The sequence below is a fragment of the Andrographis paniculata genome, unplaced genomic scaffold, assembly GCF_009805555.1.
Source record: "Andrographis paniculata isolate CXL003 unplaced genomic scaffold, ASM980555v1 Contig62END, whole genome shotgun sequence".
NCBI classification, from domain to species: Eukaryota; Viridiplantae; Streptophyta; class Magnoliopsida; order Lamiales; family Acanthaceae; genus Andrographis; species Andrographis paniculata.
Window position 1 is genome coordinate 2,932,939 of NW_026137598.1, and position 72,089 is coordinate 3,005,027.

Below are 72,089 nucleotides of genomic sequence, written 5' to 3' on the forward strand. Positions count from 1 at the left end.
ATTTCTGAAACTATAGTATTATGTTGGTGTACATAAATTGCAGAGTAAAGTTTAAAATTTAGTTAAGTATCAGTTGTCAAAACCTTGTAAATTTATAAATGAACCAGTAGCTTATACTTGGAATAAATATGTTGAGTGGGTTATGTTAAATTATTTACTTTATTATTATTCTTATTATTTTTCATGAGAGAAAAATGGATCCAACTATACCTATGATTTCTTAAAGCAAAATAACCTATCCTTACCAAACCAGATGGTTGAATGCTTCTTGGTATATATTCTCGTCCCAAGTAGATATTTGAACTTATCACTGCACAGCTTTTCTTTCACATATGAGTTGAGAGTTGAAACCCAGTCATGAATTGTTCAACAATTAGGGATGATGTTTTGTGAATGAATAATATACTTTTACAGGGAATCGTGAAAGTAGAATAATAGAAATTAAAAAAAAAAAAAAATCTTCAAATGGACAACCCTTAATTGATGGTTGATCTGATATCTGTTATTTTGATAGAAGGAGAACTATAGCTTGGTTTTACAACTTCCTTAGAGGTCGTGTTGTTTTTCATTTATCAACATCATTATTCTTGATCTCTCCTGGATTATGACTTCATACAACATTCAATGCAGTGCAAAAATGATGAAGAAGTTGTTGCTGTTATTGCACATGAACTGGGTCACTGGAAACTTAATCATACAATGTATTCATTCATTGCAGTTCAGGTACATCAGTTGTTCTGTTAGAAGTTTCTTGATGGTATCATGGATGAGTGTGCATTACTGCATTATGCTGGTGGTGTCCCTAGATAATCATTTAGTTGTTGGTTTATTCGTGGAAAGAAGCTATTGATGTATCTAATTAGTCTAGATGTATTAGGTGATTCTTAGAAAATTTGTATGGAACCTTAATACTTATCTTCAAAATTAAATTAATTTTTACAATATTGGACTCTGGTTGCATGGGGTTGATTTTTTTTTTTTTTTTTTGAACGTTCCTCAAGACGTCTAACCTTGTGTTTTTTTTTTTTATTTATACTTTCTTGTGAGCTTGTGTGTGTGCACACTGTTATTTATTATGGATGAGACCCTTAGAAACTGTGTATGGCAAGCATTTTTTCGTATTTCTATTACTTAAGTAGCAAATTAAGGGTATGATTGTAATTATCATTGAAAAGGTAACCCCTATGCAGTTACCACCAACTCAAACCTCAATTGATATCCTTAGCTTTGGCAGAAAATTGATAACTTATGTTTATTTGTTATATGAAGTGTGGAAATGTGAAACTTCTGCTCCTATTTGTTTGGGAGAAGAAACAGAAGTGTTTCTGCAACCTTTGCATTCTTTATATCCAAAATTTATAGTGTCTGAAAAGGTAAGAAAATAAAATTGTATTTTACATATAGCGTCTGACATATATATATATATTAAGGTTGTATTATATATATATATATATATCTAGATACTATCTGTGGCCCCCTTTATAAGTTTCCCATGTCTCACTTAATGCAAACATCATCTTCTTTATATTTACATTATCTGTACGTAATTTGATTTTCTTGGTTCCTGTGTTTTACGTCACTTTACCAAAATAGTCATTCTCCTTTAATGATTTTAAGAAGGGTGATGATGTCTTTAAGATTGTAAAGTGTTAGATTTGATAGATTCATATCCATATCTATATCTATATCCATTATATCATATCTATGATTTAGTTTGTTCGGATAATTTCTAAATATCTCTCTCTATATATATATGTATTCTTTCCTTCTCCTTTTTGACGGAATAATATAACCTTATTTTCCTTCTATTTCGCTATATGGTATCAGAGCCAATTAAAGTTTAGATAGGCTTCCACATTTTTCAGCCGCCGCGTGTCGCCGCTGCTGCCAATTTCAAATTTTCTACTAAGCTCTCTTATTTCTCTCTTCTTTTAATTTTTTATGGCCGACTCTTTTAAATCAATTGGTACTAGATGTCTACGCTTAAGGTGTACTTATTGCCATAAAAATGGTCATACTAAAGGATGTTGCTATAGCCTTCACGGACGCCCGTCTCGTACGAAAAATGCAGTTGCTAATTTCAGTTTCAGGCATCTAAGTAGTCATCCTTCACTAGTTTCGACTCCTCTTTTACTGCGCAGACCTCATTTGTCGGTATTTCTCAATCGATACTAGGTTCATGGGTACTAGATTCCGGTGCAACCGATCTTATGTCTGGTAATCCTTATTTGTTTTCTACTTTTCATCCGTCAAACTCACTAACACATGTCACTCTGGCTAACGGTGATAAAGCATATCCTCAAGCTATCAGTAGAGTTTGCCTGTCACCTAATTTATCTCTTGAGTCTGTTCTTTATGTACCACAAAGTCCATTTAACCTCATATTTGTTAGTCGACTTACTAAAGATTTAGATTGTACTATTTTTTTGACCGGTAGTTCTTTAATAATTCTGGATCACAGTACGGGACGGACGATTGGTACCGGATGTGAGTCTCATGGGCTATATTCTTGTCAATCTTCTATTCTCGCAACTGTCACTGTTGAGTCTCCTGAATTGTTCCATCAACGATTAGGTCATCCCAATTCATCAAAATTAAAACGTATTTTTCCTAATTTTTCATCACTGTCTTCGTTACCATGCGAGTCATGCGAACTTGGAAAACAGTCTCGTACTACTTTTCCAAAGCGCGTCAATAATAGAGCATTTGAACCTCTTGCATTAGTTCACTCGGATATTTTGGGTCCTTGTCGTTCTAAGTCAAGCCTAGGTTTTCAATATTTTGTACTTTTATTGACGATTTCAGTCGGTGTACTTGGGTTTATCTATTGAAAAATAGATCCGAATTACTTACTATATTCAAAAACTTTTGTGCTGAAATTCGTACACAATACCACACCTCTATTAAGGTCTTAAGAAGTGATAATGGTAGAGAATATTTTTTCCACTCATTTAATGAATTCTTGTCTTCTTAGGTGATTATTCATCAGTCTTATTGCCCTTCCACCCCACAACAAAATGGGGTGGCTGAGCGCAAGAATCGTTATTTAGTAGAAACAACTCGTATCCTTTTGCATTATAATGTCCCGTTTCAGTTTTGGGCTGATGCTATCCTTACAGCATACCTTCTTATTAATCATCTTTCTTCTACTGCACTAGGTCATAAGATTCCTATCACATGTCTTCAGCCTAATGTGTCATTATACCCGTTACCGCTGAGAAAGACACCCGTAGCTTGACGATGGATTTATGCAGTCAAAGTTGGACCTGATAGTCGCATTGATCGACTTAAAGCTCGACTTGTTGCAAAGGGCTTTACTCAAGTGTATGGAGAGGATTATACAGAAACCTTCTCTCCCGTTGCCAAAATGTCTTCTGTTCGTCTTTTTCTTTCGATGGTAGCAATGCGTGGTCGGCTCCTTTATCAACTTGACATTAAAAATGTCTTTTTGCATGGTGAGCTTCAAGAAGAAGTATATATGGAGCAACCTCCTGGTTTTGTTACTCAAGGGGAGTCTGGTCTTGTATGTTGCTTTCGTCGTTCACTCTATGGCTTGAAACAGTCTCCACGGGCGTGGTTTGGACGTTTAAGTCTTGCTATTAAAGAATTTGGTATGACACAATGTTCGTCTGATCATACCGTATTCTTCAAGCATAATTTAGAAGGACGATGTGTTTACTTAATGTCTATGTTGATGATATTGTCATCATTGGAGATGATATTACAAAGTTAAAAGGAGCATTTACACAATCATTTCCAGACCAAAGATTTGGGACCACTACGGTACTTCTTAGGAATTGAGATTGCCCAATCGAAGAATGGTGTTATCCTATCTCAGAGAAAGTATGTTCTTGATATGTTAGGAAGAAACAGGTATGAATGAATGTAAGGTTGTGGATTCCCCTATGGATCCAAATAAAAAATTGCTTCCAGGACAAGGGGACCCATTGATTGATATTGATGCAGGACGATATAAAAGGTTGGTTGGAAAGCTTAATTATCTCACTATCACCCGACCAGATATATCATTTGCAGTAAGTGTAGTGAGCCAATTCATGCAGTCTCCATGTGACTCTCATTGGAAGGCACATGCGTATTTTGCGGTATATTAAAGGTCTCCCGGAAAAGGATTATTTTATACAAATCATGGCCATTCTGAAACTGTTGGATATGCAGATGCTGATTGGGCGGGCTCTCCAATCGATAGGCGTTCTACCTCTGGTTATTGCGTGTTTATTGGAGGCAATTTGATATCTTGGAAAAGTAAGAAACAAGATGTGGTTGCGCGCTCTAATGCTGAGGCTGAATATCGTGCTATGGCTTTAGCTACATGTGAGCTTCTCTGGATTAAACAATTGCTCTGTGAACTTAAGTTCTGTGATGTGACGAAGATGAAGTTATGGTGTGATAACCAGGCAGCACTGCACATTGCATCAAATCCAGTATTTCATGAACGAACAAAGCATATCGAAACAGATTGTCACTTCATTAGGGAGAAAGTGTTATCTGGATCTATAGATATGAATTGTGTCCTCAAATGATCAACTTGCAGACATATTTACAAAAGCTCTTAGAGATCCTAGATCCGAGTCCATCTGCAACAAGCTTGGATCGTTTAATTTATACGCTCCAGCTTGAGGGGGAGTGTTAGATTTGATAGATTCATATCCATATATATTTATTCATATCCATCATATCATATCTATGACTTAGTTTGTTAGGATAATTTCTAAATACCTCTATATATATGTATTCTTCCCTTCTCTTTTTTGACGGAGTAATATAACTTTATAGTCCCTCTATTTCTCTACATAAAGGAAAGTAAATTTTTGGTGCAAACTATTGCCTAACAGAAGTGTTCTCTGATCCAGCTCTGCTTCTCAGTTTATCTGTTTAAAATTTCTTAATTGTATGCTCTGTTGCTATACCAGGCAACGAATGCGAGGCTATTTATATCATAGCTCCTGCTTTGATGCTTTAGTAAATGAATATCATTTGATGATAAACTTGTGGTTTACTCTGCAATTGCAGATCCTAACACTGTTGCAGTTTGGAGGTTTTACCCTTGTTCGGAACTCTAAAGATTTATTTGAGAGTTTTGGGTTTGACACACAGCCAGTCCTCATTGGACTCATAATATTTCAGGTATTTTGTTATACCCTTGCCCCTCGGGAATATGAACTTATTCATCATTATCACTGGCTTCTATTAAATGCATCAATAAATTCTTTTTTGTCATCACAGCACACAGTTATACCTTTCCAGCATCTTGTGAGCTTTTTACTCAATCTGGTTAGTCGAGCTTTCGAGTTTCAGGTAACATTGAATTGAACTCTGAAAATAGGTTTCTCGTTGTGAACTTGTGTTTCATTGATTTATGCTTCACTAATTGTTCGTTCATGAATGAAGGCTGATGCTTTTGCTTGGAAACTTGGCTATGCTGAACCTCTTCGAGCTGGCCTCATCAAGCTGCAGGTAATTTATTTTTCTTTTCTTCATGCTTTCCAAGTTTAAATCTCTTCATCTTATGTGTTGACTATGCCATTGATTTTGTTTGAAAAGAAAAAATTCAATCACAAATTTAGAACAAACATGGGTTTTATCCATTTCCCACCCCTGTGATTGGGGTTGATCCTTATTTTTTGATTCATATACTGAATGAGTTGTCTTGGCTGTCTCTTATCTACTTCAAGCTCGTTAGAACAATACAAGGGAGTTTGAAAAACTAAACAAGCAGAGTTTGAACACAAAATTGGTTCGATAACTTGTCAAATTTTTCTCAAACTTTATTCATAGAAATTCTAAGGCAGTTAATGTTTTTCTCATGGAGTATGATTATCGCTACTCATAATTAGCTCCTTTCATCCTTTCACTTTCTAGCCTTGAAACGATTATCATTTGGGGTGTGCAATTTTGGATTTTCATTTTTATTTTTTAAACTGACTTTGTAGTTAATTAAGAATCTTGAAATTTCAGAACCCAAAAAAGAACTTTGAATTCAAATTAGTCAAAATTGGAAAGCTTTTTTGAAATTTCTAAAATGACCAACCTAAAAGACGAGTAAACTTTAGTTTTTACTACATGCAGGAAGGATTCACTTACACTTTCTTTCTGGAAGGAATCATTTTAATAATAAAAAATGTCTCAAATTGGATGAATATGCTATTTTATTTTATTTTTTTTAACTCCCTTCCAGTTATGAATCTGCCTCAATTCATTAAATATGCTTATTATGTGCATTCCTTCTGGTTATGAATTTTCTTCCTTCTTTCAGAAGTTTTGGTTTTGAAAAAGATATATATGTAGCATAATAATATTATAGCAATGTACTGTAATTTCAATATGAATTCAAGGCCTATATATAAATAAAGATGATCTATATCTTCTCTATATTACAAATCCATGTAAAGAACGCGCGCACACACACATATATATATATGTTGTTTAACTTCAGTGAATTATTTTTCTGATTACTTCAATTGGATTTCAAAATCTGAATCAGTGAAATTTGCATTTGATTAAGTTTATAATGTTTGAAATCCCAATTTCTGAAAAATCTGAAGGGTTATAAATCTCTGTTCTAATTCCGATTCACACCCTTTTCCATCAATGATATATTTGTAGCTCGTTGCAGTCCCCGAACTATTCAAGCAAGAATTGACTAATTAATGATATCTCAGTTCAATTTGACAAGAGCTTCATGTATTGGTTCAACTTACCCTTACAAGCTTAATTTTGTGTTTGACAGGAAGAGAACCTTTCGGCTATGAACACTGATCCTTGGTATTCAGCATATCACTATTCCCACCCTCCACTGGTTGAAAGATTAGCTGCTATCGACAAACTTGAGAAGAAGACAGACTAATCAGACAGATGGTGTGAGGTTCTGGTACACGAGGTAAGTCCATTTCAGGCGTATATGTGTGATTGGTGATTTTAATGTGGTGTTAGAATGCTGTATGCCTGTGGTAGATGATCGATTTGCATGTACCAATAATTTTCTTAACCATGGCAAAAATGAAGTAAATGATATTGGCCACTTTGTTTGTTGAGAAGCTCTTGGCGGGCGGCTTAAGTTTGGAGTTTTGTTTTGTTTCTGCATTTTGAGCTCATAAATGTTCTCGTTAATGGTTTCCCATCTTTGCTTGCAATTTTGCTCTGGTATTTTGGTTGATAAGTAGTCTGGGATTTTTATTTTTATTATTATTATTTTTTTTGTACAATCACAATTTATATATGTTAATATTTTATTATTATATTTTATAATAATAAAATATTATATCAATCGATTGTTTTTATTAAACACATTTATAAAATCAAGTGAACAAAGAAGGTCCCTGTGGTTCACTTATTTTTAATTATAATTATGGGTGTATTAACCTTAACAAAAAAGAATTGATACAATAGTATTATTAAAATATATTTCCACCGTTCGATAAATTACGTTACACTTATGATATATAAACCTACTGTTGTTAAAAGTGAAAGTGGATATTTTTATTAGACTAAAAAAAAAAATGCAAAATATATATTTATGAAATGGACAAAGAAAATATAATATATATTCTATTTATTTAAACTGAAGTAATTTTTATGTTATTTCTGTTTATTTCATTAAAAATATTTATTAGACTTTCCATAGGCAAGTGGTCAATATCTACTCACCTAAACTAAAATTGACGTTTAAATATGTTTCTTTGGATGGCTTTGAAAAAAATTTAATTTGAATTTGATATTAAAATAATGTATGATAACATATTTTATGAGAGAAAAAAATGTATTTTTTTTTTGTGTAATGCAGAGTCCAAAACTTCAAATAGTAAAACCTGGGATTTTGAGCAAAAGAAACATATGCCCAATGGTTAATACACCCATAATAAGTGAACTAGAGGGATCCTTCTTTGTTCACTTGATTTTATAAAGTGTGTTTTAATAAAATAATCGATTAGTTGAAAAATTTTACTAATTAGTCTCTCTGTTATATGTATCCCATTATTAATTTTGCAAAGTCAGCAAATCCATATTTAATTATTACTCTCTATTTAACATTTATTTACAACAAATACAACTAATTTAATTACGGATGGATGGAGTATTTGATTATTATTTACTGTATATGTAATTAAAATAAAAAAAATTATATTATATTTTTAATGTTTAGACAATTAGGAGTTTGTTTGGTTGTGATTTGAAATTGATTTAAAATGAGTGTATTGATTTACATTTTTATTTAGATAATATTTTGATGTGATTTTTCGAGAGAAGATATTGTATTTTTATTGGAAACTGAGTCAAATGAATATAATGATTTTGATTTGAAATGGTAAAAAATAAGCTCTATCTTTAATAAATATATTTAATATAATTTTTTTAATAAGATATAAATAAATATAGTTATTTATAATTGATATAAAATAATTTTATAAAAATACTAATTTTAAATATATATATATATATATGAGCATATTTACTCATTTAAGTCATAAAAATAAAAATAAAAAATTAAATATATTTTACATTTGAAAATATTTTTTAAAAAATCGAAAACGTAATAGGTTCCTTTCGACATGAGTTTTCCAAACTTAGTTGGTGTTTATTTGTGGGATTTTGATTTTGAATTTTGGTTTTGAATGATAAAATTTTGAATTCAAATAGTTAGTTGAGTGATATTTTAAATATAAAAAAATAAATTTTAATGAAATATAATAAATAAAAAATAGGTATTTAATTTAATATTTTATATAAAAAAATTAAATAGTAAAATCATTACAAAAATTCCATAAGTAAAATTAAATGTTTGGAAAATTTGGTGTTTCTATTTTGCAACTAAATTATCAATGATAAAATTATTTTTAAAAAAAAGCTGAACACAACAGTTTTGAACATTCAATTCAATAAGTATTTTTCAATGTATATATATACTTATTTTGTCAATTATAGCATCAAATGCTTATTTAATATATAAATCACACAAACATTTTTAAATAGTATATTGATATAATATTTTATTCAAGAAAATGAAAATAATAGTATATTTTATAAAAACTATTCGTATAATAACGATTTAAAATTAAAATTAAAACTAAAACCAAACACGCACTTGATCACAGTTTCGGTTAGTTTGCTGATTAAGACTAGGGGCGATCATTCGGATTTTCGGTTCGGATTTGACAAAATCCGAACCGATCCGAAAATCCAAAATATTTGAAAAATGTAATCAGAACCGAACCGAATTAACTGAAATCCGAAATCCGAAATAAAAAATTCGAACCAATCCGAAAAATTCGAAAAAAATCTAAATTTCAAAATCCGAACCAAACCGAAAAATTCGAAAAAAAAAAGACTTTTTTTTAAATAATATTTTTTTTAAAAAAAAACAAAATCATAATATATAAAATATGACATAAATAAACCTCGGAATGCAATGAACAAACTACGAGCATTTATCAACAAAGAAACTAAACACAAGTAATTAAATAGATATTTTAATGCAACAAACAAATTAAACGCATATTTCAACAAACAAAGTAAGCATAAATTAGTCTATTAAATATGTTAATGCAACAAAACACCAAGAAAATTCACTCATTCATAGTCACACTTCAGTGGTCATTCACTTCAAAACTAAATTCAAAACGTCATTAACCATTTAATCAATTATTTCCGGATTGAAGAGAAAAAACCTGCAAAATGGACAATAATAATGATGTCAATAAAAATTTTAATAACCTATAATAAGAAGATAGATAGATATAAATTGAATTGAACTTAGAAAAACATGGAAATTATACATATTGTCGTCTTTCATCACAGAAGATAGATAGATATACACCGTTGTTGAAGATAGAAGTAATAAATATTTCATACCTACATAAAAAATATATATTATTTATATACACAACGTAAAATATAAAAAATTTAAATAATGCATAAAACTTAAATATTAAAATACCTTTTTTCCATTTTTCGACATCTTGACGAATTTCTTCAATATTGAAAGGAGCAGATTTACGAAGCAAATCTTGAGCACAAACGAGATACTCCACAACTTTAGGACTTAAATAGTTCCTAAATGGATCAAGTACTCGTCCTCCAGTGCTAAATGCCGACTCCGATGCTACGGTTGAGACGGGCACTGCTATAATATCACGGGCTACTTGGGAAAGTATGGGATATTTATATTCATTATTTTTCCACCAATCTAAAATATCAAATTTTGGTCCTCCATTCTCAATATCTTCTTTAAGAAACTCAAAAGATCATTACCATCATCTTTCTAATGAAAAGTTTCATATATAGATCCCACCTTTCTTAACGCATCTTTTAGTGCATTATCATCATCCATTCAAACATTCGGCAACTCTCTTTCTTCTTGCTCATCATTTTTTTCCATAAAAATTGGTTGCTTGTAATCACCACACATAGCATACAACTCATCTTCAACTTCTTTTGCAATTGAGTTAGCCAACTCAACATCATACATACTTGAAAATGCAAATGTCATCCACTTCAACTTGTATCGAGGATCAACAACAACGGCCATGAATATTATCTTATTCATCTTAGTTGGATCTCCCCAATATTTGTCAAACTTTTCTTTCAAATTTTTGGTCATTTACTTAATTCATCATCTTTGCCTTCTATGAAAGTCTTTAATAAAATTTGAACTTTGTAAATCTCACGAAGAAACAAGTTAGAAGTAACGTATGAAGACCCCGAAATCTTACAAGTCACCTCATAGAAAATCCTCAAAAAATTCATCATCCTTTTTGCTTTCATCCAATCATCCTTACTAGGCACCCCGTCATTAGATTCAAGATCAATTCTATAAATCGGATCTAGCACATCAAACCTAGAAAAAGCTTTCTCAAATGCAATTGCTGTTTCCAGCATCAAGTATGTTGAGTTTCATCGGGTAGGAACATCTAAGCACAATAAACTTTTACTTGATATCTTTTCTAACTCACAACATTCTTTAAATTTGTTCAATCTAGATCCCGAGTACCTAACATATCGAACATCATTTCTAATTTTCTTCACAGAAGACCCAATTTCTTTCAAATCATCTTGCACCACCAAATTGAAGATATGAGCAATACATCTCATGTGCATATGGTTACAATTTCTGATGTTTTCACCCCCATTGATTGATAGTTTCTTTTAAAAAAACTAGGGCAACATCATTCGAGGAAGCATTATCAACAGTAACAGCGAACACCTTATCAATACCCCAATCATGCAAGCATTTCTCAATTTCCCAAGCAATGTCTCTACCTCTATGACTAAAAATTGGACAAAAATTGAGAATTTTTTGACCAATTTCCAGTCATTATCAATATAGTGAGCTGTCAAACACATGTAATTCACTTTTTGAATCGAAGTCCATGTATCAGTAAGACATACTCTTTGATTTGTAGATTTCAACAATGTCATGGACAAATTTTTCTCATCCTCGTACAACTTAAAACAATCACGTGAAATTGTCCATCCAGATGGAATCTTAAACTTAGGACAAGCTTTACACATAAAATATTGAAATCCCTCTCTTTCAACAAACTTAAAAGGTAACTCATCAACAATAATCATATGAGCTAAGTCATTCCTAACTTCTTCTTGATCAAAACTCCAAGCACTAAGACATGAACTTTGTCCGGATGGCAAAATCAATTGTGATTGCTTAAGATCTATGTTTGAGTCTTTTTTGCATTTTTTTCAAATGAGCATTAAGTGTAGTAGTCCAATTATTAGAATCACAACCAAATATTCTCCCACAATGCACACACTTAGCTTTCTCTTTCATATCTTTATCTATAAAATTCTGAAAATGATCCCAAACCTGTGATCTTTTTTGCATAGTTTTCCTCTTTTTACATTGGTATTGAGTAGGTTGAGAACTTCCACCACCTCCATCCCCATCATGCGTAGTACTTTCAACAGATAATCCAGGTCCACGAGTGCTTTCAGATGTATCTTCAAACATTTCAATGTTATTCGACATCTTAAAAAAAAATAATATCAAAAGGATCCGGTGAGTTAATTATTCATTTATTGCAAATAAAATATTTTAATACAAATAAGTAAATAAAAACTTACATTACAACTTCCTGCCGAATAATCTATGGTGTATGACCTGTTTGTGAAAATACTGAAAAGTAGAAAGCGTCTACTTTATGCTAAAAAAATCAACAATAAAAAAATTTATTCAGCATATTAACATCGTATGTCAATATTTTAAGATAAATAATGAGAATCAATATAATTGTTTTTTTAAAAAAAATCTACATAGAAAATCAAACTTACAGATTAAACCATAAATAATATTTCTACAAAAGTATTTAATATTTTAACATACTTATTCAACAAACAACAAATTTCAGTACTAAAAAACTAAAATACAAAATAACTTAAGAATATAAGAGTAATAACAAACAAACAATAAATCAATATAAAAAAATTAAACAAACAATCGAAATAATCATAAAAAAGCAATAATTTAAACTCACCGGAAGTAAAAAAATCCACCGAACGGAAGCAAAAACTGTGACCAACCGAACAATCAGTAGTGAGAATCAATATTTTCGGACAATGGAGAGAAATAGAGGTAGGAACGGCGAATGGACGGTGGAAACGAGCAAAGAGGAGATAGAAATTAGGAACCACAGAAACGATGGCGGCGTTCTCAGGTCGTGGACTTGGGAGAGAAGTAGAGAACGATTCCACTAACCACGAATAGAAACTAGGGTTTTTAGTCTCTAATCTTTACGTACATAAATGAATTGGGTATTTGTCTATTTGGTTTGATACTTTTGTATCATTTATTAATTGGTACTGGGTAGTATTATATAATTATATTTTATATTTTATTTTATTTTAAATTCTTGATTAAAATAATAAATATATAATAAAATAATAAATAATAACGGAAGTATATTATATGTAATTAGTAATTTTATTTTTATATTTATAATAAAATATTATATTTTTATTAAAATATTAAATATATAATATAAAATATTAATCGAATTTCGGATTGGATCGGATTTTTAGTATACCGATCCGATAAATTCGATCCGATCCGATCCGAAAATCCGAAATTTTTAAAATTTGTAATCCGAATCAATTCGAAAATCCGAAAAATCCGAACCAAATTTTAAATTTCGATTTGGTTTGGATCGAATACTTGAATTTCGGATAATTTGCTCACCCCTGATTAAGACTAATCAACACCATGCTGAGTAGCCCTAATTCTTTGATTTAATAATTGATCCAATGGCCGGAATAATTGCTAAAGTTATAACTATAATTTTGTATTTTGTTTCATAATAAGAAAATTCTGCAATATTTTCATATCCTTAACTCTTGAAATTTAATTTATCCGGCAATTCTTAACAATTATCTTCTTCTTTCCTTTACTAAAAGATATTTAGAAGCAATATATTATATTTATGATAGTTATCTTATTTAAGAGATTCATGGAATTCTTATCTTATTTAGACGATTTATATATCACTATAAATATATGCGTATTCTTATGATTGAAATAGAGAATTTCAGTTTCATATTCTAACATAGTATCATAGCCAAATTCTCTCCGGGTACCTCAATGACCCGTTATATCCCGCATATATTTTTATATTTTATTGATGTATTTGCTTCTATCCACGATGTTATTTTTATGTCGTCTCTGTCTCTACTACTTCATTGACAGAGTCTACTTTTGACTCTAACCCCGTTGAGAGTCCTGTTTTCGACTCTAACTCTATTGAGAGCGAGGGAGTCCTATTTCCAATTCTAGCTCTGTTCTGAGTGCGCGAGTCTTGTTTTCGACTCTAGCTATATAGAGTGAGCAAGTCCTATTTTCGACTCTAGTTCTGTTGTAAGCGAGCGAGTCCCGTTTCCAACTCTTACAATGTTGAGAGTTCTGCTTCTGACTCTGATCCAGTGGACGGCTACACCACTTTCAGTCAATCTTGGCAAATTCAAATTCGTACATGGAAGATCTCGGCTATATCATTTTTGATAACTTCTGACAAACTCAAGTTTGTTCCATCATATATTGAGTTTGAGGAGGGATGTTAAAAGATATTTAGAAGCAATATATTATATTTATGGTAGATATCTTATTTAAGAGATTTGTCGGATTCTTGTTTTATTTAGACGATTTATATATCACTATAAATATGTGCGTATTCTTATGATTGAAATAGAAAATTTCAGTTTCATATTTTAACACCCTCCATCTTTTAAAATATGTAGTATTTTTTATTGAATAAATAACAATGTGTTTTGTATTATTTAACTAATAATAATATACTAATTTTGCAATATGCTTATTGTGTGGTAAAAATGTACTCGTTATTGTAACAATTGTTTGCTACTATAATGTAAATATATGCTATTTTAAATCTAATAATATGCTAATTTTACAATGTGCTTATTGTATGATGAAATGTGCTTGTTATAATGTAATTGTTTCCTATTTATAATTGTTTCCTATTTATAAAAATATGTTAATTTACAATGTGCTTGTTGTGTGGTGAAATATATTTATTATAAAGTAATCGTCTATCTATAATATAAATATGTGCTAAATTAATAATGTGTTATTTTAAATGTAATAATATGTTAATTCTGCAATATATTTGTTGTGTGGTGAAATATATTTGCTATAGTGTAATCATTTGTTATCTATAATATAAATATGCATTAAACTAATAATGTGTTATTTTAAATGTAATAATATGCTAATTTTATAATGTATTTATTGCATAGTAAAATGTGTTCTTTATAGCGTAATCATTTGCTATCTATACTATAAATATATATTAAACTAATATTGTGTTATTTTAAATGTAATAATATACTACTTTTAAAATATACTTGGTACACGGTGAAATGTGCTCATTATATGTAAGTGTTTGCTCTATAACATGTAAATATTATCGCAGACATAAGTTCAAATTTTAAAATATCTTTTAAACCACTTATTTTGATTTAACACATTATATTTTTCTATACACCATATTATTACATATAGATAGCAAATATTAATAGCTTTTGCTCTAGGGAATGTAAATATTATCGCTTACATAAGTATAATGTGTATATCTTTTAAGCCACTTGTTTTGATTTAGCACATTATATATTTTTTTTACAACACATTATTACATAAAGCATAGCAAATATGAATAGATAAAAATTATAAACAATGTTCTCTCTATATTCATATAATAGAGTACATTATTTTACATATTCTAGCATAATTTAAATATAAATTATAAAATACAAACTTGATTGATGTTGCATATTCAACTCTTGTTGCAGTTGCTATTGCTATTTTCTTGATCTACCCGATTAGTCAAGGAAGTTTTTTTTGTTAGGTTTTATCAATAAAGTGAAAATTTCAAATCACGGATCAAAATTAGATTTGAACTTCACGTTAATGTCATCTTCTTAAAGCAAATACGGTCTGTCACCAGTTGCTTGCCGTTATAGAACGAATCGAATTCGGATTAATTATCCCACCTCGAACTGAACTAAGAAATACAGTAAATTTTGGAAGTTCTCGCAAAAGAAAAATTTTCAGAGACGTTTTTTTTTTTTGTGTAAGCAAGAAAGATTATAATAATTCTTGAGAAGAAGCAAGTAAGTGATCGCTGAGGTCTTTTTTTTTTTTTTAATTAGAGAAGAGATTTTAATTATACCAATAATTGTCCCACAAAATCTGCAACATAGCCCACTTCGATTTTGTATGTGCAATCTTTGCAACTAATTATTATTATCTTATTATTTGTATTTAATCAGTCAAGCATCCAAAATTAAATTAATATAAATGCAAATTGACTTTATCATTATTGGGCTCAAACGACGTAGCCCACGAGCCTGAACGTCCTATCTTTGCCATTAATATAATCCAAGCCCAAGCTCAAGCAAGCTCAAGCCTTAGCAAGTCAAAACCCAAACAAGCTCTAGCCCAAATCAATTTTGTCATTTATCATCAGTGAGATGAATATTCATATAAAGAGATATGAAACTCTTGACTCTTCACTTTCCTCTTTCACCCTTTTAAATACCCAACAATCTTCCATATTAAAAGAGGAAAGACGATGACTCAATAAAAGAAGAACAATTAATTCTGCATAGGATAAATAGATTTTCTTTGAATTTTTCTTTGAACGGTACATAGCATTTACCAATTGTGCAATAGACACGTTGTCCTTGAACTGTTCAATTTTCTAATAACTGAGTTACATACCGCCGCAGAATCCATGTTCCTTTTTCGGTTCTCATTGTTCGGTCTATTTTGGCCATGGAACCCGTCTTGGTTCTGCAAGAATTTTTAAAGAATAGAACTTGAATAATTCTCTTTTGAAGTGGCCCAACTTCTCTCTCACATAGGTGATCTCTTTGAGTTTCCGAGTGATACAACACTCACTTAGTAATCATTAAAGCAATAATTTGCTATCCTCCTTACTCTATCACCGTATGTTGACAGTAATCGGTTGAGGCTGTCAGCCCCCACAGTGACACACATAAGTCTTATAAGCATATTTTCCTATTGAACCTAGTTTTTTGAATCTCCAATTTTTATAGGTTGAGTTTTCATTTACAAGACTTATATTCCAGAAGACTTAAGCCTCATTCCTCTAGTCAATTTGTAAACTACATTACGATTAAACCTTTGGTTAGTAGATCCGCTAGGTTATCCTTTGATGCAACATGGTCTATCTTAATAACCTTAGTTGTGATAAGTTGTGCTATGGAATTGTGTCGACGGAGAACATGTCGACTCTTTCTATTATATATTTTAGTGCTCTGCCAATAGCAGATTTACTATCGCAGTAGAGGGTTATGATAGAGATAGATTTGTCCCATTTTGGAATGTCCTAAAAAAAGTGACGAATCCATTCTGCCTCTTCGCCAATTTTATCCAAAGCATTGAACTCATATTCCATTGTGAGTTTGGAAATAATTGTTTGTTTTGAGGATTTTCAAGAGATTGTGCATCAGCTAGTTTAAACACATATCCCTTAGTTTATCTCAAATTAAGAGTATTAGATATTCGGTTTGCGTCTGAGTAGCTTTCTACTACAACTTGATGTATGCTATAGTGCAACCTAAGTACGCAAATGATGGTTTTCGAGTGCTCGTGACTTGGATTGCTCATATACGTACTTCAATTATCCTTTTCGCACTTGATCTGAGATACGCTTTCTCCACGGTTCTTGGATAGATGGATATTTGTATCCAGTGGAGTTTTTGCTATTCCTATATAATTTTTGCCAAATTTTTCAAAATTTTTGTCTACATAATGAGGTTGACTCAAAATTACTATTTTCGGTTCTTTTAATATTAATTCCTAAGATCACATCAGTGAGGCCCATTCACTTGGAGCTTGTTTTAGCCCGTACAATGATTTCACAAGTTTGCAGATTTTTTTTCTTCTTTTCTTGGAACTATAAATTCTTCCGGTTGTTCCATGTAAATTTTATCATCAACATCTTCATTTAAGAAGGACGTTTTCACATTTATTTGATGTACCTCAGGATTCCGCAGAGCAGCTATATATATCAAGGTAATATAGGCTTTCTCGTTGCTTGCAACCTTTTATTACAAGTCTGGACTTGTATTTATCTATTGTTCCATCGGGTTTTAATTTTCTCTTAAAGATCCACTCTGATCCGAGAGATTTTCGGTTGGGGGATTCATAAGTTCCTAAGTGTGATTCTGGAGAATAGAATCTATTTCATTTTTTATGGGTTTTTTTTCCAAAGTCGTCGCTTCAAAGGCCCTCATCGCTTCAATACATGTTTGAGGCTTGTTTTCAAAGTGATAAATGAAATAATAATTTTCAAAAGTCTTTTCAAATCGTGCTCGCTCGCTTCTTCTGAGCTCAAGTTCCTGACCTGTTTCAGATTTAGATCATCTATTTTCGCTTGATCTTAATCTACTATTTTGTGTTCTCGGTTTACTGAACTAGACTCAGTAACTACCTTTATAGAAAATACATTTTCAAAGAACGATGCATTCTTTGATTCCATTATCGTATTTATTAGAATATTCGAAAATTTTTAATCGAATACCAAGAATCGATAGACAATAATGTTATATGCATATCCTATGAAAATACAATTTACTTTCTTAGGACTGATTCTCACATATTTGGGAGATGACACCACTACTTTAGCCAAACGCCCCTACACTAGAAGGTGTTTGCAAGATTGTTTTCGATATTTCCAAAGCTCGTAAGGATTTTTGTCAATCATTTTCTAAGGAATTAAATTAAAAAGATAAATACTACTTAAAATAGTCTCCCCCACATATTTTGGGATAGTCCATAACCTAAGCGCATCACATTCATCATTTTTTTTAAATATACAATTCTTACGTTAAGCAACGCCGTTTAACTGAGGTGAGTAAGGTAGAGTTACTTCGTGAATTATTCTATTTTGTGCACAAAATTCTCCAATAAGAGTCTCATATTCTCCACCCTATCACTTCTAATTCTTTTAATTCATTTGTCAAGTTGATTTTTCATTTTATTTTTGTACAAAATGAATTTAGTTAGTGTCTCATCTTTACTTTTAAGTAAATACACATAACAATACTCTGTACAATCTTCAATAAATGTAATAAAATACTTATTATCCCCATGTGTTTGTACAAATTTAAAATTGCATACGTCACTGTGAATTCCTTCGAGTGGTTTAGTTTCACGGTGAATCGTTTGGAAAGACGATTGAGTTTTTTTTGCTTTAACACAAACTTCACATTTATGTTTATTTAATTCAAATTTTTTAATGTAGTTCAAGTTAATTAATCGAAATATTGAATCATAATTAATATGACCCAATTGACTATTCCATAAATTAGAAGATTCAACAATATAAACAACAAACTTATTATTATTATTATTATTATTATTATTATTATTATTATTATTATTATTATTTTCAATAAGTGTCATAATACAACATTTCGATAAGTCATCAGCTACATATCCCTTACCCATATACACACTAATTTACACAAAACAAAATTATCTCAATTTATATTTATGTTAAAACCATGTTTCATCAGGAGTGTCCCCGAGACCAATTTCTTCGTCATCACCGACATGTACAAAATGTTGGTCAGCGTTACAATTCTTCCAAACATCATATTCAGAAGCACCTTTCCTCTTTTTTTAACTTCAGCAGGAACAACATTTCCTATGTACATCGTTTCTTCTTCGACGCGCTCAAACGAGAAGAGCTAATTATTGTCCATTGAAATGCGGCATGTTGCTCCTATGTCGAGCCACCACATTTCTTGTTCGAAAATATTCATCGGAGACAACACATGTCAGGTCGAGTGGCTTGTTCTCTTAAGTGACGATGTGTGTTTGATTCGTCTATTTTTTCTTTTGTCTTTGGCGCTTTGCAGTCTATCAAATGGTGAGCTTTCCACAATTGTAACAATTTCCTCTGAAGGTACTCTTTGCTATCAACGCCGCATATGGCATCAACTTATCTTTGCCATTGTCCGTGGGTTTTTAGTTATTTCCAGGCTTCTCATTGTTCCTTAGAGCAGTCTTGAAATGAGAGCTTTGGCCTTTGTGTTCGATTACATTGGCCATGTTTCCGAGCATCAGATATCTCTTACTTGCCAGGTTCAATATATGTTTCTCTTCAGTTTGAAGACGATTGATCAGTCTTGCCACGTCCATTTCCTTTTGTTTATGTTTCAAGTAAATCTTGAGATTACCCAGCTATGCATTAATTTTTCAATTATGCTCGCCACTTGGAAGGCTTCACTCAACTCTATTCCCTCGGGCTGGATTTCATGCAAAATAAGTTGAAATGCATCAAGCTGCTTTGTAACACTTTTTTCCATCAACGCTCTTAAAATTCAGATATCCTCATACAATAAATTGCTTGGCACCAACATCCTCGATTATGTATTTTTTCCAACATCTCCCGCAATTGCTTAGCCGTTAGGACATGTAGGTAAAAACCGTACAAGGAGTCGATCATACCGTTTAGTACATAATTTTTGCACATATAATATGAGCACTTCCAAGCATTCAGAATTTTTGCTTTCGGTTCTTCCAAGGATCATTTAGGCACAACAAATGCGTCATCCGTTAACCAATCTTCAAGATTCAACGTAAGTAAAAAAAAACATCTTCTGCTGCTATGTTTTAAAGTTCTCCATGTTGATTTGTTCGGATTTTTTCAACCGACGCAACATCAAGTTGCCTGAAAGTTGCAGACGTCACAACAGATTATATCAGATGATCCACAACACCAGCAAATTGTATACCTTCCAGGTTGTCTAGCTGTTGTCTGGTGGACGCAACGAGATCATGCGCAAGTCCTACAACCATAAGCTGCGGATAAGGTAGAACAACAACATACTGTCTCAGAGGGGTAGGATCCCGTTTTTCTCACTCCAGCAATAGGCTAGTTGGAGGTTGTATCAACATGCTGCACCCCCTCCATTGCGGCCTTGAAGTCTTGTTTATATGGTGATTTCTCAGCTTTCTCGACAACAACCCTTTTGGCCGTCTCGCTTCCTGTAGTAACACAATCAATAGCCTCTCCAATTGTGAGGGGTGGCTGAGATTGGGGGATTAAAGATTAAAGAAACCGGAGTGTGTGACTCGCTGGAGTTCACCTCCCCGTTCCCCATTTGCACCAATTTGAACACCATAATTCAGATTTCTATCGCCTATATCGCACATAGCATCGATCATTTATTAATCATCATATACTTTCTGAGCAATCACAATTTGATCACGAATTTGGGGGATTTTGTCAGCCATCTCAGATCTTCACTGCGGGAACAATATTTGCTTCAAGACAATTAGTTTTTATCAATGAAGTGAAAATCGAAATACACAAATTCAAAATCCGAATGAATAACATATTCAAATCACAGATCAAAAATAGATTCGAACTTCGTGTTACACGCGATCTCCTTGAAGCAAATACGACCCATCATCGGTTGCTTCCTAGAATAGAATGAATTCAATTGGGATTAATTTTTCCGCTACGAACCAAACCAAGAAATACATGAGGTTTTGGAAATTCTCACAAAAGGAAAATTTTTAAAAAGGTTTTTTTCTTTTTGTGTGTGTGCAAGGAATATTATAATAATTCTTAAATAGAGGACAAGTGATCTTGATTTTTATTATCTGATTATTTCTATTTAATCAACCAAACCTTCACAATTAAATAACATATAAATACAAAATTAATTATATCATTATTGGGCTCAATTCACATAACCCACAAGCCCTCGTGGCCCCGAGGCCCAAGGTCCAAAATCTGACCATTAATATAGTTCAAGCTCAAGCAAGCTAAAATCCAATAAATTTTAGCCCAAATCAATTTTGCTATTTATCATAAGTGAAATAATATTCATAATAAAGAGATATGAAATCTGACTTTTCGCCTTTTAAATACCCAGCATTTCTGATGGTATGCCTCTAGAGATTTATGGTACTTTCAACTTTATAATTGTATTCCAAACTTAGCACAACATCCATATACACCCATTTCACATGTTAGGCATTGCTGGTGTATTCGGCGGTTTCCTATTCAGTGCAATATATGGTTCATTGATAACTTTAGCTTGACAAGGAAACGACATAAAAATGAATCTGCTAATGAAATTTAGATTCCTCAATTAGTTGGATTAATGAATCACTCGGTTTGAAATGACAACAAAATGCATAAGTTGTTAAAAAAAGTTTCCAGAACTAATTTGGTCAAATAATAACACTACAATCTAGTATAAATATAATCAACAATGCAAACTATATCAGCACCATGCTGAAGCTAAAAGTATCAACCGTCCTTGATCACGTAAGACCATCTACAGGAGATGCGCCACATCACTATTTTTTTTTTTAAATAAAATAAAAATTAAGAGATACGATGTTTGGAACATATGACACTTTTGTATATATATATTATATATTTTGTTTTTGTAATTTATATTGAATTTATTATTATATTTAAATTTTGTAATAATTTTATAATTCATAATATTTTGTATTCTACAAAATGATAGCAATATTGAATATATTTTATCAATTTAAAAATTAAAATATATAAATACAAATATTATATAATTCTATTGAATAAATCAATATTAATAAATTTAATTTAATTTATTAAAAAAACATATAATTATAAATTTTAAAGAAATTAAATAATATAAAATTATATTAAATAATAAATATATTTAGTTTATAATTAATTACACATATATAATGAATAATAAGATATTAATATAAAATAAAAGACAAGATAATTTGAATAACATAGAACAAAATACATATAATATAAACAATATTTAAAACAACTCTTCGAACAATTTAGCCTTAACAAGTAGATCATGTTCCGTCAAATTATCTTTCTCCACTAGTGTTCGATAAAGTTTCACTTGGGCAATACGCTCATTGTTTTTTATTTTTTCTTCCTTCAGTTATGTCATGCGAGCAAATTGTAATGCAACTTTTTTACTTTGAAGAATTGAAAGATTTTTGAGAGTTTTGCTCCATTGTTAAAATTTGAATGTTGAGTAGTGGGAGAAAATATAAAGATCTTTGATGAAAGTTTGTGTATTTTCTTTTGTGAAATGCAAGCATATTTATAGAAAAACTTAGACACTCTATAACTTATATGTAAATTATATATATATCATGTCTTGTTAAATCAAATCAATTTATTTTTGTCTTGTTTAATTTTTTAAAATGCATTATTATATCACATCACAATATTTATTTTTATCATTGTAGTAGTGATCAATCATTTCAAGTTTTGTCTCGTTGAACTTTATTAATTGTATTGTTAGATCACATCATAATTGATTATTGTACTCGATAGGTTTAAATACACTTGGATTGTTACATCACATCATTGTTTATTATTGTACTATTCAGCTTTGAAAATACTTGCATTGTTAGATCACATCATAGTTTATTATTGTACTAGATAGCTTTAAACACACTTACATTGTTATATCACACATTAGTTATTATTCTACTGTTGTTATAGCACATCACTATTATTATGTGTCATCAAATTTATTTTCAATTATTTTATTATTATACTATTTATTTATATATTTTAAATATATTATTATTATTATTATTATTATTATTATTATCATTTCACATCATTATTTGTACTATGTAACTTTAAAAAACAGTATTATTATATCACATCACTATTGTCATATGTCATCAAATTTATTTTGAATTATATTATTATTGTATTATTTATTTACATACTTTTAAATATATTATTACTATTACTATTATTATTATTATTATTATCATTTCACATCATTATTTGTACTATGTAACTTTAAACAGTATTATTATATCACATCACTATTGTCATATGTCATCAAATTTATTTTGAATTATATTATTATTGTATTATTTATTTACATACTTTTAAATATATTATTACTATTACTATTATTATTATTATTAGTATCATTTATTGCATATAATGTAAACTATAAATACCATATGTTGGCAAAAACTCTACACTACAATAAAAATACAGATTTGATATTAAAATTAAATTTTCAAAATAAATAAAACTAAATTTAATGAAATAACAAATAGGGTAAACTGTTTTTTTAGTCCCGTAACTGGATCCTTTTATCATTTTAGTCCTGTAAGTGGAGCCAGTTGCAAACTAGTCCCATAAGTGAAAAATTTTCGCTATTTTAGTCCTCCGGCGCCGGAGACGCCCGCATGGCTCGCCGGAGGTGACGTGTCCGCCAGGTGTCCCGCCAGGTCAGCGACACCTGGCGGACACGTGGATATATTTTTTTTTTTCATTTTTTTAAATTTTTTAATTTTTTTTAATTGGACCAAATAAAAAAAGTACAAATAAAATTTAAAATAAATTAAAAATAGGTTTTAAAAATAAAATAAAAAATAAAAAAGCCACGTGTCCGCCAGGTCAGCGACACCTGGCGGACACGTCACCTCCGGCGAGTCACGCGGGCATCTCCGGCGCCGGAGGACTAAAACAGCAAAAATTTTTCACTTATGAGATTAGTTTGCGACATGCTCCACTTACGGGACTAGAAAAACAGTTTACCCTAATAAATAATATAACTTTTTTTCCATAATTTTTTAATAAATCAAAATATTGATAAATAATAATATAATATAATATAATAATTAAATAAATAATTAATACTTAAAATTATAATTATAATTAAAAAAATAATATATATACATAATATGAAAATAAAAATTTATTAAAAAATTAGGATGAATATCTTTGTTGCCAATATAAAATAGAAGAGAGTACCTCCGCCACTGATATGACAGAGAGAGAAAATGACGTGGATAATAAAAAATAATAGAGATACCCAGATATCTCAATTGCGGATGTTCTAATAGTTTAACTCTTTTAGGAAGCCTTCCTATTGCGAGAAAAACCAAAATATTAAATAAATGTATTTCTAATTTAAAGTTTTATTATACTCCCTCCGTCCACAAAAAAAGTATACAATTACTTTTAGCGCGGTGTTTAAGAAATAATAATATTTTAATTATAGTGAGTAGTTAAAAGTAGTGTAACGACATTTTTTCCCTTGTTTTTTTGTGTAAAAGTAATGATGTGATGTAAAGTAGGGGTATTTGTGAAAAAAAGTAAGATATTTAATAAAATGTTTACTTTGTAATTGGACGTCCCAAAATAGAAACATGTATACTTTCTAGCTGAACGGAGAAAATATTTTTTAAGTCAAATACAAATTTAGAGTGTGTTGTTTGGGGGTTTGGATTTTGAGTTGAAATTTAAATAGTAAAAAATTTTAATTGAAATAATAGTATTATCTCGATATTTTGAATGTAAAATTAATTTTTAATATAATATATATATATAAAAAATAAATATTTTAATTTGATATTTTTTGAAAACAAAAAATATTTAAATGCTGTAAATCCTTCCCCATCCTCCAAACAAACACATTGGGAAATCTAAAGTTACCGATTTGTTATTAGAAATTGAATTGGAAACAAACAACAAACACGGCCTTAGCCTGGACGACCAAAGAAGCTTCCTCAGTCGGCAGTCGTCACGGGCGCGGCTCGCTTTTACTCGCTCGTCTTCTACGCGCACCTTCACACCACACGTAAATACCTAATCTCCAATAACAATCTTACACGTGTCCAGCAAGTAAGTAGAATCTGCCACCGACTTTCTCCTTCTCTCGAAGCTTCTCGTTACTTGTCTTCTCTTCTGTACTGTACGAACGCGTCTCCGACTGACTATTCCGAGCTTTTACTTTCTTTCAGTTCCCCCCTTCAAAGTCTCTTAATTGTTTTATATATAAAGACCTTTTCTTCGTTTTTGCGTGCTTTTCTCGCTCTCCTCTTTCAGATGCACTAGTAGAGTTTGAATTGCAATCGAAGACTTTTTGTTTCTGAGTTTTCTTTTTTGAATTTTTTTGATCGTCAGAGATTTCGGTGCTTGTTGCTCGAATTGGTGAACGTCTGATCAATTTGGTGAGTATATTGGTTTGTTGTCGTCTCTTTCTCTTTCTATTGCTCGTCGAAACTTGTTAGACTTGCGTGATTTTTAGCTTTTATTTGTTTGCTGTTGCTTGTGATATAAATAGAGTTAAAATTTTGTTTGAATCCGAATTTTGGTTTCATTTTCTGGTAATCTGAGATATTTACTGAATCGATCGTTTGTTTGATGTATAATTGGTTATTAGTATATAGTTTTTTACAAATCCTTTCACGGTATTATTATTGTCTGTTTGACACTATTGACGAAATGTAAGCGAACGAAAACGCCAGTATATATCCATGTGCTGTTGTTCTGGATTTTTATTAACTTTTTCGAAATGTTTAGGTTAGGTGATGCAAGTAGTTCATGTTCTTTGTCTGTGGCCTTAATTTGCAGCATCAATGGTGTACTTCCTGTGACATGCTCAATTTTATGTTTATCTAAGATGAACAGCATGTCTACTTTGTTACTACACTTTTAATATAATTTTGGAAGATTCTATGTTTAGCAGATACCAATCTTCTCTAAACTCTCTCCATATCTTTGGAGTTAGATTTATCCATATGCCTCATTCTTTGTGGTTTGTTTATCTCAGGTACTGTACAAAATGAATAATTTGCAGGTTTCCGAAAGAACTTCCGGAAATCCCTTCCGCAGGATAATTCCGAAGGGAACATCCTTATCTCCAAAGCTCCTTCGCTTGCTGAATTCTTTCGAGGAGACATTAGCGCAGAATATCGAAAATATCAAGCCAGAAAACAGGGGCAATGGCCTAACCCTATCATGGATGAGAAGTGCGATCGAATCGCTCAGCGCAATTCATGCCGACGTAAAAGATCTCATCACTGCCCTCGAACTACCCATTTCTGCTTGGGACGACAAGTGGATCAACGTCTACCTCGACAACAGCGTGAAGTTACTCGACATCTGCATCGCCTTCAGCTCCGAGATTTCTCGTCTGAAACAGGGCCATCTTTTCCTTCACTCGGCGTTGCACAATCTAACTGATCAAATCCAGATCCATCGGGCATGTTCTTCGCTCGCCGGATGGAGGCAACATATCAGCTCGAAGAATCCCAGGCTCGAGAAATGCTTCTCCATCATGGACAGCCTCGCCCGAATGCTCGACCTCCCAAAAATCAAGAACTCCTCAAAGGGCAAAGTGCTGATGCGCGCACTGTACGGCATCAAGGTGGTCACTCTTTTTATATGCAGCGTATTCGCGGCTGCACTCTCCGGATCTTCGGCGCCATTGATCGAAGTGAACGTTCCCAGTTCATATTTCTGGTCTAAGGCTTTCACCAATCTGCAGACCTCCATAAACACTGAGATACGAAGCGGATATTTAAGCGGAGGATTCACAGTGTTGAAGGAGGCTGTAGCAGTCGATATGTTCGTCAAACAGGTGTATCCGATCATCGAAAATGGATTTGATCCTGATGAAGTCGACATGTTGTTGAGTCGCAAAGCGGATTTGCAGGGGTCGGTCGAGGAGCTTTCCCTCGGACTTGATTCGTTGGCGAAAGAGATGGACGGATTCTTCCAGGTCGTGCTGACCGGGCGCGACGCCTTGCTTTGCAACCTTAGGGTCGTTGGCGTTAATGTGATCGACAGAGTGCGAGCTGACGGCGACGGGAATCGACGAGGCCAGGTTGTGAGGTAAAAGGAAGAAAGTATTCTTTGAATGTTCGAAAATGAATAAAAGCACACTCTCGAAAAATAGCAGCTTTTATGTTAAAAAAAACAAAAGGAATGCCAAATGATGTGTGTATTTTTTTTGAGTTCGTGATTATGTATGTGTGTGCTAACAACGTTTTGATGTGTAAATAATAACGTGAACATCTCGTAGTGAAGAATGTTAGTTTTATTTTTATTCAATTTATTGCTGTACTTGTATTGTATCAAAAGATTTCTATAATGTACATATATATAAATTATTATTATTTTTATACTGTGAAAATCTACAGCCATTCTCAAAAGTATATATATATATAATTATTATATTGATAAGTGTGTTTATAATATGAAAAATAAAAAATAAAATCAGTTAAGTGTTATATAATAATATAATATATTGGTAAATATAGATATACGTATGTATATATATTAGTGTAATATTTATGCAATAGATATATATGTATATATATATGAACGATTGAATGGATAGTAGAATGAGTGTAAGCAAATAGACGAGAGAATTGTGAATTGATTTTTTTATTTTTAATGAATTGAATGAGCTACAACAAGCCTATTTATAGGCAAAGCAAGGGTGAGGTTGACACTAGGTCGACGATGATATGCATCCAACTACCACATACGTCTTCACTATGTGTAACACTCCTCCTTGGATGTATTTATATAAAGAATGTGCCTCGTTAAAACCTTACTATGAAAAAAATCATGTGGGAATAAAATCATAGTGAAGGAAAAAGAGTACATCATTCTTGTATTAATGCGCTTCCTCTGTTTTGGACTTTATTTGATATCTTTCATCCAACACATTTCAATTCCTTACACCAGTTTGTTGAATGTTGCAGTCGGTAGCGCCTTAGTGAATAAATCTGCAAAATTTTCAGACGATCGAATTTGTTGCACATCAATTTCACCACTTTTCTGAAGATCGTGAGTGAAAATAAACTTCGGAGATATGTGCTTTGTCCGATCGTCTTTAATATATCCTCCCTTAAATTGAGCTATACAAGCTGCATTATCTTCAAATAATATTGTATGAGGTAATACATCATCAGAAATCGAGCCACAATTTTTCTGAATATGATGAGTCATAGACCTCAACCAAACACATTCACGACTGTCTTCGTGAATTACTAAAACCTCAGCATGGTTTGAAGAAGTTGTTGTTATTATCTGTTTAACAGATCTCCAAGATATTGCGGTTCCACCACAGGTAAATAAATAGCCAGTTTGAGATTTTGCTTTGTGTGGATCAGACAGATAACCAGCATCAGTATAACAAATTAATTCATTTTGAGATTCACTTGAATAAAATAAACCGAGGTCATGAGTTCCCTGAAGATAACGAAATATGTGCTTGATACCATTCCAATGGCGCTTTGTGGGGGATGCGCTAAACCTGGCCAGTAGATTTACTGAAAAAAATATATCTGGTCTGGTACAATTTGCAAGGTACATTAATGCGCCAATAGCGCTGAGATATGGTACCTCGGGGCCAAGTATTTCTTCATTTTCTTCTCTTGGCCTAAATGGATCTTTATTGGGATCAAGGGATCTGACCACCACTGGTGTACTCAGAGAGTGAGATTTATCCATATAAAATTGTTTTAATACCTTCTGGGTATATGTGAATTGATGGATAAATATTCCATTGTTCGCATGATCCACTTGTAGACCCAGACAATATTTTGTCTTTTCAAAATCTTTGATCTCAAATTCTTTCTTTAGATATTCAACTGCAATTTGGATCTCTTTAGGAGTTCCAATTAAATTGAGATCATCAACATATATAGCAATAATGACAAAATTTGATCAATTTTTCCTTATAAAGACTCATGGGCATATTGGATCATTAGTATAACCTTCTTTTATTAAACATTCGCTCAGATGGTTATACCACATTCGTCCTAATTATTTAAGTCCATACAATGATTTTTTCAATTTGATGGAATATGATTCCTTTGGGTTTAATTTGTATGCTTCAGGCATATTGAATCCCTCAGGGACTTTCATATAAATATCAGTATCCAATGAGCCATAAAGATATGCAGTAACTACGTTTAAAAGAATCATGTCGAGCTTTTCTTGCACTGCTAGGCTCACAAGGTATCTAAATGTTATTCCATCAACAACCGGAGAGTATGTTTAATCAAAATCTACTCCAAGTCTTTGTGAGAATCCCTGAGCTACAAGACGGGCTTTATATCTCACAATTTCATTATGCTCATTTCTTTTTCGTACAAACACCCATTTGTATCCAACTGGTTTTATACCATCTGGTGTTTGAACAATTGGTCCGAAGACCTCTCTTTTGTTTAATGAGTCAAGCTCTGATTGAATCGCATGTTCCCATTTTGGCCAGTCATTTCTTTGCTGACATTCATGAACCGATTTTGGCTTTGGATCCTCGTTTTCTTCCATTATATCAAATGCTAAATTGTATGCGAAGGCATTATCAATAATTGCCTCTTTACGGTTCCAACATTTTCTTGAAGTAATATAGTTAATTGAGTTTTCAATAATCTCATCATGTTCTTCAAGATCGTGCTCTTCTGGAGCAATTATTTCAGGGTTGACTTCCTCGTTAGATTGAGGTTTATCAATGTCATTCCTGATATTTTCATGACTATCATCATTAATTCCTCTTTTCTTTCGAGGGTGTTTATCTTTAGAACCGAGTGGTCTACCACGCTTTAAGCATCGCTGATTCATTAGCACTTGTAATTTTTTCATCATGGATAATTATTTTAGCCGGAGCATTAGCAGCTTGGATATATGATCGAGTGACTTTGCTCGAGTCATTGAATGCATCTGGTAACTGATTTGCAATATTTTGTAAATGTATAATGCGTTGAACTTCTAGTTCACACTGCTTTGTACGAGGATCACAAAAATTCAATGGGATTTTCCAATTAATATCGCTTTTCGGTTCGTTTTTTTCTCCCCCTAATGTCGGAAAATATGATTCGTCAAAATGACAATTTGCAAATCTTGCAGTAAATAAATAACCCGTCATAGGTTCAAGATATTTTATAATTGACGGCGATTCATATCCGACATAAATGCCCAATCTACGTTGAGGACCCATTTTTGTACGTTTGGGGGGTGGAATAGAAACATAAACAGCACACCCAAAAATACGTAGATGAGATATATTTGGTTCGTGACCAAATACTAACTGTATTGAGGAATAGCTATGATAGCTTGTCGGTCTCATTCTTATAAGTGTTCCTGCATGTAAGATTGCATGCCCCCAAGCTGAAACGGGCAACATAGACCTCATCAGTAATGGTCTAGAAATCAATTGCAATCTTTTAATAAGTGATTCTGCCAGGCCATTTTGTGTATGAACATGAGCAACTAGGTGCTCTACATTAATTCCGATCGACATGCAATAATCATCAAATGCATTCGATGTATATTCACCAGCATTATCCAGACGTATAGTCTTAATTGGATTATCGGGGAATTGTGCCCGTAATTTAATAATTTGGGCAAGCAATCTCGCGAATGCCATATTGCGAGTAGATAATAAACAGACATGTGACCATCTGGTAGATCCATCAATAAGCACCATAAAATATTTAAATGGCCCACACGGTAGGTCTATTGGTCCACATATATCCCCATGTATTCTTTCCAAAAATGTAGGTGATTCAATACCTACTTTAGCTGGCGATGGCCTGGTTATCAATTTTCCCTGAGTGCAGACAACACATGTTAACTCATTTGAGTTTAAAACTTTTTGATCTTTTAATGAATGGCCATGCGAATTCTCAATTATTCGTCTCATCATTATACTGCCGGGATGCCCAAGGCGATCATGCCATATTTGAAAATCGGTAGTCTTTTGGTCTACCGTGAGGTGTGTTTCAACAACACCTAGTTTGGCACAATATAAACCAGTAGAAAGTGAGGGTAATCTCTCAATGATGCATTTCCTTTTATCAATGATATTAAGGATCAATAAAAATTCACCATCGATATCACTCATAGTTTCAATGTGATAACCATTTTTCGAATGTCATGAAAGCTCAGTAGATTTCTTCGAGCTTTAGTGGCCAACAGTGCATACTATATTACAATTTTCGTCCCCGCGGGGAGAAATATAATGGCTTCTCCAGAGCCTTCAATTAATTTCGCACTTCCACTTATTGTTTGACATTCATTCTTTCCCTTTTCAAATGGGAGAAATATTTTTCGTGTTTCAATATAGTATGTGTCGTTGCACTGTCAATGAAACACATATTTGCATCATTTTGATTGGCATCCATTTAAACTTCAAATATAAGTAAACGCAGTATTAATAAAGGCAGATATAAGTATTACAAAATACATTACAAAAAGGTAATATGCGATAATTTAAATATTACAAAACATAATGTAAAATGACATAATATGTCTATCACTGGGGGTTTGTTGGATCTACGACAAAATTCGCTATATCAAGATGTGTTGTGTCGTAATCCAAAAGATCATCATCGGGGTCATCATCATTATCAACGTGATTAGTCTCGACCTCCTTCCCCTTTTTCTGCAGTGAGGCTTGATAAAGATCGGCTAGGTGTTTGGCTGTTCTGCAGGTATTAGCCCAATGGCCTTCAATGCCACACCGATTACAACTGCCGATTTGCCTATTTCCCTGTTTAGCCTTTTCGGCTATATTCCCATGTTGGGGTTTACTCTGCATCCTGTTAATGTCAAAACTGCGGCGATTGTAAGGGGTATATCGACCGCGTTGACTCTCACGACCGTGACCACGTCCACGGCCTCTACCACGTCCTCGGCCTTGTTCAGAAAATGTCACGCTCGCTTCAGGGAATGGACTGGAACCAGTGGGCCGAGACTGATGATTTTTTTATCAATAACTCATTATTTTGCTCAGCTAATAAAAGACATGCAATGAGTTGTGAGTACTTTTGAAAGTTTTTCTCACGATACTGCTGTTGCAGCACAACATTCAAAGCATGAAAGGTAGAGAGAGTCTTCTCCAATTTATCATTCTCACTAACATTTTCTCCGCAGAGTTTCAACTGAGATGTAATCTGATGGATAGCAGAGTTGTACTCTGTAACAGTTTTAAAATCCTGCAACCGCAGGTTAAGCCAATCATGTCGGGCTTTGGGGAGAGTGATATATTTCAAGTGCCCAAATCTCTCCCTCAATTCATTCCACAAATCAAGTGGATCTTTCATCGTCAAATATTGAGACTGTAGAGGAATGTCCAAGTGATGAATGATGAAAATAATAGCTTTAGCCTGATCTTGGCTTGTAGCCGTATTTTCACTGACAATTGTATGAACAAGACCCATTGAAACCAGATGCATTTCTACATCCAGGGACCAAGTCAGAAAATTGTTGCCGGTGAGAGATAGAGGTTTAAAAGAAAATTTTGCAAGATTTTCTATAGTGTAAAAAATAGATAATATAAATAGTATAAAAATAAAACTTACCAAAAATAAAATAGGCAAGAGCCCTCGTGCTGATAACGTGTTATATAATAATATAATATATTGGTAAATATAGATATACGTATGTATATATATTAGTGTAATATTTATGCAATAGATATATATGTATATATATATATATGAACGATTGAATGGATATTAGAATGAGTGCAAGCAGATAGATGAGAGAATTGTGAATTGATTTTTTATTTCTAATGAATTGAATGAGCTACAACAAGCCTATTTATAGGCAAAGGAATGCATCCAACTAACACATACGTCTTCACTATATGTAACATTAACTTAAAAGTGAAGTGAGAATAATACTTTTCTAGAGAATAAAAAGTAAATTAATAACAATTTGGTGGGAATTATATAGATTATAAATGAATACTCCTCCTCCTCCTCCTCCGTCCATATGTTTATAATAGTAAATTTTTTATTTCTTTTGCACATAATAAATTACTATATCCGATTCACATGCGGTGTCTGCTACACTGTAGGCTAGTAAAAATAATTATCCTATGATATAAATAATTATAAATTAATATTAAGATAAGTAATTAATTTAATTAAAATTAAAAAATAAATTAAAAAAATTAAAATGAAATTAAAATGTGTAATCATTTTCCAAAAAAAGAAAATAACATGGAATGGAACGTAGGACGGACCGAAACGGTAATGTGGATATAATATGTGAGACGAAAGAAATAATATTTTGTAATTCAGTAATATTATCTTTGTTACCTATAACATTGACAGTAAAATGTAATTTAGTAATGTTATTATCTATGTTACCTTTGACAATAAAGTAAAATTAATATGAAAAAGTAAAAAGTTTAGATATTTTAATTGATATTTTAGTATTTAGTCGAATTTAGCTCTGTTCTTCAAATTTCATATTTCAACTCTGATTCCTAAAAATAAGAATACAAAATATTTTATATATGCAAAAATAAAAAAGTTAAAAGTTTAAAAAATCATTATAAAAAGTAAAAAGTAAAAAGTCACATATTCAATATGAAATAATATATTTTATATTTTTTGACGCAATTTTTTGTATCACACATCAAATATTATTTCATAAGATTTTTACTATTTAATTTTTTTTGAAATATCAAATAAAAATTTTATTTTAATTTTTTATATTATATTAAAAATTAATTTTATATTCGAAATGCCACGTAATATCTATTTAAATCACATCAAATAACTAAAATTTTACTGTAAAAAAATTCCAACCTTAAAATCACAAACAAACACAAAGTGTTTTTCTTTTTAATTACATCCTGCTTTTATTGTTTTTTTTTTTTCATTGAATTTAATAAATTATCGTATTCTATTAAAATTTACAAAATATTTTATATTATAGTATTTCCCAATAATTATTTTTGTTCAGTATTTTATATACATTTTATCTAAGAAGAATTTATGCCACAAATGGAATATAATGTATTTTATGTTGTGCTACATTTTATGAGTGTAATTGTTTATTATTCATGAAAAAATCCGTTGTAAATCACCAAATCAACTTGATACATAAAAATAATACAACAATATTAATACAAACCGAAATAGAATTTTGTATAAATTAAAAGAAAGGGTAAACTGTTTTTTTTAAGTTCTCGTAACTGGACCCCTTATCATTTTAGTCCGGTAAGTGGAGCATGTCGCAAATTAGTCCCATAAGTGAAAATTTTTTGCTGTTTTAGTCCTCCGGCGCCGGAGACGCCCGCGTCGCTCGCCGGAGGTGACGTGTCCGCCAGGTGTCGTGCCAGGTCAGCGACACCTGGCAGAACACCTGGCGGACACATCACCTCCGGCGAGCCACGCGGGCGTCTCCGGCGCCGGAGGACTAAAACAGCGAAAATTTTTCACATATGTGACTAATTTGCGACAAACTCCACTTACGGGACTAAAATGATAAATGGGTCAAATTACGGGACTAAAAAAATAGTTTACCCTAAAAGAAAATAAATCAAAAAAAGTTTAATACGAAAAGAGATAGAGGATCTGTTTCTTTTGTATTTTGGTTTGTAAGAATATTTTTTATGTGAGATATAGAAAATTTTGTAAATAATATGAAAATAATAAAATTTGTTCAGTATATTACTCTATTCATTATCCAAATCTATTTTCAATTTCTGTTTTTTTTTTTTTTGTTAACAAAATACCACCCTTTTTTTTTTACCAAAAAAATAAAAATTTCTATTTTTATTTATTTATTTTAAAACTCATGTCTAGTCAAATGAATACACAATTGGATGACGGATAGAGTAACTTTTTTTAAAAATAAATGTTTGAAATTTTTTGGATAAAAGAACAAAGGCCAGTAGTGTATGTGTGTGAATGACAACCAAATACACAGCCCATAATTTTATACGCAGGGTTTATTAGGTTCAAGTTCATATTAAATTCCTAGATCTCAGATTTATGGGTTGCAGAAGTAATGGACTATGTACAAGAAATTAAAATTATTTCTTGATTTCGGCATAAACAATTCAATAAATTGTACTTTCTCTGTTCAATTTCTATTGTACTAAATTATATTTGCACGAATTTTTAGGTGATTTTTTTTTAAATGGACAAATTTGCCCTTAAGGGTATGGTAGAGATTAAAAGTAATAAATGAATGAATGGTAAAAATATAAAATTTGTGTTTAAAAAAAAATATATATATGACCATAATTGTTGGACATCCAAATAGAAAATTAGGACATTAGTTTGTGTGGACGGAGAGAGTATTTGTTTTTAATTCTTTCACAGATTTTTTCATTATTTATGAAATCTTTTTACTGAGAAAAATATCAAATAAATTTTATATTTTTCTATATTATATTAAAAATTACAATCTCAATAATATATATATAATTTATAAATTCAAAATATTACTATTAAAAAATTAATGTATTGTGCACTTTGTTTTAGAAAGATTATCATTTTTATTGTTTTGAGTTTGCATTTTAAAAAAATATATATTTTATATGTATAAAATATTAAATTAATTTTTATTTAAATATAACATTTAAATCAAATTTTCTCGCTCTTCTTCTTTGAAAGCCCTTTTATGAAGAATTTATGAAGCAAGTTTCTTTTGTAAAAATTTGAAAAAATTTGCATCGAATTTTATATTAAAATAATATTTGATAAGATATTTTGTAAAAATATATACATATTTATTTTTGAAAAATATAGGATTAGATAGTAAAATTTAAAAGATTTTTTTTTTTTTTTTGGTAAAGAATGGGCCCACAAAGATAGAAATTGGTTGGATTCCGTTGGACTTTAGATTTGACCGAATACACATTGTTGGATCCGATACTCGTAATTTGATTTGATTATACTCGGACCCGATCCGAACAATACTTGACAAAATCCGATAGATTCGATAGGCCTGCAAAATATTTTACAATTATTAAATTTAATTTAAAATTGAATTTGAATTCGGATCCGAACCCGACATATATTAAAATTTATAGTATATTTTATCTAAAAATATTATAATAAAGTAATAAATAATAAATAAAAATAAAAATAAAAAATTATTTTGATATAATTTATATTATTAAGAATTATTTTTTTCATATATATAATTGATATATTATTAAAATATTAATCTTGTCCAGGTCCAAACAGAGTCTACCCTTAGATCCGAGATCTGCCCGACCCCGACAAGGGTACATAATACCTGACCCATATCCGACCTGATACCGGAATAATTGGATTCGACCTCAAAATAATGAATCAGGTCTTGGGTTTATCCGAATTCATTTCCATCTCTAATTATGAGACTATATTCTTAATTTTTTTAATTATATTTTCCATATGAACAAAGTAAATATTTAATTTTGACATAAGGTTAAAAATGTTAACATTAAAACAGTTATTTGATACTCCCTCCATCCCCGGAAAAGATAAGTTTTTTATATGGACACGAAAATTTAGGTAGTATAAATTAGTTATTTAGATAGTAAGAATTAATTATTTAATGATTAAAAATTTTAAAATATGCGTTTAACATTTTTAACCATTATATCTCAATAAAATATACAATATGGATTTCGTTTTGTAGAGAATAAACTTTTATACTCCTATAATACATATAACTATAAAATTTATTTATTTATTTATTATCATAAATTAGTTTTATAAAAAAATGAGAAGTTTTAAAGATAAATAAAATTATTTGTTAATTTATGAGAGATATGAAAATAAAAGTGTTTTGAGTGGATCCTATGTGAGATTAAAAATTAGAAAAAAAATAATCTGTTTTATAGGATATAGTTAATTATCATTAAAATAGGGGTAAAAGAAAAAAGTGTTCTAAAGAAGAAGACAGAAGCTAGAAATATACTTTGCAATTATTGATTCATTTTGTTTTAGTTGCTCTTTTAATTTTATATTCCAATTATCTTGGTTGATAATATTTGATAAATACAATGATCGCATATGTGCAGCGAAAAGGGGACCAGGATTGATAACCTACCCGATGAAATTCTTGTTTGAGCCTCAAGAAAGCGGAGAGAACTAGTTCTCCCGCTTAGATGGAGATATACGTGGAAGTTTACATTTGGTGTAGAATTTTATGGTTCGGACATGTTAAAGGAACTCTATGAGCCGGAAAGGATTTTGAGAATAGATTAATTATGTTCTTAATCGCATGGTAACACGTGAATTGATAGTTTCGTTGTGTCTTATCAACTTATATGACCTCCGCATTAGGAACCAAGAAATTTTAAGCTTAACTTGTCCCTTGAACCTATCATTCGTCCATGTTATGAATTTCTTAATCTGCACTCCAATATGCATTTGGCTCACTAACATCCCTTACATTGGCCTTTGTTAATATCATGATTTATTATTTAGCAGCCTCTTGTATGAGTGTTCAATTTTTCTTATTGGGTTAGTAGAGTTTTTATTTTCTTACTCTCATGCATTTATCTACAAATTTTACAAGCTAGTTCACATATTTTTGTTACGTTTTGTTGTAGTTTCGTGAAATATCAAGGGAAATTGTACCTATCAACTTTCCTAAAACATCTGAAAATAACAAGTATATTTTTCGTTTGGCGAAGTCTTCTATTTTTCACTATGTTGAACCATGTCGTGTTTCTTCTTTTTCTATTATTTAAACTTCAACAAAGTAATTTTTTTTTTTTTTTTAGCATTGAAAATTATTAAATCTTTTTTTAGATTTGATGGATTTTCACTTAGCCAAACAAAAATTTGATTTTATAAGATGATTGAGAAGACATTAATTAGATATCAAAATAATCCGTTGCACTGTTTGAAAGGAATATTGTGTATTCACAGTAATAAAGTACATCTATATATTTTCTTACCACATCTATGGAAATACAACCAATTTTGTTCTATTTATTTATTTTTGATAAATATGCATAATAATCTAAAAAAAGAAATAGTGGAAAATGATATGAGAAGATCTCATTCATAGTCAAATGGCTGATATATATAATGTAAATATATCTAAAAGATATTTCCTATTCTTAGACAAAAATATTCTACTATAAATCTAAATATTGTATAAAAAATATATAAAAAATATTCTAAAGTTTAAAATATATTCTATAACATATTACCCCCTTGCCATCTTGGCTGTGCACCATTACGGCCGGGACAGGTTGCCTTGCCGTTTGGCGAGGCTGTCGTGTAGCTGTCGCCAAAGCGATGGCGCCACGATTACGCCAAACTGCAGTTCACGCAAGTTTGATTTGAAATTAATTATATAATTTGACCTATTTTATCATTTTTCGAATTGAATTTTATTAATGAAAATTCTACTTGCCGCTGATCGTTGACCACAATTTTTAAAAATCTACTTGTAATTACAAGTTGGTTGCTCTAATATCATATGGAAGCGTTTTCACTAAAAACTATTATATTTTAAAACAATCTCTGTAGTGTTTTATTGAATATATATATATATTACTTTATCAAATTATTTTATTAGAATTTTAATGGTAGAATTGAAAAAGATAATGGAGTATTTTGAGACGAAAAAATTGTCTTTGAGTTTTTAAAAATAGATTCGAAAATTCTGAAATTAATATTTAAAGCTTATTATCTTTATATATAATAACTAAAGAAATAATAACAAAACACAATATATGGTTTGAGGATAAAGTATTTGAGTTATATATATTTGGTTATACGTTTGATTTTAACGTTCACCATTTGGATAAAATTATTATTACATTAATAAAAAAAGAAAAAAATAAATACTTTAAAATAATAAATAAAAAAATTGGGCCGAGAAAAAAATAAACACTTTAAAATAATAAAAAAAAAAAAAAGAATTCGGCCCGGGAGACGCTGGTTTTGAATCGAGTTTAAGTTTATAATTTTGTGTTTTGTAACTATAATGGTAATATTTTAGTTCTGAAACTTTAATAGTGATGATTTAGTATTTTTTATATGATGATATTTTGGTGTTTTAATGATTTTTATATTTTATTAGAAGTGTGATAGTTTTGTATTTTGATATTTTATATAAAATTTAATTTAGTGATAAAATATTATAATCTTATACTATATGTTAAGTATTAGAAATTTATAATTACTAATAGTATGTTTGGTTGGTCGTTCTAGCCTAATTGGGCACTGTACTTTCAATTATTTATTCAAAAATTTTTTATTTATATCTCTTTTCAATAAACAAATATATTTATATACATTTAAAACTATTTATTTATTTGAAAATTAATCTATTTTAATCATAAATAAATATTTATATTTTTATGTATTTGTATTATATAAAAATTTATTATCTATAAAATAATATCTATATTGTATATATTTTATTAAAATATAATTATTAAAACAATTAAATTCATATTTTTTTTATCTTTTTAAACTTATATATATTACATAATAAATTAAATATTAATAAAATAAATAATTAATTAAATATTAATAAAATAAATAATTTCCAATCCAACTTCCAACTCAATAATCAATTAACCAAACACAATAAGTCACCAAATTGTCGTTATAGCGGGCACCCATGTTGCCCAGGTGATATAATGGTCCGGTGGTGCCATGCTTCCAACCTCGCCGTGACAACCTTGCTACGCACAAATTGAGTAGTGATTGAGTGCTCCAATAAGGCATCAAGAATGCAATCATAGTCTATTTCAAAATGTTTTTCGGATTATCTACAATATGAAATGTAGTCTGACTATCACAATAAAGAAGCATAGAGCGTGTATGAGATATCCCGAAACAACACAATAAATTCTTAAGAACAAGGCCAGAGTGTGTGAGTGTTTGAGTATGTGCGAGAACGACAACCAAACACACACCCTATGATTTCATATGCTGGGTTTATTAGAATAAAATTCATATTAAATCCCTAGATCCAGAGACGGAATTATGTTAGGGGCTAGGGCTCAGTTGACCCCATATCCTAAAATATAGGATTTTGTTAGTGTAACAAATACTAAAATTATGTATTTTTTAATTATTTTGCTCCCTCTATTTTTCAATTTTTTTATTTTATAGTGTAAAAAATAATAATTTTTTGTAATTTTATTGATTTATACTTTTAGGTTTTAAGTTTTTTAGTCAACTCCAATCAAGACAATAAATTGATTTGGTGAAAACAGAATAAGTGGTAACAACTTTAATTCAACAATCAACGATAGCGATTACGAACAACAACGAATTAGAAATGGCTTTCTTCGACAAGTTTGAACGCCAACAACTACGGTACCTTCCGAATAAATACAAGAAAAATGCAAAAAGCATAACTTTGTCTTCTTCTAATGCAACCAAAAACATTGTTTTTTTTTTTTTTTTTTCCCAAGAAGACAATATCTCATCTGTTTATACACATTTAACCATTGGATACAAGAAAATATTTATATTCATCTTGTTAAGGTAAGAATTGGGACAACAAAGGATGGATCAGAAATAGAAGCAATTTATGCCCCCAAACCAACGGCAGGAACAAAAACCCCAACTTAAAGAATCTGAAGGGTGAGAGGCCAAGGGGACCGTCGAGGGTAGGCCAATCCGTCCCACTTACCGTGTTACCTTTCTATTTTCATATGTTCCATTTATTATGTGACTTTTTTTTTTTAAAAAAAAAGAATTATACATTCTAATCTTATTTTAAATTATTTATTTTATAATTTTTTTTAATTTTAATTAGACTATTAGTTATTTTAATCTTAATCTAAAATTATTTTTATTACACGATAATTATTTTAACTAATACATGCTTAATTATTTAGTAATTACACCCTTTCCAAATTTCCGTATTTCCAGTAAAGGAGACACCATAGTCGGGACGGAGAGAGTGTTATTATATTAAGTTATTTTTAATTTTTTACAAATGAATTCTTTCTCATTCTTATTATAGATGTTTTATTTCTAATTTATTTGGTTTCATGTATTATATTTTAATATTTTTTCTAATTTTTTAAATTATGTCCAAATTTCAAATATTTTAATTTTAAAAAATATTTGAGCAATTCATACCGAAATTAATTTTATTTTCTTACTTTTATTCTTGTTGTATATGTTTTTTTTGTATTATATGTTGTTCTTTTAATTTATACTAATAATTCTTTTCATTCTTAATATGTATGTGTTTTTTGTAATTAATTTGGTTCTAAGTATTATATTTGAATATATTTTTTAATTTTGTAGATTATATTCAAATTTAGAGTCTTTTGATTTAGAAAAAAAAATATTTGAAAATTGCATACAAAAAATTATATAGTAAGTTTTACCATATAAATTTTTTATATTTTCTATTTTAGTACTATGATTCTTATTGCAATTATACATGTATTTTTTAACTATATATTAGTATTTTTTTAATTTTTTACTAATCATTTTTTTTTAAATTCTTATTGTGTTTGTATTTTTTTTATTAATTTAGTTTCGAGTATTATATTATAATACTACCTCCATTCAACTCTAAAAATCTCATTTATTTTTTGCGTGTTAATCTTTAATATTAATTGTTATATCAAAACGTAATACAAATTAAGAAAGAATTACAAAAATACTTTCATTACTGATTTATAATACTAATAGAAAGACATTTGTACAAAAATTTATACAAATATAAAAATATTTTTAATGTTAAATACAATGGCGAAAAATGTAAATGTGACCCTTAGAGGCGGACGGAGGGAGTATATATTTTTTTTAAAATTTATAGATTAGATTTAAATTTCAAGTTTTTACATTTGAAAGAATATTTGAAGAAATTTATATAAAAAAAAAATATATGGTAAATTTTAATATATGAATATTTTATTTTATTTTAGTATTTTTATTTTGTATGTAATTTTTTAAAAAAATTATTGGATGTGTTTTTTTTTTTTTAATTATTAGTTAAACTTTTTACATTCATACTGTATATATGTATTTTTTCTAATTAATTTGTTTTCGAGCATTATATTTTAATATTTTTTAAATTTTATAGATTATGTTTAAATTTTGAACATTTTGATTTGAAAGAATATTTGGAGAATTCACATAGAAAATGAAAATAAGTTTAAAATACATTATTTTTATTATTATTATTATTATTTAATTTTAATAATTTTATTTCTATTGTGTGTATATGTATTTTTTAGTTATCTATTTTTTTTTATACAAATCAATTCTTCTTTTCTTTTTTTCTTATTTTGTAAGTATCTTTTGGAATTGATTTGGTTATACATATTATATTCTAATACATTTTAAATTTTGGTAGATTTTAAAATTTCAAAATTTTTATTTAAATGAATATTTTAGGAATTCATGCAAAAAATTATATTAAGTTCTAATATACAAAATATTTATTTTTATTTTATTACTTTCATTCATACTGTATGTTTAATTGTCTATTGTGGTGTTTTTTACTAATCAAATTTAGTTTAATTCTTATTGTATATGTGTGTTTTTTTTTCTAATTGATTCGATTTTGAATATTATATTCTTATATAATTTTTACTTTTTGTAGATTGTGTCAGAATTTTGAGTTTTTTTTTATTATTATTTGAAGGAATATTTGAAAATTTTATATGAAAAATTATAGTAAGTTTTAATATATAAAATTTTATTTTTATTGTAGAACTTTTGTTTTTATCGTATGTCTTTTTTTAATTATATATAGTGTTATTCTTGATAATTTTGTCCTTTGACTTTACATATAAAGTAATTATACGAGTAATGTTATATTTGTAATTTAAGTAAATGTTAAAGGTATTATGATATTATTATATAATTATTTTTACTGAAATAAAAAATGATACTTTTGAGTGACACAAACGAAAATTTGAATTGGGTGTGTTTGTTTGGGAGTTTGGATTTGAGTTGAGATTTGAATAGTAAAAAATTTAAATTGTAATAGTTATATGATGTGATATAAATAGGTATTGATGTAATGTTTTGAATGTAAAATTGATTTTTAGTATAATATAAAAAAAATAAAACATAGATGTTTGATTTGATATTTTTTCAGGAAAAAAATTGAATGAATAGTAGATTTAGGGTAAAATCCCCCAAGCAAACATAAGTTGGGACAGAATGAGTACATTGTGTATTTTTTTTTTTTTAATACTCCCTTCGGTTTATTCCAAAATACCTTTTTGGAAATTTATTGTAGATTAAAAAATAATAGTAGTTTATTTTAGTGAAAGTGCGTAACAAATTTTGATATTTTTGTCCTTTGATTTTATATCTAAATTAATTTTATGTGTAATGATATATTTTTAATTTAAGCAGGTAGTGTATTTAAAGCAATAGGAGAATGAGAGCGACTAGTACCTCGATTTGGCAACGCTGGAGATGAGGTACACCTTTCAGTCCTCATTTCTACAACCTTAACTTGTTTCGGGAGAGTCTCTACTGTCCCAGGAAATGTTCTTTTCTGTTGGATCTTCAGTGCTTCAGCGATCTATCCGACCTGCATTTCAAGCATCTTGGTCAAGGAAGATGTATTTCTCTAGAACTTCTCATTTGTCCGCTCATAATTTCTCCATATCTCCTCCAGACTCAACGGCTGACCGGCTGTTGTGGGAGGCTAAGCAAAAGGTGTCTACAGAAGAAAGTGGGAGGCTAGGAAATACTGTTGCGATTGACAGTATCCCCCCTGATAATACTATGGTGCAACAAAGTGTTGTGGCTAATGAAATTGTTGTTGAGGGCGAGGCCCATTAGGAATTTAGGGTTGAGCCCGCTGAACTGGTGGTGCTGAGGCTGGCTTTTATTTTCCATGTAGAAGACCTCCGTTGGGCTTTGAGCTTGTTTAGATGAACACTCAGCAGCCTGCGGTTGCTCTGATTGGGCTATATAGGCCATCTGCTTCATTGCCTCGGCCTCATTTACTACCTATTTTCCTTTGTTACTAGATAATTTCCGCTTCACGAATTTAGACAGTTACTTCATCTGGACAAAGAGGCTCTCCATCCTTGCATCATTGAAAGCTGTAGCGAGAACCTGGAATAGATCCCTTGATGGCTCTGGCCTGCTGCTCTTCGGACAACTGGTCTGGTTGGCCGCCATCTTCTCTATCAATGCCCTGACATATGAAGCGCATTGACTCATCAGGGAGTTGCCCGTTTTTGCGGCTAGAGACATCCTAAGATCATAAGTTATCCCAGAGTAGAAGTTCTAGAGCTCCATGAAGTCAGGAATCTCATGGTGAGGGCATTTACGGAGCGGCTGCTTGAAGCGGCTCCAAGCTTTGAGCAGGATCTCTTCAGTAGCCATCCTAAAATTGAGGATTTCATTCTTCTGGCTGATGGTCTTTTTGATACAGGATGATATTTGGCAATGAATGACCGAGCTGCTTCCTTGAAAGTGGATGGTGGTGGACTAAGGGAGTCAAATCATTTCCTTGCTTCACCTACTAACAAAAAAGAAACAAGATTAGCTTTGCGGCGTCCTCCAAGATGCCTTGTGCATTTGAAGTAGCAGTGATCTTGTTGAAGTTCTGGATGTGTTCATAAGGGCTTCCGTTGAGCAACCCATGGAACTGGTTCTAGCTAGCCAACCATATCAGTGCCAATTTCAGTTCATAGTTGTCAGTTTCTTTGGGCGCCGTACTTATAATCAAAGCCGCATCCAGTAAGGACTGATAATGAGAATCCATAGGGACCTCATTAGTTGGGCGATTTACAATCCTGTGTTCCTGAAATTGCCTCTAGTGGGACTCAGCAATAAGTGGAGGTGGAGTGTTGTTGGCAGGATTCACAACGCGTGAGTGGCTTGGGCCGCTTAAGTAGCAAATAACATAGCCTGAGCAATCTGGGCCTGCTCAACCTAAATAAGGTGCGCTTGCAGCCCAGCCATTCCCTACTGCATCCTCGCAAGCGTCCTTATTAGATTTTCTTCAGTTGAAGACAGGACAGGGGGGACAACAGTTGGTTGGGCCATAACATAAGTGTTATGCAGCACCTTCTGCGAAGAAGCAGATATGGCAGTGTTGTTGGACGTCCCAGCGGCAGTAGAAACTGGAACAGCGAGAAAGGGGCAGCAGAGTTTGTAATGTTGCCCATCAGTCTTTCTCTAGTAATCTCTCGAAACAGACGTCTCCGTGTACAGGAGGATGAATTAGGACTAGTCTTATGTTGCGAACGTCTAGGACCCCTGAATTAAATTTGCCAGATCCAGCCAACAAGTTAGAATCCAATTAAAAACATAGCATTTGACATAATTAAAGTAAATTATGGCGCATAACTCAAATATTCCAGATATTCTATTTCTTAAAGTTAAAATCCCCATAAACGGAGCCAAATTATGATCAAGCTATTTTGTGATTTATGATTTGTGTTTATCTTTTCGGAAAATATGGATTTTTTATGAATTAAAATCATTTTGAATCTTGACATATGGAAAATGATCAGATATAGAATTTAATGAAAATGATGTTGTTGTAGATCCTAAAATGCTATATCATAATTGATTTTATATACTTTGACTAGTGAGATTCCAGGTCGAACAAAATAATTTGAAGTCATGAAATTAAATCAAGAAATATGACTGAGTCTGGCTAAATAGGAAAAGACGTAAAAGATTGGCTCGCTGGCGAGCGAGCCAAAAAGCAGTAAATTGCAATAACATAAAGAAAGCAGTAAATTGTGAACGGCCGTGATTTCGAGCGAAGTGACATTTTACGGTTGGTGAATGTAATGAATGCGCTGACAAGTGGAACAACATGGGTGGTAGTGAACGGTATATATATGTGTGTGATGGTTGGCGAGGGATGAGTGATAGCGAAAGCAAGTAAATGAGCAGTAATAATAACAGTGATAAGGATGAATAGAGGTGTTTTCGTGTGATATGTTCGTTAATAAAATGACTAGATTTTCATGGTTGAAATGAGCGGGTGATGAAAGTGAAATAGAGAAACATATATATATAATGCGAAGCGACAAAAGTAAGAAATGTGATCATACTTGTTCATTTAGACCAGATTCTTGACTCGCTGGTACTTGATCTTAAGGGATTTACAACAATGCTTCAATGACACCTAGATTCAGAATATTATAAGTAAGAAAAGTTATTGTCACTAGACAATTCTTAGACCTGAGTGCCTATGTCTAATTAATTATTCTGAAAATATGTTTTATTAGTTGTTTTACCCTCCTGATACCTCTTTTTAATCAAAATTAAATTCAGAACAACAATTAAGTAGGTCAACAAGGTTTCCGCGTAGTTAATTACGTTGTACTACCTAAAATATGTTAATGAATACAACGTAAATTAGGCTTTGATAGTCAGTTCTTTTGATTACACTTTCCATAACGAGTAAAATTCCAAATTTAAACAATCAAATACAAACTTGGATTTGGGAATGAAATTGAGAATGAAGAAATCTTGATACTGAATTAATACTAGAAAAATGGTGAATCTAAATTATGAAAGTAGTAACAAAAGAAATAAAGAAAACTATAAATCTTCTTAGAAAGTGACTAAAACTTGGTGGTCAGGGGAGGAGAGAATCTCCACTCCCCCGACCTCCTTCTCGAACTAAGAGAACTCCCTTACAGGATTGGAGCTTTCGGAAACAGAGTAAAATCAGAGTATCACAGTATGATCTATGACATATTATACAAGAAATCTGGCCCTATTTATAAATTTTTTGGATCGACAGTTGAGCAGTTACAGAGCAGCAATTGTGAGTGGTTGGAATGTTATTGCAACCTTCGGGCAGTTAGGCAGTTAATTGGTTGAACGACTGGAACTACCATAACTCCCAACTTGCTTGCTCATTTGCGGGACTGCATTAGATGGGCGCAAATCTTCCTCACTCACGTTGCTACACTTGGTTTGGCTAGAGAGCATCGGCACAACTTAAGCGGCAATGGATGGCTAACCGCTGAAAGCTCCACACTTCATCAAATTTTAGAACTTCTGGATCATCGCTCATCAGCGGTGGACATTTGGCTGGCTGACTGGCTCGAGCGCGAGCTGAAAGAACTTCGCTCGCCACAGCGGCTGCACCCTCGTTCATCTCATTATACTTAAAAGCATTTCTGAGCCAAAATTGTCGCTTAAAAAGGCTAAAAATATCAATAATCTTCATAAGCAAACTTTGGATCATATCAAACGAAACATATCAATAAAGTATACCATAAATCAGATATTGTGATGGTTTTGGCATAAAAATTCAGGAAATACACATTTTATCAAGTGATAAATATGCTATTATTTGAAGTTATTAGACGTCAAAATCCGCAACCGCTACTCTTCGAATGCGCTCTAGGTAAACCCCCGGCCAAACCTAATAATTTGCAAATGGTCATAAATCCACCTCTACACCACCATTCTTTACGGGACAATAATAATATTTTATTAGTTGGTGAAAGTATGGAATAAGTTTTGATATTTTTATAATTTGATTTTATGTATGAAGTAATTGTATGTATAATTGTGTATCTGTAATTTATGTAAAAATTATAAGGTATTTTGGTGTTATTATATATACTCTTTCCGTCTTCAAAATACAAATTTCTACCATATTCTTTCATCCCACTAAAAAATATTTATTTTTTATTTTAGTAAAAATAATCCTATACTGATGTCCAAATACTTTTAATTTTATCTAAATTACAAACATACCATTATAAATATAATTAATTTATATTATATAAAATACAAAGAGTAAAAAGGTCAAAACTATTTTATACATTTCATTACTTAAAATATCATTATTTCGTAAATAATTATAAAACACTCATTTGGTATTCGAACGTATAAAGTATTACTCCCTCCGTCCCGGTCCAAATGGGTCCTTTGAAGTTTTATAGTAAACGAAGGAATAATAATATTTATTAGTTAGTGGAAGTGTATAAGAGATTTTGACATTTTTGCCATTTGACTTTATGTAAAAAAAATAATTGTATATGTAATGATATATTTGTAATTTAGGTAAAAATTAAGACTATTTTGGTATTGGTGTATAATAACTTTTAGTAAAATAAGAAATTGATACTTTTGAATGGGACGGACAAAAATAGTAAAAATGGTATTTTGTGTTGGGACGGAGGGAGTATTTTTCATCAATCAGGATCAGTTGTTGATGGGATTTTAATTCAGTTGTTGATGGGATTTTAATTCAGTTGTTGCTTAATAATTAAAAATCATTATTCTTAATCAATATAATTAATATAAAAGGCGAGAATCAGCTCAAGTCAGCATAGTACTGATTTGACCGGATTAACATATATTATAAGAGTGATCAACAATATTTACACATATCTCAGAATATTTATAATACAACATATATTATATTATAACTCATGCTATCTTCTACACAACATATGTTGATATATGTATAAACGATCACCCCTCTAGTATATGTTGATTCGGTCAAATCAACACTATATTGATTTGACCGGATCAGCACAGGACAACCTAATATAAATATATACTCCCTCCGTTCCGGATAAATTGTCCACGTTATTATAAATACGAAAAGTTAGGTAAAATATAATTAGTAAGTAATCAAGTAGTGTATTAGTAAAAATAATTATAGAATAATAAAAATAATTATAAAATTAAATTTAATTAATTAATTTAATTAAAATTAAAAAATTATTCTCTCCGTCCCACGTACCATGTCTACATTTCCGTTTCTATCTGTCCACATCCCATGTCATTTTTCGTTTTTGGAAAATGATTGCACACTTTAATCTTGTTTTAAACTTTTTAATTTAATTTTTTTTTATTTTAATTAAAGTAATTAGTTATCTAATCTTAATTTATAATTATTTATATTATAGGATAATTATTTTCACTAATACATAATTATATATTAATTATACTTATTCTAAATTATTGTGTCTATAGTGATCCAGACATCTAATGTGAGACGAAGAGAGTATAAATTATAAAAATTAAAATGCCAATTAAATATACAATTATATTTCCTTAAATAAATAAAAGAAAAATTATATAGAATGAAAGAAAAAAAATATGAAGAATTTATGTTGAATTAAATATATAATTAGTTTATAGTTAATCAACAAAGTTTCATCGTCTAGTTGGTAGCCCCACATCCATAGGCATTTTTCAATATGGCAGGGCCATTTAGGGTTCTACCACGTGTCAGAAAGTACAATGCAAGTGATCTCGACAGCCACGCGTATACTTGGATCCGATAGATAATCGCTGAAGTCATCTATAAGGCGCGTTGACGTCATGATTATGCTATTATGACTTCTCTCTGAAGTCATCTATAAGGCGCGTTGACGTCATGATTATGCTATTATACCTCGGTAATCATTCTTTCTAGTACTCCTATTATTAAGGATCTTTATGTTTTATTAATTACTCCGTCCCATGTAATATGGGTGTATTACTGTAGACATGTAAATTTAGGTAAAGTATAATTAATAAGTAATTAAAAAGTGTATTAGTAAAAATAATTATTATTTAGTAAAAATAATTATAAATTAAAATTAAGATAAGTAAATAATTTATTTAAAATTCAAAATATTATAAAATTTAAAATTTAAAATGCGATTAAAGTGCATAATTATATTTTCAATAATAGAAAAGACAAGTTATGTGGGACAAACGAAAATAAAAAATAGAGACAAATTATGTGGGACGGATGAAGTAATTGGCAACTCATGTTAGATTGAAAAGGTAGACTGGTTTCAATACTTACAACTGCTTACCCATCATTTGGAAATAATTTTTTGGAGAATTTTGTAATATTTCTATTGTTCATTTAATTTTATTTTCTCAAAAATATCAAATTAAATGTTTATTTTTTATTTTTTATATTATATTAAAAATCAATTTTACATTCAAAATATCACATCAATATTCCTCTATATCACATCGTACAACTATTCAAATTCAATTTTTTTACTATTCAAATCCAAACTCCCAAACAAACACACCCTAAATATTTTTATGAATTAATATTTTTTCTTTTGTGGTTTGAAAAATTGTGTTAATAATATTTTTTTGTTGAATTATTGACTATATATTATATCAATGTACGTATATATTTATATTTTTTGAATAATATTTATGATAAATTGTTTATTGAGAAATGTTAAGTGAACAGACTGAATATATATATATATATAATTTTGTTTCAAATTAAATTCTCTTTATTCAATAGTAATACTACATCCGTCCGACTCTAAGAGTCTCATTTACTTTTTGTGTATTGATCTTTGAATATTAATTATTATATCAAAATATAGTACAAATTAAGAAAAAATTACATAATTACTTCTATTAATATCTTATAATATTAATAGAATGATATTTGTATAAAAAATTATACAAATATAAAGATATTTTTAATATTAAGTATAATGACGCAAAGTAAATGTGACTTTTAGAGGGGGACAAAGGAAATATATTTAAGTAAAAAAACTTAAAATTAAATCAAAACTAAACTAACATTATGTGTTTGGGTTTGATTTCAGACACTTTCTTTGATATTTAGTCAATATGGTTTTTAATTAAAAATATTATTTTTTTAATAAAAAATTATTAATTAAAATATTATTTAGATCAAAATATATACAAACCTAATCAATCATTGTTTTAATTGGATATAATTTGATACTCTCTCTGTACCACATAATTTGTTTTTATTTTCTATTTTCGTTCGTCCTATGTAACTTGTTCTTTCTTTTTTTAAAATCTTATTATCCACTTTAATCATATTTTAAATTTTAAATTTTATATTTTTTTAATCTTAATTAAATTATTTACTTCTCTTAATTTTAATCTATAATCATTTTAACTAAATAATAATTATTTTTACTAATACACTTCTTAATTACCTACTAATTATACTTTACCTAAATTCTCGTATATACAAAAATATGCCCAAAATATATGGAACAGAGAGAGTATATATTAAATATAAATAAATATTTTTAATAAAAAATATTTTAGACAAATGATGAAGATATGACAGGAAAATGCAACCAAACAAAGACTTAAGAGCATCATTTGGAATATGGAACCCTGAAATAATCTATTATTCTCTCCGTCCCAAAAGTATAGTCTTATTGTATTGGGAACGAGATTTAAGAAATATTGATATTATATTAGTAGTATGTAAAAGTAAAGATAAATGACTTTTTTGCTCTTGTGAGTATATTAGTATAAAAAACGGTGACAATTGTGTAATAATAATGAAAAAGTATGGTAATATGATAATTTATAGAAATGAGACTATTGTTTTGGGATGGACAAAAATGGTAAACAAGACTATTGTATTGGGACGGAGGGAGTACAATATTTTGTTTTTATTCCTATGACTCGGTTTTTCTTTTGTGTGGCTGTTTTATTTAAATATATTTTCTATAAAAAGTTCAAGTTAATAAATTTTAATAATAATTAAATATAAATTAATTCAAATTAATAAATATAGTAGCAATCTTATTTATAATTATATTTAATTAGATCCGAAAAAATAGACATGGTTCGAAAATCGAAAAATTAAAGTTAAATATGATACCAAAAATTGAATTCACGATCAAACTGGATTGAGCTTATTTTTTTCTTTAAAAACATAGAAATATTGTAATTTAAACTTTAATATCACAAAAAATATATTCAATTATTAATAAAGTCTAATGGTGTGTTTATTAGGGGCTTGACTTTTTGAGTTTTAGTTTTGAACGTGATATAAATAAATATTGATATGGTTTTTTGAATTTAAATTAATTTTTAATATAATATAAAAAATAGAGTTTAATTGATTTGATATTTTTTTTAAGAAGAAAATTGATGAATAGTAAAAGTAATCCAACACAAAAAATAAAATAAAATAATTATTAATTTATACTCCTACTCAAAAACAAAACATTTAGGTCCGAATCAAATTTTAAAAATAAATTATTTAATTGAAAAATGAGAAAAATAATAATAATAATTTAAAAAATAGTTGATAGCAATTTTAAAAGTTTAATTAATAGTTAAAAATAAGAGAGAATATGATAAATATACTCACATATGTTGCAAATAAATATTGAATTAAAAATAATAATTAAATATTTTGATTTTTTACTTTTTAAAAATTAATAATAGGAAAAATTTGAGGGACAAATGAAAATAAATAAATAAATAAATTTGGATTACAGAAGACTATTTTAAATATTTACATCAATAATTTACTACAAATAATTTAAATTTATAGTTTTAAAGTTTTAGTATTGTTACACACTAATTACACTAATAATTTGTCCAAATATGAATGATGTATGCCAGAATTAATTAATATATATTTCATCCATAAAATATTATGTCAACCATCCCACATAATTTGTCCCTATTTCTTATTTTCATATGTTCCATATAATTTTTTTTTAAAAAAATATAATTATACATTTAATTACATTTTAAATTTTTTAATTTTAATTAAACTATTTAATTATCTTAATTTTAATTTATAATTATTTTTACTATACAATAATTATTTTTACTAATATACTTTTTAATTATTTATTAATTATACTTTACCTAAATTCTCGTATTTAGATTAATGCTCTCATATTACATTGGACAGAGGGAGTAAATAAATAAAACATCTCACTCTACTATAATTATCACATAAATTAAATTAAAAATAATTAACATAATTAACTTTTAAATACATATTTTCTTAATAATTGTATTCAAAGAAAATTTCTTGGGACGGATGAAGTACTTTTTATGTTTGATTATACATATATATATATATATAATATTTTGTTAGATTAAATCATACTTCTTTTGTTTCGGATATAATGTCTATTTTAAAATAGCCACGGTAATTTAGGAGATAGTATAATTAGTAAATAATTAAGAATGTATTGGTGAAAATAATTATCGTATAATAAAAATAATTAATTAGTCTAATTAAAATTTTAAAAAATAAATAAAATTAAAGTGTATAATTATTTCCCAAAAAAATGACAAAATAAATGAAACGAGCGGAAATGAAAATATAGACACAATAAATAGGACGAAGAAAGCATATCTTTATAGAGAATTGAGCACAATAACAAAAATAGATCATATGGCAAAAGTTTGTTCCCTTTTTAGTTTTTGTTCAATGTTTTACAATTTTGGATTTTGATATTTTCAAATTGTTTTTCTTTTACAAAATATTTTATCAAAAATAATTTTCACTAAAAATTCAAACCTCTAAGCAATCCACACTAAAAAAAAACACAATAAATCTTTTATGTTCATTTGCTTTTAATTTGAATTTGAATTTATTATTTAAATTTTAATTGAAATGGTATTTTCACGTAATATTTTATAAAATAAAATATTGTATTTATTTTAAATCGCACAAACTACATAGTTTTGATTTTAGTTTCAAAACAAAGCGAAACAAACTCTTTCTATTTAAAATTTAGTTTTGGTGTGTTCTTTTAAAATATTTTGTCAAAACTTTTATTATTCATCAAATTTTTTGTTTCAAAACTCAAATCAGATATTCATTTTTTATTTTTTATATATTATATTAAAAATTAATTTAAAATTTAAAATATCACCACAATCATATCATATAATATATATATAAAAGAGCTCAAGCGTGGATCCTACTTTTTGTAAATTTCTGCAATCCTGTAATATAAGAATTTTAGGATTCTTTTGAATTTTTTTTAATTACATTTTTTAACTTAAATTTACAGTTTATTATTCTTTTAATGTATTATTTTTATTATATGTAATATTTTTATAATTATTTTTATGTTTAATACATTTAATTTTTTTGAATTAAGATTACTATTTGTATTATAGGTAATATTTTTATAATTATTTTTATATTTAATTGATTTATTTTTTTGAATTTAGATTACAATTGAATAAGTTGCAATTTTTATGTCTATAAATATGAAATATTTGTTACTTAAATAAATCAAAATAAATAATTATCAAGATAATTTTAAATGGCGGGATTGTATTTTAAATAATTTTATTTAATTATCAAAATAAATGATAGAGGGGTGTGAATTATCGTTTTATTAAATAGTGGGACGATGGTTTCAATGTTAGTGGAGGAAAACTGATTTTATTTATATATATATATACAACTATATCGGTTGCTGCCATAGAGAAGAAGAAAAGAAGACAAGTGGAGGAATGGTAATGCCATTAAAGGGTGAGAATATAAAGTTTGAAATTTATTATTATCGATGCACTTACAATGAGTCATTGTTACTTTTTTCGTTAGAGTATAAATTGAAATTTTTGTTTGTGTTCTTATTTTATTTTCATCTTCTTTTCTAGAATTATTTTGCTATTCTTCTTTCTTGATAATATTTTCTTTTTTATATATTTTTTATAATTTTTAGATTTTTTTTATTTTCTAAATTGTTTATTTTGTTGTGTTGTTTTATAATTTTTAGATTTTTTTATTTTTTGATTTGTTTATTTATTTATTTATTTATTTTTTCTGCCCAACCATAAAGTTGAGATCCCAAAACATTGCCTTAACATCTCCCTTCTAAATATTTTTTTTTTCTGCCCAACCATAATTGTTTATTTCATTTTCACGTGGTTTGCTATTTTTTTTATTGATTTTTTTTTTTTTTGACATTTTTTTTTCTTCCGTCCTATAACTAAATATCTATTTGTATTATATTTGGATGTAGTATGAACAAAGTAAAAATGTCTAAAATAACCTTATTAGTATGTCTAATATAAAAGTAATGAAATTTGTGTAATATATTGTAAGTTGTAAAGATATTTGTAATACTAGTAGATAATACAGTTACTAAAAAAGAAAATGAAAAAATGGATACTTTTGTTATGTGACGGATGAAGTATTATATTTTATTATAGAAAAAAATTTGAGTTTTTTCTTTATTTATAGTTCATTTGTAAGTGTGTATTTTATTTTATTTTTAAATAAAAACTATTTTTATTTATTTTTAAAAAAAAAATCAAACAAAATCATGTTACATAAACAATATTTTTGTATGATTTATAGAAAAGAAGTACTGTATATTTTTTAATCAAATATTTCAAACATATATATCCGCAATTATTGAGTTTAACACATTTTATATATAAATAAATAGCTTACTATTATCATAATCAAAGTTCTAAAAACATCCAAGTTTTTATACATTTTTTTAATTGATATGGTTCATAATAAACTAAATTGTTATTTTAATATTATATTATTTTAGTTATATTATATATTTTATTCCAAATATATAATGTATATCATAATTTATATTATTACATATTCATTTGAAGTTTGTAAAATTAAAATATTTGAAAATAAACATAAAGTTAATAAAAATTTATATAATAATGCATTTTGAAATAACTAACAATTTTTTTTTGTTGATTGCACCGTGGCATCTATTTATATCATATCATATAACTATTTAACTCAAAAATTTTATCATTCAAATTTCAACTCAAAATCTAAACTCCAAACAAATATATCATTGTATTCAACTTCTTAAAAAGGCTTTTGGTCGTAAACTTATTTATATATGATACTTTAAGCAAATGCTATTAAAAAATATATAAATCAATTCAAGTTGATAATAATGTCATATTTTCTCCGACCCAAGATAATTCATTACTTTTATTAAAGATACCGTATTTAAAATAATAATATTTAATTATTAATAATTAATTAATTAATAATAGTAAGTTATGATTTTATTTTATTATTTTAGTTAAAAATTATATGGCAATAAAAAATATATGTAATATAAATAATATTTTGTAAAAAATAAGTTTTTTTATAATAAAGTAAATAAAAAATATGTTTATTTATTTATAATTAACATAAATTATTTTTATGATAAAAATAAAAATAAAAAAATTTTAAGTGAATTCTACATAATATATAATGTTATATGTTAAAATAAAAATAAAAATATTTATATTTGTTAAGTATATTTTGTTTTAATAATTTTTATTCAAAATAAAAAAAATGTCAATGCATATGACACTGAAAAAAAAAAAAAAAAAAACAAAACAAAATGAAGAGAAGTAGCATTAATAAACAAACTCAAAATTTATAAAACGTAAAAATTAATTCGAATAGTATAAAATAAACCTATAATTTATTAGCAAATACCATTGACTGTTTGTATTAGTATTTGATTTTGATTGTAAATATAAAATTTGACACTTTTATTTTCATTATTAGTCAATTAACTAATCAAATACTCCCTCCGTCCCAAACAAGGTGCTACATTTAAGTTGGGCACGGGATTTTATGTGAGAAGTATTAAGTAAGATAATATATTTTATTTTTTTTATTAAGGTGATGTGATGGAGAGAGAAGTATATATATATATATTTTATTAGGATGATGTGATGGGATAAAGTGTGGGGATATAAATTAAGTATAATTAGTTATTTTCTAATTTAGAAATGTTGCAGGGTGTTTAAGACATACCAAAAAGAAAATATTGCACGGTGTTTGGGATGGAGGGAGTAATTTTTTTTACCAAAACTTAGGAGTGTTCTTTGTTTGTTTAATTTTAGAGTAAAATATGTTTTTTTTTTCACTTTTATTTACATTAATTTTAATTCTTTACTATTAAAATGACACTTCTTATTTATTTTATTTATTGTGTCAATTTTAGTCTCTATATTTTGAAAATGATAATTTTGATCTTAAAATTAATTAATATAATTTAGATTTTGTTCACAATTATTATTTCTTTTGAAAAAAGTAATAGATATACTTATTATATGTAAGGTCACTCAAACATACTATTCTTAAAAAATTATTTTATAAAAATTATTCTTTTTATAGTACATATCAACAAAAAATATATATATATCACCACATATTTTTATCTAAAAAAAAAAAAACTATTTCATTTTTATAAGCCAACAATTTAAATAAGACAAATAACTTGCAACTATGCTATTTAAACGAATGATTTTTTAAATTTGGTGTTTAAGTTTTTATTTTTAAATGGCTATTCTTGAAGAAAATATTTGCATAGAGATGTTTAAAAAAATAATACTCCCCCGTCCCACCACAATTGACATTGATTCTATTTTTGTCTGTCTCGTAATAATTGATACATTTCTATTTTTGGTAAAAATTATTAAATCAAAATATATTTAACAAATATAAATCAACTTAATATAACATACAACATCATAAAAAAACATCCTTATCTTAAATACCAGTGGAACGGAGGGAATACATATTTCAATGGGCAAAATTATTTTTACACTATGCTCTAAAATCAAATGTAAGCTTATAAAATACAAATTAATTTAAATAATAAATAAGTATAAAATTTTCAAATGAAAATCATACATTATCTCAATCATAAAAATTAGGGTCAAACTTTCGGCATAAATTTTAATATGGTGTGTATTATTATTATTATTTTTTATTTTTTTATTTTTTATAGTAGAAAAAATAGTATGATTTTTAATTAAAAATAAAAATAATTATATTTTTAAATGACAAAAAAAAAAAAAGTGATTATTTTACAGGCGACGAATGGAGTAATAATTATATTTATTTCAGACTAAAACAAAACTATTTAAATGAATAAGAGACCAAAATTATCATTTTAAAATAAAGAGATTAAAATTGATATATTAATAAATATAAAGACCAAAAATATATTTTAACTTTTAATCTTATTATCATCTTCTTATTTTTAATAATAGTAATATTTTATTTTTATTTTTTAAAAGAGAGAATACATTTCTATATCAACATATCCCCCCAAAAAAGTAATATATTATAGACATTCGTTATTTTTATATACAAACCCTTAAAGATTCGGATCTAATAACTATTATGAGTGTGTTTGTTTAAGGAAGTTCAGAGAATCCGAATTTGAATTTGAATTAGATTTTGAATTTTAAGATGAATTTAAATTTTTATATTTCTTTATATTTGTAAATTTTGTTTGAATTATGAGGATTTTGATGTATATTTATTTAATTGTTACTAAATATAATGATGTAAATATTAAATTTATAAAATTAATAATTATGTGTTTTGAATATTAATTTATATTAATCATAAATAATATTAATATATTTTATTTATTTATATTATATAAAATTTTATTATCTACAATATAGTACTCCCTTCGTCCCACATACCATATCCACATTGCAGTTTCTGTCCGTCTCACATTCCATGTCATTTTTTTTTTGAAAAATGATTACACATTTTAATCTCATTTTAAAATTTTAATTTTTTTTAAAAAAAATTTAATTAAACTAATTAGTTATCTTAATTTTAATTTATAATTATTTATATTATAGGATAATTATTTTCACTAATATGTTCTTAATTATTTACTAATTATACTCCTCCTAAAATACAGTGTTTACAATGTAGCAGACATAGTATATGAGACGGAAGGAGTATCTCTGTTATACTCCCTCCGTCCCAGATACCATATCCACGTTGCCGTTTCTGTACGTCCCACATACCATGTCACTTTTATTTTTTGAAAAATGATTATACACTTTAATCTCATTTTAAATTTTTTGATTTTAATTAAACTAATTAGTTATCTTAATTTTAATTTATAATTATTTATATTATAGAATAATTATTTTCACTAATATATTTTTTATTATTTACTAATTATATCCTTAAAATACCGTGTCTACGGTATAGCAGACAAGGTATCTGGGACGAATGGAGTATTAAAGTTTGATTATTAAAATAATTAAATAATAATTTGGTTGCACTGTTGCAAAACGGTGTGACACAACTCTTGTTTTGTCGTCTCTCTATTATATATATTATATTAAAATTTAATTATTAAAATAATTAAATAATAATTTGGTTGCTGTGTTGCAAAAGCGTGTGACACAACTCTTGTTTTGTTGTGTCACTATTTGAAATGTAAAAGGTCTCTTCATTACTGATTTTTCATAAAATATAAAATTATACTCCTTTCATTCGGTCACAAATGTTTTTTTTTTTTTTTTTTTTTTTTCTCATAAAAAATGATACCTTATTTTTAGTAAATTTATTCATCTTAACATACTTAACAAATATAAATCAATTTAATTAAATTTATAATTTATTACACATGGATCCACTCAAAATCTATTTATTTATATATATATTTTTACTTCAATAAACAAATATATTTATTTATATTTAAAACTATCCTTTTTTTTTTTATATAGAATTAGTTTTAAATTAATTATAAATAAATAAATATTTAATTTCTTTGTATTATATAAAATTTTATTATCTACAAAATGATATTCATATCGTATATATTTTATTAAGATGTAATGCTAAAAAAATTTAAAATACTAATAATATTACTTATATACAAAATAATAAAATAATACTCCATCCGTCTCATAAGAACAAGAGTTTCATTTTCTATTTTTGTTCAACCTACATAACATAATAAATATCCTTATAATATACAATAAATTACATAAATGTTATTATTTTTATATTACACGATACAAATAAGAGATTTTTTATTTTTATTTTTATTTTTATTTTTTTACTACTAATATTCAAAATCTACGTGCAAATCAAGTTATGCATATTAATTAATTAATAAAAACACACTCAATGTAATCAAGTTATATTTGTTTTCTATTTCAGTTATTTTAACATGTTATATCTTGAATTGGGTTTAATTCTTGTTATTTCTAACATTTTTGTGTGTGTATATATATATATATTTGTAAAATATTTTTTAATATAATATTTTATAAAAAAATTTTACTTTTTAATATAATATTTTATAAAAAAATATTTATTGTTATTAAAAATGTTAGTATTTTTTTATTAAAAATTTCAAACACTAGTCGGCACCAACTTGTCATAGTGTGGGGTTGGTGATAATAAACTTTAAATTTATTCCATTTAATTTCGTTCAAATCAAATAATAATTTATTATAGTTGATATACCGGACAATATAAAGGAAATGCGAGACAAACCTCTTTCTTCTTATTTTAATTTTTTACTATTTAATTTTTATAAAATATAAATTTCAATTTATTACTTGTGGGTTAAGGTTGTGGAGCATGATCATCATGTCATCATTTGAAAAAATTCATTTTAAAAAATTAAGGGTTGGTTTGGTTTTGATTTAAAATTAAAAATAATTATTTGATTTTTTATTTAAATAATATTCTGATATTATTAAAAAAATGTATAATAATATTTTTTTTTATTAAAAAGGGTATAAAATAAATAATATTGATTTGTATTTGAAATACAAACCTAACACACCCTAAGACTCCATTTATACAGAAGACTTTTGAATTTTTGAAAAAATTAAACTAATAAAAATTAATATTGAATACAATATTCTATTAGAAAAATTAATATTTAATATAATAGTTTTCTAAAAAAAATTATTGTTAATTAATAGTGCCGAATCTTTTTAAATGTCTGTGAAAAAATTATTAAAAATTATTATTCAATTGTATGCTCGTTTGACCGGACACATATTTTAAAAAATTAAAAAAAATTTAATTTTTAGGGTAAAGAGAAAAAATAGTAATATTTTTTTTACTAAAAAATAAAAATAAAAATAAATTTAGACGATGACAAAAAAAAAAAAAAAATTGAATAAAAGAACGGGTAATTTATTTCTCTTTGTTTTCTTGACTCCATCCAAATCAAAATCAATATTACTCCCTTTCTCCCAATATAATATTCTTGTTTATTATTTTTATTCGTTTCAAAATAATAGTCTTATTTTCTACTCATACAATCATACAATTATCCATACTTTTTATTATTATTATTCTACTTTTTACATTAATACACTCACAAGGAGAAAAAAAATCTTTTATTCATATTTTCTTATCAACTATAATATAATATAAATATGCCTTAAAATCTTGTGTCTAATCCAAATAAAATTATAGTTTTAGAATTAAGAGAATATTAAATTATCATGTTTCTAACAATCCCCTCATAAATATTCAAATAAAATATTATTTAAATAAAAAATAAAATATAAGACCCAATTGTAATTGTAAATGTAATTGTAATTTTCACATAACTAAAAAAAAAAAAAAAAAAAAAATTCTTTTACATTATACATATTATTACAACAATACAAACAATTTACATCTAAAATACTAAACTACTACTAAAATTAATTTTAAGAGTACAAATGTTCTTTCATCAATTTATTGTACTATCTACCTTCTATAATAAGATATTTATTTATTTTTTTGCAATATTAATTACCATATTAATTAATACAAATTTAAAAAAAAAAAATACAAATACCTCTACTAATATTATATGACACAAATGTACTAATATTTGTATAATATATAATACAAATATAGAAATATTTTTAATATTAAATATAAAAACACAAAAAATAAAATAAATAGTACATTATTATGAAAAGGAAGCAGTATTACTATTACATATATGTATATATATTACTCTTCTGTCCCATAACAAATAACAAAGTATTCATTTTTTCATTTTAGTATATCCCATAACAAAATATTTTTTTTTTTTTATATATAACTGTACTATCTATCTAAAATTACAAATACTCTTACACCTTAAAATATATTACACAAATATCATTATCTTTATATCACATAATACTAATAAAGTTATTTTAGTCATTTCTAATTTATTCATACTATATTCCAATATAATACTAATATTTTTAAAACATCGTGCAAAAAAGAAATAAATACATAATTATGAGACAAAGGAAATAATATTTTAAAATTTACATAAAAAAAAAAAAAACCTATAAATTTAATTTGTTTAGTGAAATTGTTTAAAAAAAATATTTTATTATATAAAATATAAAAAATTATGTAAATAATCTAAATTTTTTTTGAAAATAACCACCCTTAATTTTTCTTCTTTAAAATAATATCACACACCAAACCTTCTGGATACGACAAAAATGCACATTATATAGTATTTCGCCTGCCTTATTAAAGTCAGCATGCTGCTGAAAATACGCATAATGCACACGGGTAGCGTATCCTGGTAGAACGAATAAAAATTAATACTCCCTCCGTCCCAAATATTATGTCCTTGCCGCCGTTTGTTTCACATATCTTGTCATTTTTTTTTTTGAAAAATAATTACACACTTCAATTTCATTTTAAATTTTTAATTTTTTTTTTAAAATTTTAATTAAACTAATTAGTTATCTTAATCTTAATTTATAATTATTTATATTATAGGATAATTATTTTTACTAATACATTCTTAATTATCTATTAATTACACATCTCCTAAAATACCGTATCTACAGTGTAGCAGACACCATATCTGAAACGGAGGGAGTAACATAAAAGATATACTTTTTCTGTCGTGTAATAGATAATCTATTTTATTTTATTCTTTGTCCGTTATATAAAAGATGATTATTTTTTAATTTTATTAAATTTATTTATTTTAAATATATTTAATAAATATAAATCAATTTAATTAAAATTTTGACCTCTGGAGTTATTCAAAATTTTTTTATTTCTATCAATAAATAAATATTTCATCCGTCCCAATACAATAGTCCTGTTTACCATTTTTTTTTATTCCAAAACAATAGTTTCATTTCCATAAATAACTATATCACTATAAAACTACCATTACTTTTTCATTATTATTACACAATTGTCATTACTTTTTACACTAATATACTCACAATGACAAAAAAGTCTTTTACCCACTACCTATATAATATCAATATTCCTTAAACCCGTGTCAAACCCAACTCAGACTATAGTTTTGGGACGGATGGAGTATTTTTTTTTATCTATATTTAAAATTTCTCATTTTTTGTAAAATTAATTTTAAGTTAATTATAAGTAAATAAATATATATTTTTTATTTATATATATTATATAAAATCTGTTTTTCTACAAAATATTTATATTATATATATTTTATTAAAATATAATGCTAAAAATATTTAAAATACTAACAAGACAACTTATATTTAAAAATAATAAAATAATATCATATTTTATTATAAATACGATATTCTTAACTAAAGGAGTCATTTGATCTATGAGGAAGGGAGTACTAATATAATATAAATAAATCATATGACTGACAATACATAAAAATCTCCACACACTATATATCAGAGAGCAAATATTATATAGATTGTTAACACTTTGTCCGGTCCAATTCAGATATTTTTTTTATTATTTTTGTATGTCTCATTCAAAAGTATTATTTAGGAGTTGTATTCAACATAGATTTAATAGAATTTTGACAGATTTTTAAAATCTGGGTGTATTCAATCCAGATTTTAAAAAATTCTTTTAAAATTTGAAGGTATTCAACAATTCATGTACTTTTAAAGTCTATGTATATTATTGGATTTTAATGGAACGTTATAAAAAATTTGTATTGTACAAAATCTCTCCTGATAAAGAGAGATTTTGGTGAATTTTTGAAAATATATTATTATTATTATTATTATTATTATGAATGTATGAGTAATAAATATTATAATATTATTAAAATATTTAATAAAAATAATAATTTAAAATTAAAATATACTAGCAAATTATTATCAATTTTTTAAAAAATGTCTTTTTATATTATAAATATAATATTTAAAAAATACGAATATTTTATCTAATAAATATGTATTACAATTATTATTTATTTTCAATTATCAAATACATTATTATTGTGTCATTCTTCGTTGAATCGTTAATATATATTTACTTATTTTTTTTTTAATTTTACTATTTTAATTTCAAATATTTTTTGAAAAAATCGTAAATTTGGATCTTGATTTTTTATATATGTTTATTTTATGTAATAAATATATAAATCATAATACCAAATATAAATTAAAATAAATTGATATACTGAATTATAATAATATAAAAAAATATTAATATAAAAAAAGTATCATGTTAAAATATTTATATATCATTAATAATTTAAAAAATATTTATTAAATAATATCAGATGAATTTTCAATCGAATACAAAGTTTAAAATTTCCCACATCTCTACAAGGAAGATCAAAATTCATAAACAACGAAAGCTAATGCATAAAAAATGAATATTGCTACTACTATGTGGAAGATGAGACAGTAATATAATGAAAATGAAAATGACGGTAATAATAATAATAATAATAATAATAATAATAATAATGTATTTTTTAAAATTAAAAATATTTATTTATATTTTTATTTAACAATTTGAATTAAAAAAATTATCTACAAGTGTGTTTATAAATTTATATAATTATATAAATTAATAAAAAAAATATTTTACAATTCTATCAAATCCATATAAATCCATAAGTAATCAATGAAAATAAATGAAAATCCATCTATATCAATTAATAAAATCCACTAAACTCTGCATGGACTATGTAGATTTAGAAAATCCACACAAATGAATACACCCCCTTATTTTAATAAAAGTAATCATATATAATACCAAAATATACTTCACTTTTATTTAAATTACAAATATATTATTGTATACAAATATTTTACACATAAAATAAAAAAATACAAATGTGAAAACATTTTACATGCTTCCACTAATTAATAAAATACTATTATTTTTTACCCATTGTGACTTGCTTGTCAGGCCTATTTTGCAGGGTATTATGTCCGGCTGAAGTTTACCCGGTGCGCACTTTAGGGTAGCAGCGGCCGGTTCCCACATCATAAAAAAAATAAAATAAAATACTATTATTTTTTAATCTTTAAGATAAATTGCATAGTACTCCCTTTTATTTTGGTAAAATACATAAAATACTTATGTTATATTTATTGCGAAAAATTATCTTGCATAAAATTAAAATATGCACAATTTTTTTTTTATTCAAAATTTTAATAATTTTCGTATAATACCCACTTTACTTTTTACACATCATTTTTTGATTTTTTTAAAATATTAAAATGATATTTTTTTTACTTCACATGTTCGAATAAAAGGGGAATTAACCCGCAGAAAGGAAAATTTTTACATGTAAGAGGCCGTTTGGTTCAAGGATTTAATGAGATTCCATGATATTTGGATTTTAAAATCCCATGAAATCCATGTTTGGTTAAAAAAAAGAAGGTGAAATTTAAAACGATGGGATTTGAAAAAGGGATCTAAAATCCTACAAATAAAAGATTTTTTTGTAACGGGGATACCCTGTTACCTTTAAATCCTATTCTTGAAATTTTAATTTTTACATTTATATCCTCTTATAAAAAAAAATAATAGTATTATATTTATATAAAAAATTAAATAATTTTAAAATTAATTATTATTTGAATTATATATTTAATTAAATTTATATTATTTTTTATTGTACAATATTTTTTAAATAAATTAATAAATTTATTGTTTAATTATTTATTATAAATTTTATTTGAATTATAAAATTATAGGGACGACTCGGGTTTAGTCGGAACTGATATTCATCCCAAATATATATTGTTAAATCCGAGATTCAAATTGGATCCGATTATACTAGATCTGACCGAGACTATACCCGGTAAGACTTGATGGATCCGAAAATTTCATTTTTTTTTACAATTTTTAAATTTTAATTTAAAATTACTCATGTACCAGATCCAATGTATATTAAAATTTATGTATTTTATTAGAAAAATATTATAATAAAAATGAATACGTTAAACTCAAAAAATATTTTTAATATAATTATATTATTCGAAATTATTTTTTCATATGTATGGTTGATATATTATTATTATATTACACTGATCATGACCCGGATCTAGGCCTAATACTCAAATAATTGGACTCAACTTCAAATAAATAGGTCGGGTTCGGTCGGGTCTCGAGTTTACGCGAATCTATTGTCATCCTATAAAATTATTGATATATTTTCAATTTATATTAATAATGAATTAGAGGTTTAATTTGTCAAAATAAATAAAATTCATAAGAGGACAATTATGTCATTTAGAATATAAAAAATCCAAATCCACGAAATATAAATCCCATCACATTTTACCAACCAAACATAATATGAGATTTCAAATCCTAAATATAATAAATTCCATCACATATAAATCCTACTGTAAAATCTCAATAAAAAAAAAAATCCATGAACCAAACAACCTCTAATTTTATTTTTTATTTTATTTTAAAATGTCATTATCTCTTACTTTACATTGTTCAAATAAGATGACAACTAACTTTTAGAAAGGAAACTTTTTACATGTCATTCTTTATTATACATTAAGACTCATTATCTCTTATCTTACATGTTCAAATAAAATAACAATTAATCTGGACGAAGGAAATCTTTTTATATATATATATATATATATATATATTTTTTTTTTATACTCCCTCCGTTTCATAAAAGTTATCATTTTCTATTTTCGTTTGTCCCAAAATAAGGTTACTATTTTCTAATTTAGTAATTGTACTACCCACCTAACATAATAAATACCCTTCCAACTTACGCTATATTACACAAATGCTTTTACTTTTATATTACAAAATACTAACAGGGGTATTTTCGTCTTTTTCACTATAACTCATTATAATACTAATATTAAAAAATTTACTTGAAAAAAAGTAACCGACAATTTTGCACCGGAAAGGAGGGAGTATATTAAAATGACATTATCTCTTACTTTATATGCTAAAATAAATGGACAATGACATTATCTCTTACTTTATATGCTAAAATAAATGGACAATGACATTATCTCTTACTTTATATGCTAAAATAAATGGACAATTGATTTGGACGAAGGAAAATACATACATACACACTATATACATATATATATATATTCCATATCCCATGGAGTATATATATACACACAAACACAATAGAATCCTTTGAGTATCGATCTCACGTATTAATTTCTTCTTCCCTTAAGCTTAGAATTTCTAAATCCCTTGGATTCGGCAATGGCGGGAACAATAACTGCGAAGGTATTTGCTTCGTCTACGGCGTACATACAGTCACAGCCGCGGAACTTCGCCGGTCCCAGCCGGGGGAAAAACGCCGTTAAGCGCCGCAGTTTGGCAGCGCTTTTCCGCATGCTGAAGGACGCTGCCGTTGAAATTGCCGTCCGTTACCTCGATCGGCGTCGGCGGTGAAAAGTAAAAATGGCCTCTGTGTAATTCAACACTCTGCTACCCGTGCTTAAGTAAAAAGTAATAATATAATAACCAATTACCTGTACCGAATGAATATTTTACAGTTAAATACGCGTGTTTTTATTGTAAATTATTGGAACGCTTTCGTTTGGACGCAATGTTTCCAATGTAACATGAATATGTAATGTAATGCATTATTAATTTATAATACCTCCGTCCGCATCCAAGGGTTTCATTTACTTTTTACGTGTGGATATTTGAATATTAATTATTACTAGTCAAAACGTAATACAAATTAAATTAGAAAAAAATTACAAAAATACTTTCATTAGTATCTTACACTACAAAATAAATAGTATAATTGTAACGGAATTTTGTTCCTAAAGTTCACGTAGCTAACGTAATTCCATCTTTAATTCCGTCTCTAATATCATTACTAACGGAAAAAGTAAATTTAGGAACGAAAAAATCTCGTTACAAAATTGATAATTTCTTGTAGTGTTATAATACTAATATAAGGACATTTGAACAAAAAATTATACAAATATAAGGATATTTTTAATATTAAATATAATGATGCAAAATGTAAATGTGACCCTTAGAGGCGGACGAAGGGAGTATGATTTATTTGGATTATAGTAACATATATGTGACATGTCGCGCGGTCAATCAAATATTTCACCTATTCCGTGATCACAATTTAATGTAATACAGGGGAAGGGATCGTCTCCACAAGGATTGTGTGATTCACTCTTTCGTGTTCTAATGCAGTAAATAATTGGGAGGAATTTTCTTTTATTATCTAATAAAAATAAAATAAGAAAGCAGTTAAATTAAGGGAGAACTAGCTATTAAGGGGACGTCTGGCTCAAGGGATGATGCAGTTATGACACTTGTGTTTTATCATTGATTCAATAAAGTTAGTTCTTATTAAAGTATCAATAAATTTGTTATAATTATCAACAAGCTCTGACAACCAATTTTTACTAATTAAGCAAATAAACCTAGGTGCGCCCATAAGAAATATTGTCTAATCGCATTCTAATCTAGAAAAACTCAATTCAAAACAATTACTACCTAAGAGGAGCAATTACATTTGATTGTCTAACCTTCGGGAAGGAACTATTCAACCCGGTTGTCACCTATTCAAGTGTGAATACAATTATGGATATCCTACCTGAATTGACTTTAGATTATCAAACTAATTCAAATATTGATACCAAATTATTCAATCAATCTAACAATCACAAACGTTATTATCAGAATTAGACAAATATTGATAATTAAAAAAGAACTTTTATAAAGAAAATAAAGAATCTTCAAAACAAAAGAACCAAAACATTATCACCCCTCAAACTAGAAAAATATCTAGTCCATAATCAAACAACAATGAACAAAAGAGAAAGATAAAGTCATGGTGAGAGGGGAAATCTTCTATGTCGATTTGCTCATGCGCGATCTATGAGTCTGTCAGTTTTCTACTCTTGTGCGTATTGGCCGTTCTCCTCTCCCTTCTACGTGTGATCATCTCCTTTTATTTAATTTTTGCCCTAATTATTTTGTAGCTGGGCTTTTGGGCCTTTAATTAAATTCCCATGGCCATGACTAACTAGGTATTGCACATCTAAATTTTTCTTTACTTTTTCTACCAATTACACCAAATTTGATATTTGCCCTCTACATACAACAAATAAACAATATGCATATAAATTAGGTAGAATCCAATCAAAATTAATTAAATATCGCATATGATATGAACATAAAACGCATGTGATTTCTAGCTATCAATTCTCCCCACACCTAGATCATGCTTGCCCTCAAGCATAAATTCGAAATAAGCCAAATAAATCGTAGGCAACTCAATATGACAAGAGAATCTAACACAATAATTTCAATCTGAAATCCAACACATCAAGCCAAGTTGACCTCACAAGATAAGTGTATGCGCACATGCTCTCTGAAGGAAATAAGTGTATAATTAGCTCAACACTCAGGTAGTGCAAACAAAAGATTATCCTATAGGCTTGAGTAAAAATCAAATTTCTCTTACTTAAGATATTCAAATCTAGCATAAAGAATCAAAGAGATTTTCAGTAAGGGTTGTAGCGGGCTTATGGTTAGGGATAGAAAAACAAGGATAAAGAACGGGTAAGAATGCCAGAAAAGAATACAATAAGAACACGATGCTAGCATATGAAAAACAAATCGGCATAAACAATGAAATCCTTACTTTATTCACTACCCAAACTTCAATAATGAAATTAAATAAAAATACTTCATCAAGATGATTATTTTATTATTTATTTATTTATTTTTTTGTTTCTTTTTCTTTTTCTTTTGTTTTTTTTTTGTTTTTTTTGTTTTTTTGTTTTTTTTTTCTTTTTGGCTTTTGTCTTTATACATATATAATTTCACTACCCATAATTATTCTTTCATACGATGACTTATTCGTACCCAAATTTCGTTTCTAACTAGTGCTGAAGAAATAAAGTGCATCACAACATGGACCTGAAGTAATTCTTTCTAACATAGGGTTCAAATTGGAGAAGGCTTAATCAAAAGAAGGGTATGAGGCTAAAAGACAGTTTATTATAAAAGAAAAAATAGGCTAAGAAGGCTCAAATGGGCTAACTAGGGGAATATATTGTGCAGGGTAATAAAGAAAGACTTAATGGGGTTACCTAATGCCCTTATCATTTTCAAAACGCAAGACTCGATAGTTGCAAGTTTAACATGCATAATCACTCAAGTTCTAGCTCGTCTAATTGAGCACTACAAATCACGCATGAAAGAAATTTCCAAAAGCTTGAATATATGCAATCTATTTTCTAATGTAACTTTTGGAACATCGGCTCAAATCTCACAGGGTTCAAACGTTGACTTGACTCAAGATATCACCAATCAAATATCATTAGCCATGCTAGACAAACCAATCACACAAACCACCTTTGACTCACTTCAGACTAATCTAAAAAACATGCAAAAAGACAGCAAATCAGGCATAAAAAGTGGCACAAGATAAAAAAGTTGCCCCAAAAGTTTTGCATAACTCTCCCCACACCTAAAGCATGTATTGTCTTCAATGTAAAAAAGAGTAAAATAGAAGAGGGACTTCTATGGAGTCCGAAGGGGATGTAAAACTGCATTGTGTTGCTTCCTTGCCAACGCCTTTTCATTTGGTCGTGCACCAACTTTAGATGAGGCTTGGAATTTATCCTTGTAAAACGATTAGTCAAACACAACAATGTATCCAAACAAAGTAATTCACTCAAGTGATTAAACCCAATTGCATCGAAAAGTCAGCCATAACAACGAGAACAAGATTCTACAAAGAGAGTGTGATCTTCGATTCAAACATGCCAAACCAAATCATCGAATTCAAAACAGTCCTATATAACAACCAACAACCAATAGCCAGTCACAACGTTAGGCAATGCAAGGTCAGATCAATCAAGTGTCAGAGGAGGTAAGACAACTACGTGAAAGAGGAGAGTGGTCTGCTCAGCCTGAGCCAAATTCAACAAATGTCAGTGCAATCACTATCTGCAATGATAAGATGGTTGAATGTCCTTCCCAGCCTAATCCAAAGAATACGAGTGCTATAACCCTTTGTAGCGGAAAGGAATTGGAAAGTCTACCTTATATCTCAAAGGAACAAAATGAGGATCAGATTGAGATGAAGATTGAAAAAGAAGCTGAATTTCACGAAAAAGTACCTTCTAACTCTGTTCCTCCTACTGAAGCTAAATCAGCTCATTTTCCTGACAGGTTGAAGAAACCACAAAAGGAAAACAAACGAAAAGAGCTGATGGAAATATTCAAGAAGGTGGAACTTAATATCCCGCTTCTAGAAGCTATCAACAAAATCCCCAAGTATGCAAAATTTTTGAAAGAATTGTGCACCAACAAGAGAAAATTGCGGGGGGATAGGTACATTATAGCGGGTGAGAACGTTTCTGCTGTTCTCAAAAGAAAGGTACCACCTAAAACAGGTAATCTAGGTATGTTTTCTATCCCTTGTAAGATTGGAAAAACTGAGATAAGTAAGGTTATGCTAGATTTAGGAGCTTCTATTAATGTCATGCCACGATCAATATACGACTCTTTAAATCTAGGACCTCTAAAAGAAACATGAATTATTATTCAACTTGCTGATCGAACCAATGCTTATCCTGATGGTATGATAGAAGATGTACTAGTTCAAGTGAATGACTTAATTTTTCCTGTTGATTTTTATATTCTGGATATGCACGATGCATATTGTTTTAATCCACCGCCCGTTTTGTTAGAAAGACCTTTTATGTGCACTGCAAGAACAAAGATAGATGTTAAAAAGGTCACACTCAGCTTGGAGTTTGATGGAGAAGAATTTTATTTCAATATTTTTAATCCCATCAAATGTCATGTTGAATCTGAATCGTTAGATGCAATTAATGTTATTAATTATGTGGTGTATGAAACTTATGAAGTTGGTAATGAGAATAAACGAAGAAATGTGTTGACAAAGCAGTTAGAGAAAAGACCAAATGGAGAAAGTAAGAGAAGAAAAAAGATTGTCGAAAAGTTGAGATGGATTCCTAAGGAATCACCATTGCTGACAACGAAAAAGTGTCATAAGAAGAATCAAAATTTTAAGCCAAAAAAAAAAGTGCGTGGTCAATATACATCGTTTCAAATCATACCACGAGGGACCCTCACTTGATCCTATAAAGTCGATACCCGTTGCCGATTTTAATGTTCAGAATTGATGCGAGACGAAATCTAGCTCAAAGACTATAAAGAAAACTGGTTTTTGGGAGACAACCTAAATCATTTAATTGTTTTCTTTGATTTTATTTATTTTTATTGTTTAATTGCTAATAACACTTTTGATGGTTTTGCGTGGTTTAGTGCAGGTTCTTGATGAAG

The 72,089-nt window shown here is 28.3% G+C and overlaps 3 protein-coding genes across 4 annotated transcripts in view; 2 read left to right on the forward strand and 1 right to left on the reverse strand.

The window, feature by feature from the left end:
• Positions 1–7,097, forward strand: part of LOC127261041 (CAAX prenyl protease 1 homolog) — a 10,404-nt gene extending 3,307 nt beyond the window's left edge. For both annotated transcript variants that reach the window (XM_051289186.1, XM_051289187.1), the window contains 5 exons: positions 631–723; positions 5,032–5,145; positions 5,245–5,316; positions 5,410–5,475; positions 6,749–7,097. In XM_051289186.1, coding sequence (XP_051145143.1) covers positions 631–723; positions 5,032–5,145; positions 5,245–5,316; positions 5,410–5,475; positions 6,749–6,865 — 462 coding nt within the window. In that variant the 3' untranslated portion in view covers positions 6,866–7,097. The remainder of the gene's footprint in view (positions 1–630; positions 724–5,031; positions 5,146–5,244; positions 5,317–5,409; positions 5,476–6,748) is intronic.
• Positions 7,098–25,299: 18,202 nt separating this feature from the next.
• LOC127261315 (protein BPS1, chloroplastic-like) lies at positions 25,300–27,487 on the forward strand. The gene is made up of 2 exons (XM_051289616.1): positions 25,300–25,531; positions 26,134–27,487. Exon 2 carries the CDS (start codon positions 26,146–26,148, stop codon positions 27,199–27,201), a length of 1,056 nt encoding a protein of 351 aa, XP_051145573.1. The 5' UTR covers positions 25,300–25,531; positions 26,134–26,145; the 3' UTR covers positions 27,202–27,487.
• A 4,148-nt stretch (positions 27,488–31,635) lies between these two features.
• Positions 31,636–44,011, reverse strand: LOC127260415 (uncharacterized). Its single transcript, XM_051288149.1, has 3 exons — positions 43,771–44,011; positions 32,148–32,298; positions 31,636–32,056 (listed from the first exon to the last, which is right to left on the reverse strand). Exons 1-3 carry the CDS (start codon positions 44,009–44,011, stop codon positions 31,636–31,638), a joined length of 813 nt encoding a protein of 270 aa, XP_051144106.1.
• Between the last annotated feature and the right edge of the window lie 28,078 nt (positions 44,012–72,089).

Bases quoted from the DNA above. Each gene is read 5' to 3' on its own strand.
- LOC127261315 (XM_051289616.1), top strand. From the start codon at position 26,146: ATGAATAATTTGCAGGTTTCCGAAAGAACTTCCGGAAATCCCTTCCGC.
- LOC127260415 (XM_051288149.1), bottom strand. From the start codon at position 44,011: ATGAAGCAGATGGCCTATATAGCCCAATCAGAGCAACCGCAGGCTGCT. The intron at 32,299-43,770 runs GTATTTCCTAGC...AAACTGTTACAG, and splicing joins GGATACTGTCAATCGCAACA to AGTACAACTCTGCTATCCAT. The intron at 32,057-32,147 runs GTACTCACAACT...CACTGGTTCCAG, and splicing joins CGTGAGAAAAACTTTCAAAA to TCCATTCCCTGAAGCGAGCG.